A 72,089-nucleotide genomic window follows, 5' to 3' on the forward strand; every position below is an offset into this window, starting at 1 on the left:
CTTGTATCCGCGATCTTGTCCTTTCGGTCACTACCCAAAGTTCATGACCATAGGTGAGGGTAGGGGCGTAGATTGACCGGTAAATCGAGAGCTTCGCCTTTCGACTCAGCTCCCTCTTCACCACGACGGTCCAGTACATCGACCGCATTACTGCGGACGCTGCACCGATCCGTCTGTCAATCTCACGCTCCATTGTTCCCTCACTCGTGAACAAGATCCCGAGATACTTGAACTCCTCCATCTGAGGCAGGACTTCTCCACCCATCCGGAGAAGGCATGCCACCCTTTTCCGGTCAAGAACCATGGCCTCGGTCTTGGAGGTGCTGATTCTCATCCCTGCCGCGTCGCACTCGGCTGCAAACCGCCCCAGCACATGCTGAAGGTCCCGGTCTGATGAAGCCAACAGGACAACATCATCTGCAAAAAGCAGAGATGAAATCCTGAGGTTCCCAAACCGGATCCCCTCCGGCCCCTGGCTGCGCCTAGAAATCCTGTCCATAAAAATTATGAACAGGACCGGTGACAAAGGGCAGCCCTGCCGGAGTCCAACATGCACTGGGAACAAGTCTGACTTACTGCCGGCAATGCGAACCAGACTCCTGCTCCGATCATATAGACCGGACAGCCCTTAGTAGAGGGCCCCGGACTCCATACTCACTCAGCACCCCCCACAGAATGGCACGAGGGACACGGTCAAATGCCTTCTCCAGATCCACAAAGCACATGTAGACTGGTTGGGTAAATTCCCATGAACCCTCGAGCACCCTGCAGAGGGTATAGAGCTGGTCCAGTGTTCCACGACCGGGACGAAAACCGCATTGTTCCTCCTGAATCCGAGGTTCGACTATCGGCCGTAATCTCCTCTCCAGTACCCTGGCGTAGACTTTCCCCGGGAGGCTGAGAAGTGTGATCCCCCTGTAGTTGGAACACACTCTCCGGTCCCCCTTTTTAAACAGAGGGACCACCACCCCGGTTTGCCACCCCAGCGGTACTGTCCCCTTCCTCCATGCGATGTCGCAGAGGCGTGTCAACCAAGACAGCCCTACGACATCCAGAGACTTGAGGTACTCAGGGCGAATCTCATCCACCCCCGGTGCCCTGCCACCGAGGAGCTTACGAACCACCTCGGTGACCTCGGCTTGGGTGATGGATGAGCACGCCTCTGAGCCCCAACCATCTGCTTCCTCAGTGGAAGGCATGTCAGTCGGGTTAAGGAGATCCTCAAAGTATTCCTTCCACCGTCCCACCGACAATCCCCAGTCGAGGTCAACAGCTCCCCACCAGCACCATAAATGGTGCCGGCAGAGTACTGCTTCCCCCTTCTGAGGCGCCGAACGGTCCTCCAGAATTTCCTCGAGGCCGACCGAAAGTCCTCCTCCATGGCGTCCCCGAACTCCTCCCAGACCCGAGTTTTTGCCTCCAAGACTGCCCGAGCCGCGGCCCGCTTGGCCTGCCGGTACCTATCTACTGCGTCAGGAGTCCCACAGGCCAACATAGCCCGGTAGGACTCCTTCTTCAGTCTGACGGCATCCTGTACTTCCGGTGTCCACCACCGGGTTCTAGGATTGCCGCCACGACAGGCACCGGAGACCTTGCGTCCACAGCTTCGAGCCGCCGCGTTGACAATGGAGGCAGAGAACATGGTCCACTCGGACTCGATGTCCCCCGCCTCCCCCGGGATCCGAGAGAAGCTCTCCCGGAGGTGGGAGTTGAAGATGTCCCTGACAGAGGGCTCGGCCAGACGTCCCCAACAGACCCTCACAATCCGTTTGGGTCTGCCCGGTCTTTCCAACCTCTCCCTCCGCCAGCGCATCCAACTCACCACCAGGTGGTGATCAGTTGACAGCTCAGCCCCTCTCTTCACCCGAGTGTCCAAGACATGCGGCCGAAGGTCAGATGAAACGACAACAAAGTCGATCATTGACCTCCGGCCTAGGGTGTCCTGGTGCCACGTGCACTGATGGACACCCTTATGCCTGAACATGGTGTTCGTGATGGACAAACTGTGACTCGCACAGAAGTCCAACAACAAAACACCGCTCGGGTTCAGATCGGGGAGGCCGTTCCTCCCAATCACGCCTCTCCAGGTATCACTGTCATTACCCACGTGAGCGTTGAAGTCCCCCAGTAGAACAATGGAGTCCCCAGTTGGAGCACTATCAAGTACTCCTCCCAGGGACTCCAAGAAGGCCGGGTACTCCCCACTGCTGTTCGGCCCGTAGGCACAAACAACAGTGAGAGACCTATCCCCGACCCGAAGGCGCAGGGAAGCGACCCTCTCGTTCACCGGGGTGAACTCCAACACATGGCGGCTGAGCTGGGGGGCTATAACCAAGCCCACACCAGCCCGCCGCCTCTCACCCTGGGCAACTCCAGAGTAGTGGAGGGTCCAGCCCCCTTCAAGGAGCTGGGTTCCAGAGCCCAAGCTATGTGTGGAGGTGAGCCCCACTATCTCTAGCCGGTATCTCTCAACCTCACGCACAAGCTCCGGCTCCTTCCCCCCCAGCGAGGTGACATTCCATGTCCCCACTGTGAGGGTTTTGGTCCAGGGATTGGGTCGTCGAGGCACCCCGCCACGACTGCTACCCAGCCCACATTGCACCGGCCTGCCATGGTCCTTCCTGCGGGTGGTGGGCCTACAGGAAGGCGGGCCCACGTCGCCGTTTCGGGCTGAGGCTGAGCCCGGCCCGTGGGACCCGGCCACCAGGCGCTCGCCTACGAGCCCCAACCCCAGGCCTGGCTCCAGGGCGGGGCCCCGGTGACGCTGATCCGGGCGACGTTACGGTCCTTTGTTTTTTCTTCACCATGTTTGACTTGTGAACCGCTCTTAGTCTGGCCCGTCACCCAGGACCTGTTTGCCATGGGAGTCCCTACCAGGGGCGAAAGTGCCCCCGACAACATAGCTCCTAGGATCACTCGGGCACACAAACCCCTCCACCAAAAAAAAAAAAAAAAAAACATAAATAAATAAAATAAAATTAAAATTAAAAAAAACACTGTTCCCGAGGTGGTCCCGGACACACCCGTCCCTGTTCCCGAGGTGGTCCCGGACACACCCGTCCCTGTTCCCGAGGTGGTCCCGGACACACCCGTCACTGTTCCCGAGGGGGTCCCGGACACACCCGTCACTGTTCCCGAGGGGGTCCCGGACACACCCGTCCCTGTTCCAGTGGTGGTCCCGGACACACCCGTCACTGTTCCCGAGGTGGTCCCGGACACACCGTCCCTGTTCCAGTGGTGGTCCCGGACACACCCGTCCCTGTTCCAGTGGTGGTCCCGGACACACCCGTCCCTGTTCCAGTGGTGGTCCCGGACACACCGTCACTGTTCCCGAGGGAGTCCCGGACACACCCGTCCCTGTTCCAGTGGTGGTCCCGGACACACCCGTCACTGTTCCCGAGGTGGTCCCGGACACACCCGTCACTGTGCCAGTGGTGGTCCCGCACACACCGTCACTGTTCCCGAGGGAGTCCCGGACACACCCGTCCCTGTTCCAGTGGTGGTCCCGGACACACCCGTCCCTGTTCCAGTGGTGGTCCCGGACACACCCGTCCCTGTTCCCGAGGTGGTCCCGGACACACCGTCACTGTTCCAGTGGTGGTCCCGGACACACCCGTCCCTGTTCCAGAGGGGGTCCCGGACACACCCGTCACTGTTCCAGTGGTGGTCCCGGACACACCGTCACTGTTCCAGTGGGGGTCCCGGACACACCCGTCCCTGTTCCCGAGGTGGTCCCGGACACACCCGTCCCTGTTCCCGAGGTGGTCCCGGACACACCCGTCACTGTTCCAGTGGTGGTCCCGGACACACCCGTTCCTGTTCCCGAGGTGGTCCCGGACACACCCGTCCCTGTTCCCGAGGTGGTCCCGGACACACCCGTCCCTGTTCCAGTGGTGGTCCCGGACACACCCGTCACTGTTCCAGTGGTGGTCCCGGACACACCCGTCCCTGTTCCAGAGGGGGTCCCGGACACACCCGTCCCTGTTCCAGTGGTGGTCCCGGACACACCGTCACTGTTCCAGTGGTGGTCCCGGACACACCCGTCCCTGTTCCAGAGGGGGTCCCGGACACACCCGTCACTGTTCCAGTGGTGGTCCCGGACACACCCGTCCCTGTTCCAGAGGGGGTCCCGGACACACCCGTCACTGTTCCAGTGGTGGTCCCGGACACACCGTCACTGTTCCAGTGGTGGTCCCGGACACACCGTCCCTGTTCCAGTGGTGGTCCCGGACACACCGTCCCTGTTCCAGTGGTGGTCCCGGACACACCGTCACTGTTCCAGTGGTGGTCCCGGACACACCCGTCCCTGTTCCAGTGGGGGTCCCGGACACACAGTCACTGTTCCAGTGGTGGTCCTGGACACACCCGTCCCTGTTCCCGAGGTGGTCCCGGACACACCCGTCCCTGTTCCCGAGGTGGTCCCGGACACACCCGTCCCTGTTCCCGAGGTGGTCCCGGACACACCCGTCCCTGTTCCCGAGGTGGTCCCGGACACACCCGTCCCTGTTCCCGAGGTGGTCCCGGACACACCCGTCCCTGTTCCCGAGGTGGTCCCGGACACACCCGTCCCTGTTCCCGAGGTGGTCCCGGACACACCCGTCCCTGTTCCCGAGGTGGTCCCGGACACACCCGTCCCTGTTCCCGAGGTGGTCCCGGACACACCCGTCCCTGTGCCAGTGGTGGTCCCGGACACACCCGTCCCCGTTCCCGAGGTGGTCCCGGACACACCCGTCACTGTTCCAGTGGTGGTCCCGGACACACCCGTCACTGTTCCCGAGGGGGTCCCGGACACACCCGTCACTGTTCCCGAGGGGGTCCCGGACACACCCGTCCCTGTTCCAGTGGTGGTCCCGGACACACCCGTCACTGTTCCAGAGGTGGTCCCGGACACACCGTCACTGTTCCAGAGGTGGTCCCGGACACACCGTCCCTGTTCCATTGGTGGTCCCGGACACACCGTCACTGTTCCAGTGGTGGTCCCGGACACACCCGTCACTGTTCCAGTGGTGGTCCCGGACACACCCGTCACTGTTCCAGTGGTGGTCCCGGACACACCGTCACTGTTCCCGAGGGAGTCCCGGACACACCCGTCCCTGTTCCAGTGGTGGTCCCGGACACACCCGTCACTGTTCCAGTGGTGGTCCCGGACACACCCGTCCCTGTTCCCGAGGTGGTCCCGGACACACCCGTCCCTGTTCCCGAGGTGGTCCCGGACACACCCGTCACTGTTCCAGTGGTGGTCCCGGACACACCCGTTCCTGTTCCCGAGGTGGTCCCGGACACACCCGTCCCTGTTCCCGAGGTGGTCCCGGACACACCCGTCCCTGTTCCAGTGGTGGTCCCGGACACACCCGTCACTGTTCCAGTGGTGGTCCCGGACACACCCGTCCCTGTTCCAGAGGGGGTCCCGGACACACCCGTCCCTGTTCCAGTGGTGGTCCCGGACACACCGTCACTGTTCCAGTGGTGGTCCCGGACACACCCGTCCCTGTTCCAGAGGGGGTCCCGGACACACCCGTCACTGTTCCAGTGGTGGTCCCGGACACACCCGTCCCTGTTCCAGAGGGGGTCCCGGACACACCCGTCCCTGTTCCCGAGGTGGTCCCGGACACACCCGTCCCTGTTCCCGAGGTGGTCCCGGACACACCCGTCCCTGTTCCCGAGGTGGTCCCGGACACACCCGTCCCTGTTCCCGAGGTGGTCCCGGACACACCCGTCCCTGTTCCCGAGGTGGTCCCGGACACACCCGTCCCTGTTCCCGAGGTGGTCCCGGACACACCCGTCCCTGTTCCCGAGGTGGTCCCGGACACACCCGTCCCTGTTCCCGAGGTGGTCCCGGACACACCCGTCCCTGTTCCCGAGGTGGTCCCGGACACACCGTCACTGTTCCAGTGGTGGTCCCGGACACACCATGAAGTCCAGCTTTGAGATCATTTCATCAAGTTCTGATTTTGACTTGTCAATGTCATTTTGGATTTCTTTCATCCTTATTTTAATGGTCTTTTTGTCTGACCGCAGCTCATTGACACATCCATCAGTAAATTGCAGGCTAGATTTCACATCTTGAACATCTTAATTACACTATCCAGCCTCTTATTGGTCCCCTCAATACTGATCTGGACAAATGTTTTAAAGTTGTCCTGCTGCTGTTGAATCAGCTCCTTATAAAAGTCCTTCTGCTGATCTAGCATCTGTTACAGTATGCTCATCGTGATGACAGATTCATCCTCAGATGGGGACAATTTGGCGGTCTTAGGCATGATTTCTCTTACCAGGATATTGCCTGTTGTCTGCTGCTGCTGATGGTTAAAGCCCGGCTGCTGCAGGTGGAGGCCTGGTTGCTGCGGGGCCTATCCTTCAGGTTGTGCTGTGGCCCAGTCTTCTACTGGTTTGAGTTAGCAGCAAGCAGAGGTGTCAAAAGTATTCACATTCATTACTCAGGTAGAAATTTCTACTTAAGTAATGTAACAAAGTATTTGTACTTTGTTACTTGACACCTCTGGCAGCAAGGTAGCAAACTGCTACTGCAGGCTGATCTTGCTGGTGGCTGGCCTGCAGCCTATAGGCTAAAGCTGGCTCCAGTGCAGCAGAAAAAGTAGGCCGGGTAGAAGAATCTACCAAAAATCTAAAGTTGCGAACACCATCCACTGATTTTTGCTACCCGTCAGCTTTCCTTGCAATAAAAGCCAGGTAGAGCATTGAATATGAAGCGTTCAAAACTTAAGACTTCTGCTTCTTCCTATTCAGGCTAAAAGGGGTCTGCTGGAGAATCTCCCAAATAGATGTTACTGCATCTGAGAATTTAACTCTCCATATACTGTATCCACTAGTAAAAAACTTGTAAGAAAAGTCACCAGGGAGGAAGATCTATCTAGCAGAAGTTATGGCATTGGGAAATCGACCTGTCCAGGACGTACCAGCTTAACGGCAGCAGAAAACTTTTCTTATGCACTCACAAAACCTGGCAAGTTTTCCCTTCTTTTTTCTGGTTTCCACCTCGCGTTGAAGAAAATTGATGAGAGCCTGATCGAAAATGGGGTCGTCTGGTTTCATCACTGCCCGCAGGAGATTTTCCGAGGTCACAAATATCCTGAGGAGGTCTCTTATAATGGCCTCGGCGATGTCATTGATGTTTTCTTCAATAATCATGAAATCTCGGTCACCGATTTCCACCTTGGCTATCAACAAGCGTGTCAGACGTCTCCAGATGTCTCCAGTATGTTTTATATATATGCTGTTTTTCTTATTGGCATATTTCAAAACTAAACGCAAAAGTAAAGCGTTGCAGAGCTTGTAGTTCAGAGTCTGAAATCGAGACGATGAACTGTCAATCACCTCTGCTGCTTTAGCCTCCTTGTTTTTCAAAAGGATGCGCGTAAGCTCCATTGTTCTACATATCTCATCAATGTAAACATCTTCCTGTGTGGATTCTTTTTTTTTCCTTTTAAACACTCTGTCTTGCAATGTTGCAAGAGCATCTTCTGTGGTGGCCCTCATTTCCTGAAGGCAGAGCTCCTGATTATGTTCAGCTTTGCTCCTACCGGCAGAGCTCATTTTAAAGATATGACAACTGCTTTGCATTATTCTTGATAGTAAACTGTCGTGTGGGTTTTCATTCAGTCTGAATCAAATTGAGTAAAAGTTTTCTGTTTGCACTTTTATAACCTTTGGAACGTTCATGACGTCAACTCCTCTACGTGTAGCCACGCCCTCATCTACTACGTAATTTTGCGCGTGCGCACACTACCCCCGCTCACGATGGCCCACGTACGCATGCGCAAGCGCTATTTCTGATATACGATACTATTACTGTAATGAATTCTCCCCTCCAGAAAACTGAGCTGCTCGGATTTTTTACTCACAGATGCAATAATGTGAAACCAGTTTCACCATCTGGGCTCTGGTCATTCAACCGGTGTGCGTGTGTGTGTGGGAGGGGGTTGCGGTTGTTGTCTCCTGGCAACCAGAGTGTTATTTCCATAGACATATTTACGTAGACGCCCCATCGAGTGTTCTTGCCCGCTGCTGCGATACGTCAACGTCGCCGCCATATTGGATGTGGCAAGACTGCGCTGTAAACTAATACAAGTGAATTGACTTGTTTTCATAAAGCGCCTTTCTACAAAGAAATTTACGTTTTACGTCTCATTTATTCATTCACACACGCACTAATATACTTGGGAAACAGACACCAAATATAATATATTTAATTTTTTCAGATGGCAAAAATAAGGATTTTATTGATCCCACATAGGAGTAATTCATGTTATATCAGCTATAGAGAACAAGGTAGTGCCAAAAAATATATATATATCCCCCCTCACAAAAATAAGAAAAATAGAGAAACATATTTTCTCATCAACAAAACAAATTTTAATTTAACATATTTGAACCATTTTTCAGACAATAAAATAACATTTGAACCATTTTTCAGACAATAAAATAACTGAAAACAATCTTTAAAAAGGTTCAAATATGTTATTTTGTTATTTGAAAAATGTGTTTTACCTCTATAGCTGAGATGCAGAGCATTGCCATCATCAGTGATGCCAGATTTGTAAACCTCTCCTCTTTCCCTAGAAGGCCCCAGAACCTGTCAACTCTCTCTTCCTGTGGGAGATCCTTGCTTGCTATGACTTGATACTCCACCAACTCTTCCCTCAGCTTTTTTTCAAAGCATTTTCTCAAACAAAACAAATTTTAAATTTTTCAAATAACAAAACAACATATTTGAACCATTTTTCAGACAATAAAATAACATATGTTTATGTAAGATATGCTTTGCTGATGTGAAAAAATATCTTTCTCTATTTTTCTTATTTTTGTGAGGGGGGTATATATTGTTTTTCGGCACTACCTTGTTCTCTATAGCTGATATAACATGAATTACTTCTATGTGGGATCAATAAAGTTCTTATTTTTGCCATCTTGGAAAATTAAATATATTATATTTGGTGCCTAACAGTTTCCCAAGTATATTTGTGTGTGTGTGTGTGTGTGTGTGTGTGTGTGTGTGTGTGTGTGTGTGTGTGTGTGTGTGTGTGTGTGTGTGTGTGTGTGTGTGTGTGTGTGTGTGTGTGTGTGTGTGTGTGTGTGTGTGTGTGTGTGTGTGTGTGTGTGTGAATGAATGAATGAATAAATGAATAAATGAGACGTAAAACGTAGATTTCTTTGTAGAAAGGCGCTTTATGAAAATAAGTCAATTTACTTGTATTAGTTTACAGCGCAGTCTTGCCACATCCAATATGGCGGCGACGATGACGTATCGCAGCAGCGGGCAAAACCACTCGATGCGGCGTCTATCGTCTACGTAGCTAAAACTTTTGATCTCGCCGCGTGGTTCAGGTAAGCCTCGAAAGTTCCAAAACAAAGCCGCTCTGTCATGTCATGTTAATCTATGGGACAGACTGCAGCAGTGAGCTCGCTTTTGAACGGTAAATATTAAGTTGTACGTTTTTCATCTGAAGGACTTTCAACGAGGTGAAATTATCTGTTTTATTACTTCTCAGCTTTCTTTATTTTCTGACATTCCTTCTCAGACGACCGATGACATTGATGTGGGTGATGCTGCCCCAATAAACCAGCAAATTGGTGTGAATTCTGCAAGACACTTTTTAGGACATTTATGACAATATTTGGTTGCTACGAAATATACTCAATAGTTAAACATATTTTTTTAATCTAAAGGTTAACTGCAAATGCAAAGTAATACAAGATAGTACAGGTAGACCACACCCATGTTGGCTATTAAAGAGAGAATTACACATGCTGGTCACTGAAATAACTTGAAATTGACAAAGTAATAATAATAATAGTAATTTAAATTATTCTTTTGAACAATAATTCAAAATAAAATAGATTTCTGTTATTTTAGTCAGTTTTGATTTTCTTGAGTGATAATTATAGCGGTTTCCTTCTTTAAAAAGTGTCCAAGTCTGTACATTTTGATTTTTCTGTCAACAAAATCTAAAACTCTTCAAGAAACATAGTCTTGAAAAACTCTTTTTAAATTAAGTGTTTGTGTCCATGCTTCTCTGTGTTTCACTGAAACAAAGTCATATCAGTATATTTCTTGTTACAAACATACATTTTGTTGTTCACAGTCCACAAACATTGGTGCCTTATCTGTTACCCTTTTAATTAAGGTTAGTTTAGCTTTTCCGATTTTATAAATGAACTTGAACACACTGAGGTGTGACATAAGGATGAGTATCATATTGCGGGCCAATCACAGCACAGTTCAGAAAATACGGATGTTTACTGGAAATTAAATCTTTTCCTACTTTCTTTAAAAAAGCCAAACACACGTTTTCAAGTAAGTACGTTTATGTTTCATTTAGTATTTTAGTTTTAGTTAGGTGTGCACGTGATATATATAAAAACGACACTATTTTGTTGGCACACATGGGTGAAAATTGATTATTGATTTATTGATATAATTTATTTATTTATTTGATCTTTTAAAACAGCTATACTGTACGTGTAGGCCACGGCAAATTCTGAACACTAATAAAAACAATAGACAAAAATGTAACCCGAAGTTGGGACCTTGTTTAAAATGTAAATACAAACAATGCAATGATTCGCAAATCTCCTAAACCCATATTTTTTCCGAATAAAACATTAAATGTTGAAACAAGACATTTTTGCTATTTCATGGAAGATGTTATCCGAGCACGTGCTTTGAGAGCAGGGAACGCTTTGTAATGTTAAAGAAAGTGTTTTTTTAATAATATTTATTTGGAAAAAAAAAAAAAAAAGAAAAGCCGCTTGACTGATAGTCATCTGAGGTTATTTAAATTTTTTAAATTGTGCAATTTCCAGCTGAATGAGTCATCAGAAGATGAGTACACTGGTGAGTCAGGGTGTCGTTGTTTCGTGTGCAGTCTATGGATGTGGCGCTTAAACTATGACTTAATAGAACGTCTAACAGTATTTAATTCTATGATTTTATTTTTAGGGTTTTAGAAGATGTGGTTTTGGTTCATATTTCTGTTACACAATCTGTAACACATATTTCTGTAACACAATTCATTCCTTAATGCAGCTGTTTGATCTTGTAATTAAGCCAGTAGGTGGCAGAGTTGTGTAAGATGGAGCATGTATGAGGTGTAACATAAAAAGGTTCAGTGGTGGTGGTAGAAAATGTTTTAAGATGTTCTATGCTTATACTGAATTTTTATATTTTAATGTTGGGATGTTTTATAGGATGTTATAGGATGTCCAAAACCTCACTCCGTTACAACTTTGGAGTAAAATACATTTTCTACCAAAGACAATGACCATCTACTAAGAAGATAATAGGGAGATAATAATGTTTTAATGTCTCTTTTCTGTGTATCAGACACAATGGCGTCCCCCACTCCTCTCACCAAGGCCAACGCCATCTTCTCCCTGGATTTGCTCAGAAAGCTGAGTGAGGACGACAACTCTGCAAACATCTTCTTCTCTCCCTTCAGCATCTCCTCAGCCCTGGCGATGGTGATGCTGGGAGCCAGAGGAAACACTGCTGCACAGATGTCAGAGGTACAGCTTCTCTCACTTTAACTACATCTGTCTTTTTTTGTTAAACTAACATGAACATTAGTGGTAACACAGGATGTTGGACTTGGTTCAGTTTCCTGCTTTAATACATCTCATCTTACATTTTTGATCTTTCCTTGTTTTTGTTGCATAGAAAATGTTAATTAAACCAAAAAACTGCTGCTACTCAAATTACCAAAACTTTTACAAAAATCTGTCTGAGACACAGTTAAGAAACACTGAACATCAAAGCTCCATCTAGCATGGATCTGCAGAAATGCTCTGTTTGTCTGTTGGCATGTTTGATTTTGAGTAAAAAAGCAAAGTATCATCATATATGAAACAGTACTTTAAATGATTTGGGACATTTTCTTTTCATTCATGGCTCTGCACCAGGAGCTGAACGTTAGTTTTTTTTTTTTAAAGCAGCTAAAAATGGATCTCGGTCTCAAACCTCCAGAAGAAACTGTCATGATGACTGCTGTTCAGCAGCTCCTCTTATCATCACAGTGAGATGATCTGACACCAAGTCAAAGCTGTTGCTCAACATGCCACTACAAGTATCACAAGAACAATCATATAAATGCATCAAGGAACATTATTCAACTTAAACTTCTATAAGAACTTAACATTTTTTTTTTTTATTCAATTCAACAGTGGATATGAGGGTCAATGACGTAAACATATGAGACTTTATTATAATTGTGCGTAAGTACAACAACATTTATGTGCAACAATCAGCAGCTATGCAACTAAAGATAACAAGAAAAATAGATAAATATACTCTTAAGAGAAAAATAGGAATTCAAACAATGTGATAAAGTGTTGCAGGACTAAAATATAAAATAGTACAAATACAGTACGAAGGTAAGCTTATTACACAGGTGAGATGACAGTAGTAAAGTCAAGTGGGGTGTGTGATGGCGGCAGCAGCTCTTGGGAACAACCTGATTCTTGTTTTTAAGGTGAATCTCTTCCCTGATTAAAGGGGGACAAACAGTCTGAGTCCTGGATGAGTGGGATCTCTGGCGACGCTGCTGGCCTTTTTCCTCAGCCGGGTAGCATAGACAGAGTCCAGCAGGCTGGGAAGTTGTGTTAACAGGACAACACAACTAATCATGACTGCAGAGAATTGATTTCTAGCTTAACAGCGACCTCTACAACTTGCAGGTTCTCTGCTTCACTGAGGCCGACCAGTCTCAGCCTGCAGGAGGACTGCAGATGCAGATGCAGCAGAAGGCCCAGGTCAAACTGCCGCAAGAGCTGAAGACGGTGACAAATACACCTGACTGCTTTGAATTTTCCTGTAATTCAAAAGAGAAGTTGTCTCATCTGTTACTTGTTTGATCCTTTGTGTAAAAGTTGTGTATTTTTTTTCACAGAGCCAGAAAACAAGTGGCTGTCAGGACGACGTAAACGCCAACTTCGCTCAGCTGCTGAGTGAGCTCAACAAACCCGGGACTCCGTATGCCCTGAGTGTCGCCAACAGGCTGTACGGAGAGCAGTCCTACCAGTTTGTGGAGGTGTGTGAGTGTGTCTTTGTGTATGAAGTCAGGGGGGAGTGAATGAGAGAAGCACAGAGGAATCTTGAAACGCTGCAAGATGAAGAGATGGATGAAAAAATGAGTAGCAGCCCACCTCACTAGTTTAATTCTGCAAATGAAAGTAAAAGGGCTTTTTAAAAACACTTTTAGAGGGTCAGAAATTGTTATGTTGTTGATATGCTCCAGGATTTCCTTAAAAAGACCAGGAAGTACTACAAGGCAGAGCTGGAGTGTGTGGACTTCATGAAGAACGTTGAAGCAGCCAGGCTGAAAATCAACAGCTGGGTGGAGAAACAGACACACGGTATCACACACACATCTGAAAACCTGTTTTAACCTCCCATATTATGTAGTTTGGACCCCCATTAATATTGATCAAGCACAATAGTCTTTTTATTTTGATCCTGACTCATAACTTTCTGGGTCTGTTAGATAGCCAGCCTTGATATTATATTTCATGAGTGCTCCAGTGAGCACCCCCTCCCACTGATCCAATATCATTCAGCTGTTTAGGGTTTCATTCTTAACCTTTACTGGGTAAATTACCTTATATGGTAACCTACCATACATGCAACAAAAAATATCTAAAAAAATGTTGAAAGTAAAAGGATTAAATGTTCTCCGATGACACTTGGAGGGCTCTAATTAGTAAAGCCCAAGTATTGCATTCAGTCCTATCAGGTTAAACCACTAAGATACATTACTACCAATCATGTACCACAGCTTGTTGGAGAATGTTTTTTTTTTTTTTTTAAAGATTTTTTTGGCACAAGTGGGTTTTATTGCGAAAGTAGGCAGACTAGAAGCAGGTAGAGAGAAGGGGGAAGACGTGCAGTAAAGAGCCACAGGCTGGGACTTGAACCTGCACTGCCTGCATTAATGTATCTAGATGAGGCAGGGCTGACTTCGAGTGACACATAGGCTTGGTTGATCTGCTTGCAGTTAAGAGGACTAATCTGCATCTGCAAATTCTGCAAAAAAAGGAAAATATTAAGAAATAAAACAAATTGTTGAGGTTCTACTGTAGGTATGCTTGCTCTTTCAAAACGTGTGTTTACTGCTTAATACACTATGCACCTTGTAAAATGACTAACAAGGCAGCTGAAAGCTGGTTATGTCATTTTAAACTTTTGAACCTTTTTTAAAATTAGGTAACAACCTTTGGGATCCTTAACACTCCTCACCAATTCCCTAAAAGCAAAAGATTGGCTTATAATTCCTGATCCCGTGATATTAAGTCATGTAGTAAATGGTGCTTCAAATTTGTGTCGTCTTCACTCGCCAGATAAAATCAAGGACTTGCTGCCCCCGGATGCAGTGGACCCCATGACCAGGCTGGTTCTGGTCAACGCCATCTACTTCAAAGGCAACTGGAACGAGAAGTTCAAGGAGAGCAGCACACGAGATGCTCAGTTCAGACTCAGCAAGGTAACGCTGCAGCTGAATCACCATGGTTACACGCAGCCGAGTCAGCTAAGGGAGAGTGTTTCTGATTCCTTTCAAGAGATAAATATGAAAGCATCACAGAGAAACTTTTATAATTTCCATACCACTTCGATCCTTTTCAGGTTCACAGAGGTTCTGAGCCAGTCAACCTCTGTGGGGTTTGTGTTCAGCTACAACGCATAAACCACTGCACTGACAATCTCCTGGCATTACTTTCCCCAATTCAGCCGCTGGGCGACTCAGATTGACAAAATAGCCGCCAATAGTAGAACTTGCACAACTGATGGTCTTCCACTTTCCTGCTTGTGTTGACCTGCAGCAGCATTATCACTACTTTTAAATGTTCCTCACAGTTTTTCATTCACACAGCCTGCTTTTCCTAAATTAGGAAATGGACAATTTTGTGCAGAAGAAACATCATGTTCCAGTGCCACGCCTCTTTTTACACACTGTCTTGAGATATTCGGAGCGGAGTGGCCTAGTGTTTGGGGCTTCGGACTCAAGATCCGAAGGTCGTGGGTTCGAACCCTTTGTGCATCCTTGGGAAAGATGCTTTATTCTGGGCTTTCCTCACCTCACCTAGGTGTATGAATGGGTCCCTAGCTTTGCTAGGGGAAGTATCCAGCGATAGACTAGCGTCCTATCCTGGGGGTGGTTACCACCTGTTCGTTTGCACTACAGAAACCAGAGATAAACACGGGCTCTAAGGCTCGAAAAGGACATACTTGAGAGATTCAGATGATAATCACTGACGTAGTCCCAATTTTCTATGATCCCAGCTTTGGTAGCCTTGTAGTTTGTTGCATTACTGAAACAAGGTTATGGAAAAAAAGGCATATGAACAAGGTACAGTAAAAGAGCTGGAGGTGGCCCCTGAACCAAATCAATCAAGCCCTGATTAACATTGTAATACCACATGTATCAAACTGAGTTCAGGGATTTATGACATCTCTGCACCACCATCATCAAGCCTTTCCAAAAAAATGTATATACAATTAAACAAACAAAAAAACAGTAACTGAAACAAGGTGATGGCAGCATGGTGGCTGCTCACCACAGCAATAATGTATGTTGAATGAAGTGTGGTTATAAAATGCAAACAGAAGCTTGTGTGGTTGTTTTGTCTGTATTTGGACCTGTTACCTGTCCAGAGGGAGCTGTGATAGGCTCCAGCAGACTCCTGTCAATCTGAATAGCAGTAAGTGGATATAGGTGATGATGGATGGAAACAAGGTGAAGTGTAAAAAGAGATTCCAGCCAATGTTGTCATTTTTATTCCAGGTTTTTCTTTCCGTTTTGTTTTTAGAGCAACAGTAAGCCAGTGAAGATGATGAAACAGAAATCTGAGTTTCCATTCGCCAGGATCTCTGAAGCCAACTGCCAGGTAATTTACTGAAATAATTCAAAATACTACTTTATTCTCTGTTAACGAGGCATCACTGTAACATTACTTTTATAATCAACAAGTGTTAAAGAGCATATTGCAGGTTAGAATTTTTTCAAAAATTATACCTGACCTTATGTGAAAATGACTATGTGAGAAGTTAATGTAGGATTTAATATGTTTTACAAGACATAAGGGCACTTATTCAGAGGAAAAAGTGGCTGATTTTTAGCCAAGCTCCTACAAACGCTTTTTTTTTTTCGAACACCGCGTCATATGACGCAGCACCAGGGAGACGTCTCCACAGCTCTGCCCCATCTGACTGCCCAGACCCCGTACACACGTAGCCGGGTATCTGCTTAACCGAAGATATTTTCCTACGTTTGGACCTGTCATCCACATGAAAACGCAAATAAACCAATGTTTAAAAAAACTCCGGGCAAAGTGAAGATTTTTGAAAACTCTGTTTATGTAGATGCGTGTAGACAGAGACAGAGAGCAGTTCTGCGTTTTTGAACGTCACATTATGGGTCGCACGTTAGTCTGACGTCTAACGTGCGACCCAGAACTGCAGATGATCCACCATCTGTTCTCCAAGCTATTTATTAAATAAATGGTCTCTGCTCTGGACAGCCGTTTACTGTGTTACACCGACGCAGAGCCTACGCTGTAGGGTACGCGGCGACACGCAGCCCTACGCCGTACCCTACAGCGTAGGGCTGCGTCGATTTAACGCGGCAGCTCCGTGGTGGGACACGGGGGGGACTCGAGCTCGTTACCCGAGAAGGAGACGCCGCTCCCGGGGAAGCTGCGCCGCGGAGGCGGCCCGGAGGCCGGAAGACCAGATGATCTACAGGTTTGGAATGCTTATAAATGTGGTCGAAAACGCAGATCTTCGGTTATGTGTGGAAGATTTTTTTTTTTTTAACAACGATGTAATGTGGATACAAATTATTTTATAAACGAAGGGGGGGAAATATTCGGTTTTAAAAATACCCGGCTATTTCGGATGCATTTAATCAGAAAAAAGAGAAGATAATAAGCCTGTTTTCTGTTTAGAAAGTACAAACGTAGACAGATTACAAGTACTCACCCGTTTTTAAGGAGTTACTTTCGGAGTTTTTCTTTTAGGAGCGCACGGGCGGGTGCTGCAGTGAATAAAGGCGGATTCATTGTTCCGCGTAAAATCGACGGCGTAGCCTACGGTGTAGGGTACACGGCGCACGCAGCGTTCGGTGTGTCGCCGCGTACCCTATGCCGTAGGGTCTGCGTTGGTGTAACGCGGACCCATAAATCAGCCTTTTAAAAAGCGAGTTTCACCTGTCAATCAAAAGAACGTGGGGGGCCTAACGGGTTCGTAATTATAAGGCTGTGGCCTGTCATATTGGTGTGAATACACATTAACAACCTCTTCAGTGTCACAACAAACATTAAGATCCATTATTTTTCCTATTGTTGAAATTCACCGCACTCCCTGGTGCTACTTCACTTCCGGTTCAGCTTTTTCAGATGCGGAAGTAAAATACTCTCACAAAAACAACTCCAAAGGTCACTGTAGTATTTATTTATGCGTATTTCAATGAAAATTCAATTCCTACATTATTTTCCTACACATTGATTCACAGGCGTCACCAACCTGCAATATGCTCTTTAATGTAATTCAACCTGCAGGGTGGATCTTAGATCCTGATGAATCCCTATTTTTCTTCCAAAACGTGTGTACCACATTTTTAAATAGTTTTCCTGTAATGTGTGAAACCCTCCTACAGATCCTGGAGATGCCTTACCAAGGGAAGGAGCTGAGCATGCTCATCTTTTTACCCAACGATATAGAGGACGACACCACAGGTCTGGAGAAGGTAGGGCCTGCAGACATTTGCACATCAACAGCAATGAAACCAGGAAGACCCGAACAAAGTAGTGACTGATTTTTGTGTCCACCATCAGCTGGAAAAAGAGCTGACTTATGAGAACTTTGTGGAGTGGACGAATCCTGACATGATGGATGAGATTGAGGTCCAGGTTGGCCTGCCTCGGTTCAAGATGGAGGAGAAATATGACATGAAGAACGTCCTGGTCAGTATGGGCATGGTGGACGCCTTCGACATGTCAAAGAGTGACTTCTCTGGTGAGTCATGTTCCTGGATCATAGTATATCACTATCCTCTAAAGAAATAAGGAATCTGAACTCTGACCTGATGTTTGTTTGAACTCTATACTACACATTTGTCAGGTTCTGCATTATTTTACATCTTGAGTGCGTCTCCTGTGTGACAGGCATGTCTCCTGCCAACGACCTGGTGCTCTCAGAAGTCTTCCATAAAGCTTTCGTGGAGGTCAATGAGGAGGGAACGGAGGCTGCTGCCGCCACTGGTCCTGTGTTTACGGCTCTGTCTTACACACCTCCAACCTTCTTCATCGCAGACCATCCCTTCCTCTTCTTCATCCGACACAACCCCTCCAACAGCGTTCTCTTTGCTGGTCGATACTGCTGCCCTGAGTGAACGATGCTCCATTGGAAGTGTGTTTTTCAGCTGCAAGGAGCTTATTAAACAACTAAACATTTTATTTTGGTAGAAGGGTCTTAGAATAATTGCTGTACAACTCTTTATGCTTCAAAGTCTGTCCTTCAAAACAGCAGTGTTTGATTTTCTCTTGCTGCTTGTTTTTTCACCTCTCACAAAACTTTGTGTCCTTTTGAAAGTGAGGTTAGGTACTGTGGATGTGGTTTTATTCATGAGTGTAACATCAGCTTTGAAGCAGTCTAATGCTCTATGAAAGTTGATCCAGTCTAGTCTGGAGTATTTTAATCAAACACACCTTACTGGATCAACATCAGCTTGTCCTTGAACTCTAAACTACTATGTTAATGATAGATTGACTGATGCGTTTGATCAGGGAACCATTTAAAGCATAAAAGAAACTTGGCCCCGACTTGATCCAAGATCACTGTCTTATATGTTTGTCAGCTGGCAGAGCAGACGTTTACTGCGTCTTTTTGACTACAATATTCTCTGCTTTAGACAATCCCACCAATTCAATCTTTGGATGAACCAAAAAGAAGAAATCATAAAATCACACTGATAGATTGATGTGCCTTTGGTGATTGTGTGAAGTGCTCTTATATGTACTACTGTGGATGTCTGGATAGCTTATTTTTTTACCTTATTAATTGAAATGATTAAAAAACTGCCATTTGTATTTATTCCAGTGGTCTTGTAAGTGACAAAAAAGTAAAACGGTAGAATGGTGTCACACTGACTTCAAGGTTTGCACTGTTGCCTCACAGAAATAAGGTTTGTGGTTCAAATCCTGGCAGCAGTCTTTCTGGAGGAATTAGTATATTTGCTCGACTGTGATGGGTTTTCCCCGGATGCTCCAGCTTCCCCCCACAGCCCCTACAACATGCTCATATAGTGTCCTAGTCCCAGGTGCGTTCACAATGCAAGCAGCTTCCTTTCAATACATTAATTACACTAAATTATTCCTAAAGCTACTCCTATGACTGGACTACATTAAACTTAATGTGAATAAATACTAGGTGGGATTAGTTTTACCAGTTGGCCTAAATAATGTCTTTGTGGCGGGAAGAAACTGTTGATGGAGATGGGTGTCGGAAAAGATTTCCTCCTGCAGAATAAGTTAATTGACTTGATTTTTAACTGGGATATTACAAATAGTAGTAGTAGCAGCAGATGGTTTCATTTATTTAAATTAAGACGTAGGACAGACACTTTAGGTTTAGGACAACAGAGATCTGGGAGTCATCTCACAAAAACAAGGTGGTATCGACAGTCAGGTGACTGATAATGTATTTACCTGCAACTCTAATACATTCAGAGAACTGTGATGTAGGTGGTAAGAGTAAGGATTTAGCCGAGTGGTGTAAGGAGGAGGCTTGACACAAATCTTCACCTCGTGCTGGATTTTATTTCAGCCACCATTATCAAGTTGTGCAGGTGTGGATTGTGAAAGTTAGTTAACAAAACAACAACCAAACTAAATTACAAAAAGTTCAAAAACAACTGAAGGAAAGATAACAATTGCACTAGGTCCTTAGCTACGGGCTCCAGCACTGAGATCCCTCTCCAGCCCCAACTGCACCTCTGGAGAGCAAGCTCTTACTCCTTTATACTGGCATTACATGTGAACCTATAACATCCTATAAACATCCCAACATTAAAATATTAAAATTCAGTATAAGCATAGAACATCTTACAACATTTTCTACCACCACCACTGAACCTTTTTATGTTACAACTCATACATGCTACATCTTACACAACTCTGCCACCTACTGGCTTACTTACAACATCAAACAGCTGCATTGTTAATATATTTATCTCATTAATATATACATACGGTATATATACGATTACATACACATACATATATATACACATACAAACCCAGTTTTTTTTTGTTTGTTTTTTATTGGGAAGGGGGGGGTGACATCCGCTGCTAATCTAAAATGTTCAGGAATAGGAGGCAATGGCTTTTGGTCCTTCAAATCATTGAAGTTTTAAAGAAATTCAAGGATTTCCAAAACCTGAGGCCCAAATCTTGAAAGACTTCCAGCATTTTGTGACGTTACTACTTCAGCATAATTTCAGTTACAGACAACATTCAAACTTTAAACAGTTTTAAGTCACAAGACTTAAAACTTTTAACTTTTGATTCAGATTCTTAAAATCTGTTTTAGTTTTTGAAATATTAACTTTTAAAATGTATGAACAATGCAGTGTTTATATTGGATTTAAATGGCAGAGCCTTCAGACATCCTTGAGAAACTTTGCTGTCCACCACCACAAATACAACCAGAACCACCACAAATACAACCAGAACCACCCTGAATACAACCAGAACCACCCTGAATACAACCAGAACCACCCTGAATACAACCAGAACCACCACAAATACAACCAGAACCACCACAAATACAACCAGAACCACCCTGAATACAACCAGAACCACCCTGAATACAACCAGAACCACCCTGAATACAACCAGAACCACCCTGAATACAACCAGAACCACCACAAATACAACCAGAACCACCACAAATACAACCAGAACCACCCTGAATACAACCAGAACCACCCTGAATACAACCAGAACCACCACAAATACAACCAGAACCACCACAAATACAACCAGAACCACCCTGAATACAACCAGAACCACCCTGAATACAACCAGAACCACCCTGAATACAACCAGAACCACCCTGAATACAACCAGAACCACCCTGAATACAAGTGTAATACCAACAAAGTTGACGTTTACATCATCCGGACATCTACTTGTTTTCAGGCCCTGTGATAAAAAATACACATCTTTTACAGAATGGATCAAAGAAGTAACAGATGAGACAACTTCTCTTTTGAATTACAGGAAAATTCAAAGCAGTCAGGTGTATTTGTCACCGTCTTCAGCTCTTGCGGCAGTTTGACCTGGGCCTTCTGCTGCATCTGCATCTGCATCTGCAGTCCTCCTGCAGGCTGAGACTGGTCCGTCTCAGTGAAGCAGAGAACCTGCAAGTTGTAGAGGTCGCTGTTAAGCTAGAAATCAAGTCTCTGCAGTCATGATTAGTTGTGTTGTCCTGTTTACCTCATTAAACCTCATATTGACTCTTTTTATTAAATATTTCAAATGACTACAATCAAAACAATGTGATGCACTTTTAAAACAAAAAATCAACAACTCAGTGCCCTCTGATGTTGTCTCTGAACTGAGAGCATTGTTAATGAAACTATGTGCTATTTTTTATTTTTTGCTATGATGGGAAATTTAAGTTATTTTGGGTTTTGAGCCATGTGCTATTTACTTTTGCTATGATGGGAAATTGAAGTTATTTTGGGGTTTTGAGCTCTTTTCCTTTCTTTATTTTGCTATGACAGGATATTTGAGTTTACTGATCATTCATTTCAAAGTCGTGAGCTTTGCTCTTTTGTATTTGCTGTAACCAATGTAAGGTACCAGTAAAAGGGGTAGGTATATATAAGCCTTGCTTCTACCTACACCCTTTCGGTTACAAATGTACCGAAATAAATAAACATTCATTCATTCACAATACACCTGTCATACTGATGTATTGATGATGCCATTTCTCACGCAGGTGCTGTATTCCTGTTGGCTGGAGGTGGAGATTGTATCGCACCACAAGGGAGAGTGCATGTACAGTTAGTCAGTTCTCTTAAAAAAAATGCTGCTGCAAGTTCTAGCACGACCACATGCTGCTGCTCCCTTTTCTTATCAGAATGACGTCTCAGGCCTTTCCAGTGAATTTCTTTCTGGTTGTGCAGTGTTCTGCTGGGAAAACCTGCAGGCTGTCTGTTACATGAATGTTATTTTGGCACTTAGCACCCACATGGCAACACCTTTTCCATAAGGTAGTCACCTCTTCCTGCAAGTCATCAGTGCCCCTCAACAAATTTAGGAAATGTGTAAAGAACACAAATCTGAGGTGTATGACAGGGGTCTCAGGAGCTTCATCTTATGCGATGCAGCAACACTGTCGTCACTGCTGCAGCTCTGCTGCACAACAGTTTGTTCACAAATTGAGTATGTGACAATGTGTTTTCAACCATCAGAGAAGTAAAATTTTCTCTCATCAAAAGCGTCCTCCATGCCCATGCTGGTCAGGACTGTTCAGGTCATACGTCTCCTCCAGCTTGAATCGTGGCAGACTCACCCTGACCTTCGTCACAGTCAGCTCACCTGTCCACTCCATGAATTTCTCATAGGTCAGCTGTTTCTCCAGCTGAGAGGAGAAGGTATCAATGAATAAATGAATCAGTGTGCATTCATAAATTTAAATGATTGTGTTTTAGACTCCTACCTTCTCCAGACCCGTTGAATCGTCTATATCTTTGGGTAAGAAGATCAGCATGCTCCAGGATCTGTCCAGCAGTGGGAGTCAAACATTGCAGCAAAGCAAATATGAGGGATTTAATAGATTTCTCCCTTATGAAAGAAGCACCAGAACAATGGTATTTAATGTATTTTCACCCGAATGTATAAGAATATAAATCAATAACTCAAAATTCTAACCCTGAAATCTAAAATTGTCTCAATCTTCCATACCAGATTCCTATCATATTAAACATCTGATCTGAAATATCTGAAAACTGATGCAGATTTGTATTACAATTAAACAATCCAATAGAAAGCAACAATTGTACCAAACAGATCTGTCAGATCTGTAGGGTCTGTACCTAATTTTAAGATTTCTTGCTTGTGTTGTTCTCTCAGATGTAAGTTGCTTTGACTAAAAGCGTCTGCTAAATGACAGTAGTAGTAGTACTGTAGTAGTAGTAGTAATAATAGTAAAAGTAGTTGTCTTCTATTTTGATTCAGAAACAGAGTTGAAGAGATTTACTTTTTAGATGCATCATCTTCTCCAACTCAAGATGGTCTTAGACAACAGGACCTAAAATAGAGTTTTATTTTACTCAGACAACATTTCTATGTTTTATTGAACTTTATATATTTTTGGCAGTTCATCTATCTTCAGGTGAATCAGTTCTAAAGAAGCTGCAACAGTTGGGAGGGGTAACAGTACAGCATGACGGTGCCTCTACAAGATTTACTTCAGTTCACCTCCCCATGCTACGGAAACTCTTTTGCCAAAGTGTACTGTAACTGACAACTTTCCTTGATCTAAATCTGAGCTCAAACACGAGGGCGTCCAGAAGTGCTCACGGCACCAGGACACCCTGGACTGCAGTTCATTCACAGACAGATCGTCAGGTTTGCAGCTGTATATTGTTGACGTGGAAGTTGTGGCAGAAGATTGTGGAGACCTGAGAGAGGGACTTTTCTCTGAAAGCAGAACAGCTAAATCCAGCTAAAGCTGGAAAATGTTTGTTGTTTCCTCACTAATACAGATTCTGAGACAATATAGAAAGGACTGTTACTGTCTTGTCTTCAGTCCTGCCCTTTGGCCAGATCATCACCGCAAATGAGAATTTGGTTCTCAACTGGTTCAATGAAAGTTAACTAAATAAAACTAAAATAGCTTGCGTAAAGCAGAAGTTCATCATTCCTTTATTGTTGTGCTGTTAGAAATGACACACGATGATAGTCATTTTAATTAAAGATAAACTATCAATGTGAAGAAAATTAAATCAGGATTATAATGTAAATCATAGTAAAAATGTAACAATAAAATCTAATTAAAGCTGCTAGCAGCGATGAACGGGCCCTCGCACTCATGGCCACCGCCCCCCATAAGCATATCAGAAATGACACCACCCACGGCTTTCTATGTCAAACCATACAAAATTTATAACAGAAAATAGGGACAACCAATCAGAAGAAGGGGCGGGGCTAATTTTCAACAATTATGGTCAAGGACTCAATACCGAGTCCGATGACACCACCCATGACTCTTTATGTCAAACCATTCAAAAGTTATGGCAGAGAAAAGTATTCTAGGGGGCGCTGTTGAGCCGTTAGGCCACGCCCATTAATGCAAACCATGAAATATCAAATTTATCACCAGGCCTGGCTTGCATGCAAAATTTGGTGACTTTTGGGGAACTATCAAATATGGACCAATCAGATGAAGGGGGGGCACGCATTTTGGCGTCTAGCGTCTCCACGGTAACACTTTTGAAAGAGAAAAGTAATGCGTGTAGTCACAGGATGGAGACACATATTTTGATGTATAACACATCTGGTTGTACGTTACGGTTCGGGCCGTATTAACTGCCGAAGGAATGGCATAAATTGCTCCAAAATTACGCGATTAATTCAGAATGTTCCAAATGGCCGACTTCCTGTTTGGTTTCGGCCATGGCGCCAAGAGACTTCTTTAAGTTGCGACATGATACAGGTGTGTGCAGATTTTCGTTCATGTACGTCAAAGCGTATTATGGGGCTTGAGGCGCAAAGTTTTTTCTGTCTGAACCAATCATATGATGGGTGGGCACGCTCTTTGGCGTCTAGCGTAGCCACGGTAACGCATTTGAAAGAAAAGTAATGCGTGTTGTCGCAGGATGGAGACGCACATTTTGATGTATAACACACTTGGGTGCACGTTACGGTTCGGGCCGTATTAATTGCCGAAGGAATGCCATAAATTGAGCCAAAATTACACAATTAATTAAAAATAGCAGACATCCTGTTCGTTTCGGCCATGGCGCCAAGAGACTTTTCTTTAAGTTGTACCATGATACAGGTGTGTACCGATTTTTACGTCTAACCGTATTGTGGAGGTTTGAGGCACAAAGTTTTCCGGGGGGCGCTGTTGAGCCATTATGCCACACCGATTAATGCAAACCATTAAATATCAAATTTTTCGCCAGGCCTGGCTTGCATGCAAAATTTGGTGACTTTTTGGGCACGTTTAGGGGGGCAAAAAGGCCCTCCTTTCGTCAGAAGAAAGAAAAATTCCTACAGCTACAATAGGGCCTTCGCACTGTAAGTGCACATTAACTAAGAAATGAAACAATTCTCTATTGTTTTATTTTTAAATGAGAGCATTACATTAGTACATTAAGTAAGTAAAGTTTATTTATATAATGCTTTTCAGACATTTGTCACAAAGTGCTTTACAGAATAAAAAAAAAAAAAAAAAAAAAAGGTTTAGAGCAATAAAATGAATGATAGAAAAAAAAAACTTAACAATGCAGTTTACATAAAAGCCTGTTTAAAAAAAGTAGGCTTTTAGTTGGCTTTTAAAAGAACTAACAGACTCAATACATCTGAGAGGTCCAGGCACAGCATTCCAGCATTTAGCGGCCATAACCTTGAAAGCTCAGTCACCAGGGTGAGAAATGCCCAGGACTGACATAGGTAGGAGCACTGGGTGATAAAAATGAGGGGGGGGGGGGGTAAAGGAGAGAGAAAAAAACAAACATGTATTATTGTGAGTAAACTTTGTTTTTAAAGCAGAAACAGGTCTCCCGTGCTCTCGGTTTTACAGTTGAGCTTCAGTGTCTTCTGCCTCCTCTTGTAGTTTTAACACTGACTCGCTCACACCGGGCAGCAGAAGCGCCCAGCAAAGAGAACGCTCATAGTGGCGTTGTGGCGGATGAAGAACAGGAAGGGCTGGTCCGCACGGAAATTTGGCATCATTCTATAACAATTCTCTTGACAGAAGCAAGCAGTGGCAGCAGCAGCCTCCGTTCCCTCCTCGTTTACCTCCACAAAAGCCTTGTGGGTGACTTTCGACAGAACCAGTTTCTTGTTCCCGGACATACCTGTGACAGAAGAGGAGTGAAAGACATTTTTAAATGAAGTGTGTGTGTGTGTGTGTGTGTGTGTGTGTGTGTGTGTGTGTGTGTGTGTGTGTGTGGGGGGGGGGGTTAACCTGGACAGTGGGAGGAAGCCGGAGTAACCGGAGAGAACCCACGCAGGCACGGGGAGAACAGGCAAACTCCACACAGAAAGAACCCGCCGGGCCTGGGAGTCGAGCCGGGAACCTTCTTGCTGTGAGTTAACAATGCTAACCAGTAACCACCAAGCCATCGTGCTGCCCGTGACAGTGGTTGACAATCCATTTAGTTTAATCAATTCTATCACCAATATACTGGATATCAGCCTCATCAATAATCTCACCATGTGTTGTGTCACCTGCCGCCCATATTCAACATCTACAATAAATGGAAATTGATAAAAAAAATCAAATGCAACTTTGTTTGGACATTCTTATGTAACCTAGAAGTGGACGTGTATAAAACTCCAACACCTATGCTGCAGCTGAAGAAGCTAGTTTCCTTAACATGGCTATGCTCAGTATAAAGAAAAATGCCCTTCAAAACTTCTCTTCAGAAACCAATGGGTCACTGGCCTAATGCTTTGTCCATTGGGGTCATTTGTTGCAGTACCTCGACTGACCACTAGAGACCGGCTCCAGTGAGTCAATCTCCACTGACGGCCGTGTTAAAATGTCCAACTTTAGAGCAGAAATAAACATTTACAGCCTGGTTAGAAACAAAAGTGAGCTCACTGCTGTCTGTCCCATAGACTAACATGACAGCGCGGCTTTGTTTTGGAACTTTTGAGGCTACCATGAACCACGTGACCGCTCTGGCGGCGAGATCAAAAGTTGTCGCCACTCTGTTTTATCCACTGCTCTATGTCATAAAAGTGCCATGCCTGCTGGGGTTTTGAGTCATTTTTTGAGCTCCTTGTCTAAAACCATGTCCTGTTTGTCCAGGCCATCTCTCAACGTTAATACATCACTGTATTCCACACATTTTTCAAGCAGATGAATTAAAACAACATTTTGCTCACATTGCAAAGGTGCGACCGAGGAAGACTGCAGTACTGGACTGAACTGCCTGTAATCCTCCCGTCTGACAGAGAATTTGTAGATAATTTTAAAACAACTTGGTACCACGATGACGCCATACTATCAGAGCCGGATTTAGCGAGGCCCACTAAGGTGGGCAGACTGAAATATAGGGTGGGCGACGGGCGAAAACATTTGTGGGTCAAACCCCCAAAATGCATAGAAAACTTTGCTATCATATCAGTTCATCTATCTTCTCCTTCTTTGACCAACAGTATGTTAACCCAATTGCCCTTCCTGACACTTCCCTCTGCATTTACCCGGGCTTGGGACCGGCACAAATAGGACACTGGCTTGTGCCCCGTTTTTTGCATGCATATATATATATATATAAAAAAAATAAATAAAACCCCAGAGCGTAGGCTCTGCATGGATTTAAAAGGTCCCGCGGCAGGCTGGTGGCTCCAGACCCTGCACAGCACTGCACCGCCACCCGCACCGGCACTCTCTGCCCTCGCCCGGATGGAGAGAGGCGTCGGAGGCTTTTGCTTATATCCTGCATTCACACTGAAATTTTAATTTGTCTCATTCTACCTGCAAACACATCAAGGTGTTTAATAGTATGCAAGGCCGGTTTTGGGGGGGGGGGGGGGGGGGGGCAAACACAGAAAATACATTTCAGTGTTTTTTTGTCTAAAATAAAATAAAGTTTATAATCACTGTCTCGGTTCTCCCATCTGCCCACTCTGCTGGTATCAAGAAAGAGAGCGACATCGCCAATATGCATCATTTCTTTAAGCCTATAGGGAAGCTACTTCTCTCCCACATGGAGATGAGCCAATAGAGGTGTTTTAGGCATCTGGTTAGGATGTCCCCTTGAGGTCTTCCTTCGGAGGGGTTTCAGGCACATCCAATCAAGAGGACGGGAAAAGACTCAGGACATGCTGAAGAGAATATTTCTTATTCGGCTTGGGAACGCCTTGGTTATCTCCTGGAGGAGCTGGTCTGGGAGAGGGAGGTTAATGGATAGATCATGGAGAAGTTGCCCCTTCCACAGCTGTTAGCAGATACATGTCCAACTGTGTGTTTCAAGGTGTCTCACCGGAGAGGTCGCTCTTCCCCTCATTAAAAGCGTCCTCCATGCCCATGCTGGTCAGGACTCTGTTCAGGTCATACGTCTCCTCCAGCTTGAACCGTGGCAGACTCACGTCGACCTGCGTCACAGTCAGCTCACCTGTCCACTCCATGAATTTCTCATAGGTCAGCTGTTTCTCCAGCTGAGAGGAGAAGGTATCAATGAATAAATGAATCAGTGTGCATTCATGAATTTATACGCGTGTTTTAGACTCCTACCTTCTCCAGACCAGTTGTATCGTCTTCTATATCTTTGGGTAAGAAGATCAGCATGCTCAACTCCTTCCCTTTGTAAGGCATCTCCAGGATCTGTCCAGCAGTGGGCGTCAAACATTACAGCAAAGTTAATATACCAGCAAATGTACAGTACATGCTGCAGTCTTTGATTTACCTATTGATTAGTGCATCATGTGACTGATCGTGTACTTGATTACCTGGCAGTTGACTTCAGGGATGAAAGCATAGGGAACGTGAATTTCCTGCGTCATCATCTTTACTTTCTTTTTGTCATTCTGTAAAAAAGAAACACAAGCTCTTTTAAATAAGAAACTGCATTAGAAAGTGATCAGATCATCATATTACTAGTTGATAACAGCCTGGACGGCCCCTTTGATCTGTGGTGCAGAGTATGTGGTAATGTGCAACATTGATTCATCTGACCACTCCACGTGTTTCCATCCTGGAAGCCTCCAGGACCAGACACAACAAAGCCACCAGTGTAAAATCTTAACGCAAGGCTTCTTTCTTGATCAGTAAACGTTTTATAGGCTTTTTAGATGTATTTGGAGGTGACTGGAGCCGTGTGCAGTAACTCTTGACAAAAGGTTTTCTCTCCTCCATGTCTTCCTATCAGCTCCTGGTGACACATCTTGGTGAAATGTTGTCTGGACCTTTTCATTAAAATTCCTCCAGAGTCCATCTTTGTTCCTTAAAGACTGAGCCTTTATCGATACCAGCTGTGAAACATCTTGTTTGAACAAACATCACATATTTTCTTCCTACTCAAAAGTAAAACTCCATGTATATTAAACTGAATGATGTTGAACATCTTTCATATCATTTCAACTTTTTCAGTTCAGTTTCAAAATTGCACAGCCTTAAACTTAAACCTGGTTAACAGTATAAAATATTTTGCAACAAAAACAGTAAAACAAAAGTGACGTTAAACACCCCATATCACTGTTCCAGAGGCCTGCAGATTTTACTTGTCAGATCTTGGCTCATGTTCATGGTTTTACAGAAATTTAGAAACTGTGGTGACGTTAGTCAGTTTTCATTCCCTGGTTGCATATGTACTTTTACCTTGTTGAGTTTAAAGTGAGTATCATACGTTCTGATGCTCAGAAATGGTTCATTCCAGGTGCCTTTGAAGTAGATGGCGTTGACCAGCACCAGTCTGGACATCTTGTTCAACACACCTTCAGCCACCACATCCCTGATTTTCCCTGGTGATCACAACATCCACATGGAACCATTTACAAGTAACACCAAGTGCAGAAACACGTCTAACCAACAACCTGCAAACATCAGAGCCTTTTGAACAGGAACTGTGATGACATGAATTAAAATAAATGAATACGTTTAAACTAAACTAACCAATCTTATTTTTTTTTTATTAATTGTTGCAGTAGTCTTGATTTAAGTCTCTTGAAGGATCAACAGAGACTCATATTTAAAATAACTATTGTTATTTTAAATATAGCTATTATAAAGTTTTAAAAATGATAGATGCAAGGATACTTTGCACTTCATGGCGCATAAGTAACTTTATTATTGAAACGTTTAGAAATCCTGACTTCGGTGCGTGATTGTGTGTCTGTGTCGGTGAGAATGCGGTATGGAAGGGTCCTGCCATGGAGGATTTGAGCCTCCATTGGCAGGACATCAAAACTTAATAATTTATCAATATTATACAAAGATTATTATTAGTATTATTATTATGTATAGTATATCATATTATTATTAGTATAGATATCGGATAGTTGAATGGATGGGATGCCTGGGTCTGGGGCCCTCCGTTGTCGGGCCTGCACGGGTGTCGCCTTGTTGGGGGGTTCCCTCTCTCCGGGCCCGTCTCCGGTCCCCCCCGCTGCCTCTGCGGCGGGGCGCCCCTCCGGTCTTGGAGGGCCACTTTCGCGGGGGGCGGGTGCACCTGCCCGCGTCGGCGGCCGGGGCGGCTCTGTCTCTCCGGGCAGGCTGGCCCCCTGCCGGGTGGGGGTCGTTGGCCTGAAGGGTGAGGGCCTCCTGGCCGCGTGTCCGGCCCGGACCGGGTGGCCGGGGAATGCCTGGGTCGCGGTCCGCCGCCGCGGGATCCCTGGCTGCTTCTTCCCGCGCCGTGGGGGCCCCGCCCACGGGGCGGTGGGTTGCCTCCCTCCTGCTTCTCCCCTCTGTGGGGTTGCAGACACACACACACACACACACACACACACACACACACACACACACACACACACACACACACACACACACACACACACACACACACACACACACACACACACACACACACACACACACACACACACACACACACACACACACACACACACACACACACACACACACACACGGGGGGGGGGGGGTTAGGTAGCAGTAGCGGAGCTTAGACTGCGATCAGATCTCAAGATTTAGGTCGATTGCTGTTGTTTTGGTTGGCTCCGTGCCGGTTTCGTGTTTTGTTTGTGGATTTTTGTTGCAGATTTCCAGTGCATGTGTTTCCATGTGTTCCTGCTTCCTGGATTGGCAGTGGATGTCGTCACCCCCCCCCCCCCAAAAAAAAAAAAAAAAAAAACACTGGGTTTGTATGTGTATATTTATGCATGTGTACGCATATGTATATATATTAAATATAGTAAAAATGCACATGTGTATGCTTTTGGTTTCTACCGCCATGGTATCAAAAAAAAAAAAAAAAAAAAAAAAAAATCCTGACTTCTGGGGATGAAGAGCTGATCTGACGTTGAGACGCTCACCTGTGTGTGTGTGTGTGTGTGTGTGTGTGTGTGTGTGTGTGTGTGTGTGTGTGTGTGTGTGTGTGTGTGTGTGTGTGTGTGTGTGTGTGAGAGAGATCCACCTTGTGTCTGCTTCTCCACCCAGTTGTTTATTCTGATCCTGGCTTCTTGATGGCTGGTTATGAAGTCCACAGACTCCAGCTCTGCATCGTAATGTTTCCTGGTTTGTGTTAAGAACTCCTGAAATTTTTAATGACATTATCCTTCAGTACCGAGTCCATTCGTCTGTAAAACTGAACGATATTCCACACAGAAATGTTTCTTCCTGCTTAATTCACTCACACATTCAGTTTAAATGTCTCAGCTCAGGCTTCTGATTCTCAGTCTAATATGATACAAATACACACAAAAGCTCACAAAGCAGCACCTTAATACACATGCAGAAACACGCTCACCTGCAGAAACTGGAAGGACTTCTCTCCATACAGCCTGTTGGCAACACTGAGCTCAAACGAGCCCCCTGACTTGTTGAGTCCACTCAGCAGTTGGTTAAACAGAGCGTGGACATCATCCTGACATTCCCGGGTGTTCAAGCACTGTGGAGAGCAGCAACTGATTAAAACTGCCCTTTAACAGTGTAACAAGCTCTGCTCTGAGTGTGAACTGCACCTCTGACATTTGCATTGCGGTGTTTCCTCTGGCTCCCAGCATCACCATCGCCAGGGCTGAGGAGATGCTGAAGGGAGAGAAGAAGATGTTTGCAGAGTTGTCGTCCTCACTCAGCTTTCTGAGCAAATCCAGGCAGAAGATGGCGTTGGCCTTGGTGAGAGGAGTGGGGGACGCCATCGAGTCTGATACACAGAAAAGAGACATTAAAACATTATTATCTCCCTATTATCTTCTTAGTAGATGGTCATTGTCTTTGCTAGAAAATGTATTTTACCCCACGGTTGTAACGGAGTGAGGTTTTGGACCCAAATACAGCACACAGATCACAGCGGTAGCTTGTCTGCTTCACTTTCTTTTCTACAACAGAGGCGAAGAGCAGGCAGGAATGCAGGACAAGGTCCAGGCAAAAATCAGTACCGGCAACGGGAAGTCAGAACAGAGAACGCTGGAGAGTCTTGCATCTAGATGGCAAAGAGACGATCTGGCAGTGAGCGTAACAGGGTGGAGCTTTTATACTGTCCTGATTGCTGAGGATCTGCAGCTGGGAGAGCAGGTGAAGGGAGTGAGTGACGAGGTGGGCGTGGCTGCAGATGGGGTGAGCAGGAGAGAGGGGAGTGGAAACGTACTGAAGGCTGGAGGACCAACCATGACAAAGGTTTGTAATCCAGGGGTCCGTTTCACAAAGCAGGTTTAGTGAAAACTCTGAGTCTGTTAACCCTGAAATGAGGGAAACTCTGAGTTTTCTGTTTCACAAAGGGAGGTAACTCAAACCAGAGAAAGAGAGGTAACTCTAGCCCGTTTCACAAAGAGAGGTAACTTAAGCTCTCGGTCAGTTACCGTAGTAACAGACGCTCTGAACCTAACCTGGTCGGGACCAGGTTTATTTCAGCGAACCTGGAGTTTCTCTGCGTCTCCTCCCTCAGTGGCGTCAATTCAGCCAATGGGTCTTTACGCGATACGCATCCGTTTTCTGCACCACGGACAGCAAGCGGCAGAGTTAGAGAGCAGACAAGGCTTATCTGACAAACGCAACGTATTTTATTCACTATGTCAGTGCAACAATATCACAGGGACATCCCAATTTAACTTCAAACAGTTAAAGTCCAAATGCAAAAAGGAGAGGGAGAGTAAAAAAAAGTCAAATATTTCCCTTAAACAGATGTATAAGAGGATTTATATCTTACTTTGAGATGAACTTGCATAATTAATCCATCAGTGGCTAACAGCCTCGTTAATATCTTCTGGACCCATCACTTGCCTTCTTTCTTTTTTTTTATTGCGTGGTTGTCTGCTTCCTTTTCATTTTTGTAAGTTAGTAACACTGCAGAGCGCACTAAAAACGAGATTGATAGAGACCACTGTCGTCAGGGACGCTGGGACATCACATTTCAAGATATGAGGGGGGGTACAAGTGTTGGGAAAGATAATACCTACTGAAATCCATCATGTTGTTCTGATATGCATTTGTAGTTATTTTATATGTATTAAGTAATAGAATAAATCAATACAAATAGATACAGAGTAATTCCATAAATGTATTAAAAAAAAAAAACATTTACATTTTCCCCTGAAGCCGAGGTGTGGCAGCTGCCGTACCCAATTGACGACCCTGATCTAAATGACAATAAAATTTCATTTTTTTTCCCAAAATATGCTCTCATACTCGCCATACGCACGTATTAACACTTCTAACTCCAGTGGCGTGGAGTATGTGGATCTTGACATGCAAACTGATGTTTCCTCAAAGGGATTTTGTAAATTGAAATGATAAATAAAGTTTAAAATAAAAAAAATAAAAAGTATCTCGCTCTTTTGTTGTCGCCGGTTGCCATGGTGAATCCTTGTATCAGCGCTCTACTGATGATGGCTTTTGATTTCCCTCACGCACGAGTTTAACTCCAGGTGAAACTACTTAGAGTTGAGTAAATTACCTCAAATCCGCTGTTCTGGAACCGAAAACTCAGAGTTTCCGATCTCAGAGTAGATCAACTAAGAGTTCAGGTTTAGACTCAGAGTTTGTTGAACCTGCTTTGTGAAACGGACCCCTGGACATCATCCAGCATTACACTGTTGATGGAGATGGGTGTCAAAACAGATTTCCTCCGGCAGAATAAGTTAATTGACTTGATTTCTAACTGGGATATTACAAATAGTAGTAGTAGACGCAGATTGTTTCATTTATTTAAATTAAGATGTAGGACAGACACTTTAGGTTTAGGACAACAGAGATCTGGGAGTCATCTCACAAAAACAAGGTGGTATCGACAGTCAGGTGACTGATAATGTATTTACCTGCAACTCTAATACATTCAGAGAACTGTGATGTAGGTGGTAAGAGTAAGGATTTAGCCGAGTGGTGTAAGGAGGAGGCTTGACACAAATCTTCACCTCGTGCTGGATTTTATTTCAGCCACCATTATCAAGTTGTGCAGGTGTGGATTGTGAAAGTTAGTTAACAAAACAACAACCAAACTAAATTACAAAAAGTTCAAAAACAACTGAAGGAAAGATAACAATTGCACTAGGTCCTTAGCTACGGGCTCCAGCACTGAGATCCCTCTCCAGCCCCAACTGCACCTCTGGAGAGCAAGCTCTTACTCCTTTATACTGGCATTACATGTGAACCTATAACATCCTATAAACATCTCAACATTAAAATATTAAAATTCAGTATAAGCATAGAACATCTTACAACATTTTCTACCACCACCACTGAACCTTTTTATGTTACAACTCATACATGCTACATCTTACACAACTCTGCCACCTACTGGCTTACTTACAACATCAAACAGCTGCATTGTTAATATATTTATCTCATTAATATATACATACGGTATATATACGATTACATACACATACATATATATACACATACAAACCCAGTTTTTTTTTGTTTGTTTTTTATTGGGAAGGGGGGGGTGACATCCGCTGCTAATCTAAAATGTTCAGGAATAGGAGGCAATGGCTTTTGGTCCTTCAAATCATTGAAGTTTTAAAGAAATTCAAGGATTTCCAAAACCTCAGGCCCAAATCTTGAAAGACTTCCAGCATTTTGTGACGTTACTACTTCAGCATAATTTCAGTTACAGACAACATTCAAACTTTAAACAGTTTTAAGTCACAAGACTTAAAACTTTTAACTTTTGATTCAGATTCTTAAAATCTGTTTTAGTTTTTGAAATATTAACTTTTAAAATGTATGAACAATGCAGTGTTTATATTGGATTTAAATGGCAGAGCCTTCAGACATCCTTGAGAAACTTTGCTGTCCACCACCACAAATACAACCAGAACCACCACAAATACAACCAGAACCACCACAAATACAACCAGAACCACCCTGAATACAACCAGAACCACCCTGAATACGACCAGAACCACCCTGAATACAACCAGAACCACCCTGAATACAAGTAGAACCACCCTGAATACAAGTAGAACCACCCTGAATACAAGTAGAACCACCCTGAATACAAGTAGAACCACCCTGAATACAACCAGAACCACCCTGAATACAACCAGAACCACCCTGAATACAACCAGAACCACCCTGAATACAACCAGAACCACCCTGAATACAACCAGAACCACCCTGAATACAAGTGTAATACCAACAAAGTTGACGTTTACATCATCCGGACATCTACTTGTTTTCAGGCCCTGTGATAAAAAATACACATCTTTTACAGAATGGATCAAAGAAGTAACAGATGAGACAACTTCTCTTTTGAATTACAGGAAAATTCAAAGCAGTCAGGTGTATTTGTTACCGTCTTCAGCTCTTGCGGCAGTTTGACCTGGGCCTTCTGCTGCATCTGCATCTGCAGTCCTCCTGCAGGCTGAGACTGGTCCGTCTCAGTGAAGCAGAGAACCTGCAAGTTGTAGAGGTCGCTGTTAAGCTAGAAATCAATTCTCTGCAGTCATGATTAGTTGTGTTGTCCTGTTTACCTCATTAAACCTCATATTGACTCTTTTTATTAAATATTTCAAATGACTACAATCAAAACAATGTGATGCACTTTTAAAACAAAAAATCAACAACTCAGTGCCCTCTGATGTTGTCTCTGAACTGAGAGCATTGTTAATGAAACTATGTGCTATTTTTTATTTTTTGCTATGATGGGAAATTTAAGTTATTTTGGGTTTTGAGCCATCTGCTATTTATTTTTGCTATGATGGGAAATTGAAGTTATTTTGGGGTTTTGAGCTCTTTTCCTTTCTTTATTTTGCTATGATAGGATATTTGAGTTTACTGATAATTCATTTCAAAGTCGTGAGCTTTGCTCTTTTCTATTTGCTGTAACCAATGTAAGGTACCAGTAAAAGGGGTAGGTATATATAAGCCTTGCTTCTACCTACACCCTTTCGGTTACAAATGTACCGAAATAAATAAACATTCATTCATTCACAATACACCTGTCATACTGATGTATTGATGATGCCATTTCTCACGCAGGTGCTGTATTCCTGTTGGCTGGAGGGGGAGATTGTATCGCACCACAAGGGAGAGTGCATGTACAGTTAGTAAGTTCTCTTAAGAAAAATGCTGCTGCAAGTTCAAGCACGACCACATGCTGCTGCTCCCTTTTCTTATCAGAATGACGTCTCAGGCCTTTCCAGTGAATTTCTTTCTGGTTGTGCAGTGTTCTGCTGGGAAAACCTGCAGGCTGTCTGTCACATGAATGTTATTTTGGCACTAAGCACCCACATGGCAACACCTTTTCCATAAGGTAGTCACCTCTTCCTGCGGGTCATCAGTGCCCCTCAACAAATTTATAGGAAATGTGTAAAAAACACAAATCTGAGGTGTATGACAGGGGTCTCAGGAGCTTCATCTTATGCGATGCAGCAACACTGTCGTCACTGCTGCAGCTCTGCTGCACAACAGTTTGTTCGCAAATTGAGTATGTGACAATGTGTTTCCAACCATCAGAGAAGTCAAATTTTCTCTCATCAAAAGCGTCCTCCATGCCCATGCTGGTCAGGACTCTGTTCAGGTCATACGTCTCCTCCAGCTTGAATCGTGGCAGACTCACGTTGACCTTCGTCACAGTCAGCTCACCTGTCCACTCCATGAATTTCTCATAGGTCAGCTGTTTCTCCAGCTGAGAGGAGAAGGTATCAATGAATAAATGAATCAGTGTGCATTCATAAATTTAAATGATTGTGTTTTAGACTCCTACCTTCTCCAGACCCGTTGTATCGTCTATATCTTTGGGTAAGAAGATCAACATGCTCCAGGATCTGTCCAGCAGTGGGAGTCAAACATTGCAGCAAAGCAAATATGAGGGATTTAATAGATTTCTCCCTTATGAAAGAAGCACCAGAACAATGGTATTTAATGTATTTTCACCCGAATGTATAAGAATATAAATCAATAACTCAAAATTCTAACCCCGAAATCTAAAATGGTCTCAATCTTCCATACCAGATTCCTATCATATTAAACATCTGATCTGAAATATCTGAAAACTGATGCAGATTTTTATTACAATTAAACAATCCAATAGAAAGCAACAATTGTACCAAACAGATCTATCAGATCTGTAGGGTCTGTACCTAATTTTAAGATTTCTTGCTTGTGTTGTTCTCTCAGATCTAAGTTGCTTTGACTAAAAGCGTCTGCTAAATGACAGTAGTAGTAGTACTGTAGTAGTAGTAGTAATAAAAGTAAAAGTAGTTGTCTTCTATTTTGATTCAGAAACAGAGTTGAAGAGATTTACTTTTTAGATGCATCATCTTCTCCAACTCAAGATGGTCTTAGACAACAGGACCTAAAATAGAGTTTTATTTTACTCAGACAACATTTCTATGTTTTATTGAACTTTATATATTTTTGGCAGTTCATCTATCTTCAGGTGAATCAGTTCTCAAGAGGCTGCAACAGTTGGGAGGGGTAACAGTACAGCATGACGGTGCCTCTACAAGATTTACTTCAGTTCACCCCCCCATGCTACGGAAACTCAGGAGTTTTGCCAAAGTGTACTGTAACTGACAACTTTCCTTGATCTAAATCTGAGTTCAAACACGAGGGCGTTCAGAAGTGCTCACGGCACCAGGACACCCTGGACTGCAGTTAATTCACAGACAGATGGTCAGGTTTGCAGCTGTATATTGTTGACGTGGAAGTTGTGTTAGAAGATTGTGGAGACCTGGGAAAGGGACTTTTGATCTCTGATTGGGATGGCTCTGAAAGCACACCAGCTAAATCTGGAAAATGTTTGTTGTTTCCTCACTAATACAGATTCTAAGACAATATAGAAAGGACTGTTACTGTCTTGTCTTCAGTCCTGCCCTTTGGCCAGATCATCATCGCAAATGAGAATTTGGTTCTCAACTGGTTCAATGAAAGTTAACTAAATAAAACTAAAATAGCTTGCGTAAAGCAGAAGTTCATCATTCCTTTATTGTTGTGCTGTTAGAAATGACACAAGATGATAGTCATTTTAATTAAAGATAAACTATAAATGTGAAGAAAATAAAATCAGGATTATAATGTAAATCATAGTAAAAATGTAACAATAAAATCTAATTAAAGCTGCAAGCAGCGATGAACGGGCCCTCGCACTCATGGCCACCGCCCCCCATAAGCATATCAGAAATGACACCACCCACGGCTTTCTATGTCAAACCATTCAAAATTTATATCAGAAAATAGGGACAACCAATCAGAAGAAGGGGCGGGGCTAATTTTCAACAATTATGGTCAAGGACTCAATACCGAGTCCGATGACACCACCCATGACTCTTTATGTCAAACCATTCAAAAGTTATGGCAGAGAAAAGTTTTCTAGGGGGCGCTGTTGAGCCGTTAGGCCACGCCCATTAATGCAAACCATGAAATATCACATTTATCGCCAGGCCTGGCTTGCATGCAAAATTTGGTGACTTTTGGGGAACTATCAAATATGGACCAATCAGATGAAGGGGGGGCACGCATTTTGGCGTCTAGCGTCTCCACGGTAACACTTTTGAAAGAGAAAAGTAATGCGTGTAGTCACAGGATGGAGACACATATTTTGATGTATAACACATCTGGTTGTACGTTACGGTTCGGGCCGTATTAACTGCCGAAGGAATGGCATAAATTGCTCCAAAATTACGCGATTAATTCAGAATGTTCCAAATGGCCGACTTCCTGTTTGGTTTCGGCCATGGCGCCAAGAGACTTCTTTAAGTTGCGACATGATACAGGTGTGTGCAGATTTTCGTTCATGTACGTCAAAGCGTATTATGGGGCTTGAGGCGCAAAGTTTTTTCTGTCTGAACCAATCATATGATGGGTGGGCACGCTCTTTGGCGTCTAGCGTAGCCACGGTAACGCATTTGAAAGAGAAAAGTAATGCGTGTTGTCGCAGGATGGAGACGCACATTTTGATGTATAACACACTTGGGTGCACGTTACGGTTCGGGCCGTATTAATTGCCGAAGGAATGCCATAAATTGAGCCAAAATTACACAATTAATTAAAAATAGCAGACATCCTGTTCGTTTCGGCCATGGTGCCAAGAGACTTTTCTTTAAGTTGTACCATGATACAGGTGTGTACCGATTTTTACGTCTAACCGTATTGTGGAGGTTTGAGGCACAAAGTTTTCCGGGGGGCGCTGTTGAGCCATTATGCCACACCGATTAATGCAAACCATTAAATATCAAATTTTTCGCCAGGCCTGGCTTGCATGCAAAATTTGGTGACTTTTTGGGCACGTTTAGGGGGGCAAAAAGGCCCTCCTTTCGTCAGAAGAAAGAAAAATTCCTACAGCTACAATAGGGCCTTCGCACTGTAAGTGCACATTAACTAAGAAATGAAACAATTCTCTATTGTTTTATTTTTAAATGAGAGCATTACATTAGTACATTAAGTAAGTAAAGTTTATTTATATAATGCTTTTCAGACATTTGTCACAAAGTGCTTTACAGAATAAATAAAAAAAAAAAAAAAAAAAAGGTTTAGAGCAATAAAATGAATGATAGAAAAAAAAAAACTTAACAATGCAGTTTACATAAAAGCCTGTTTAAAAAAAGTAGGTTTTTAGTTGGCTTTTAAAAGAGCTAACAGACTCAATACATCTAAGAGGTCCAGGCACAGCATTCCAAAGTTTAGCGGCCATAACCTTGAAAGCTCAGTCACCAGGGTGAGAAATGCCCAGGACTGACATAGGTAGGAGCACTGGGTGATAAAAATGGGGGGGGGGGGGGGGGGTAAAGGAGAGAAAAAAAAACAAACATGTATTATTGTGAGTAAACTTTGTTTTTAAAGCAGAAACAGGTCTCCCGTGCTCTCGGTTTTACAGTTGAGCTTCAGTGTCTTCTGCCTCCTCTTGTAGTTTTAACACTGACTCGCTCACACCGGGCAGCAGAAGCGCCCAGCAAAGAGAACGCTCATGGTGGCGTTGTGGCGGATGAAGAACAGGAAGGGCTGGTCCGCACGGAAATTTGGCATCATTCTATAACAATTCTCTTGACAGTAGCAAGCAGTGGCAGCAGCAGCCTCCGTTCCCTCCTCGTTTACCTCCACAAAAGCCTTGTGGGTGACTTTCGACAGAACCAGTTTCTTGTTCCCGGACATACCTGTGACAGAAGAGGAGTGAAAGACATTTTTAAATGAAGTGTGTGTGTGTGTGTGTGTGGGGGGGGGGTTAACCTGGACAGTGGGAGGAAGCCGGAGTAACCGGAGAGAACCCACGCAAGCACGGGGAGAACATGCAAACTCCACACAGAAAGACCCCGCCGGGCCTGGGAGTCGAGCCGGGAACCTTCTTGCTGTGAGTTAACAATGCTAACCAGTAACCACCAAGCCATCGTGCTGCCCGTGACAGTGGTTGACAATCCATTTAGTTTAATCAATTCTATCACCAATATACTGGATATCAGCCTCATCAATAATCTCACCATGTGTTGTGTCACCTGCCGCCCATATTCAACATCTGCAATAAATGGAAATTGAGGCTTTGTTTTGGAACTTTTGAGGCTACCATGAACCACGTGACCGCTCTGGCGGCGAGATCAAAAGTTGTCGCAACTCTGTTTTATCCACTGCTCTATGTCATAAAAGTGCCATGCCTGCTGGGGTTTTGAGTCATTTTTTGAGCTCCTTGTCTAAAACCATGTCCTGTTTATCCAGGCCATCTCTCAACATTAATACATCACTGTATTCCACACATTTTTCAAGCAGATGAATTAAAACAACATTTTGCTCACATTGCAAAGGTGCGACCGAGGGAGACTGCAGTACTGGACTGAACTGCCTGTAATCCTCCCGTCTGACAGAGAATTTGTAGATAATTTTAAAACAACTTGGTACCACGATGACGCCATACTATCAGAGCCGGATTTAGCGAGGCCCACTAAGGTGGGCAGACTGAAATATAGGGTGGGCGACGGGCGAAAACATTTGTGGGTCAAACCCCCAAAATGCATAGAAAACTTTGCTATCATATCAGTTCATCTATCTTCTCCTTCTTTGACCAACAGTATGTTAACCCAATTGCCCTTCCTGACACTTCCCTCTGCATTTACCCGGGCTTGGGACCGGCACAAATAGGACACTGGCTTGTGCCCTGTTTTTTGCATGCATATATATATATATATATATATATATATATATATATATATATATATATATATATATAAAAAAAAATAAAACCCCAGAGCGTAGGCTCTGCATGGATTTAAAAGGTCCCGCGGCAGGCTGGTGGCTCCAGAGCCTGCACAGCATTGCACCGCCACCCGCACCGGCACTCTCTGCCCTCGCCCGGATGGAGAGAGGCGTCGGAGGCTTTTGCTTATATCCTGCATTCACACTGAAATTTTAATTTGTCTCATTCTACCTGCAAACACATCAAGGTGTTTAATAGTATGCAAGGCCGGTTTTAGGGGGGGGGGGGGGGGCAAACACAGAAAATACATTTCAGTGTTTTTTTGTCTAAAATAAAATAAAGTTTATAATCACTGTCTCGGTTCTCCCATCTGCCCACTCTGCTGGTATCAAGAAAGAGAGCGACATCGCCAATATGCATCATTTCTTTAAGCCTATAGGGAAGCTGCTTCTCTCCCACATGGAGATGAGCCAATAGAGGTGTTTTAGGCATCTGGTTAGGATGTCCCCTTGAGATCTTCCTTCGGAGGGGTTTCAGGCACATCCAATCAAGAGGACGGGAAAAGACTCAGGACATGCTGAAGAGAATATTTCTTATTCGGCTTGGGAACGCCTTGGTTATCTCCTGGAGGAGCTGGTCTGGGAGAGGGAGGTTAATGGATAGATCATGGAGAAGTTGCCCCTTCCACAGCTGTTAGCAGATACATGTCCAACTGTGTGTTTCAAGGTGTCTCACCGGAGAGGTCGCTCTTCCCCTTATCAAAAGCGTCCTCCATGCCCATGCTGGTCAGGACTCTGTTCAGGTCATACGTCTCCTCCAGCTTGAACCGTGGCAGACTCACGTCGACCTGCGTCACAGTCAGCTCACCTGTCCACTCCATGAATTTCTCATAGGTCAGCTGTTTCTCCAGCTGAGAGGAGAAGGTATCAATGAATAAATGAATCAGTGTGCATTCATGAATTTATACACGTGTTTTAGACTCCTACCTTCTCCAGACCAGTTGTATCGTCTTCTATATCTTTGGGTAAGAAGATCAGCATGCTCAACTCCTTCCCTTTGTAAGGCATCTCCAGGATCTGTCCAGCAGTGGGTGTCAAACATTACAGCAAAGTAAATATACCAGCAAATGTACAGTACATGCTGCAGTCTTTGATTTACCTATTGATTAGTGCATCATGTGACTGATCGTGTACTTGATTACCTGGCAGTTGACTTCAGGGATGAAAGCATAGGGAACGTGAATTTCCTGCGTCATCATCTTTACTTTCTTTTTGTCATTCTGTAAAAAAGAAACACAAGCTCTTTTAAATAAGAAACTGCATTAGAAAGTGATCAGATCATCATATTACTAGTTGATAACAGCCTGGACGGCCCCTTTGATCTGTGGTGCAGAGTATGTGGTAATGTGCAACATTGATTCATCTGACCACTCCACGTGTTTCCATCCTGGAAGCCTCCAGGACCAGAGACAACAAAGCCACCAGTGTAAAATCTTAACGCAAGGCTTCTTTCTTGATCAGTAAACGTTTTATAGGCTTTTTAGATGTATTTGGAGGTGACTGGAGCCGTGTGCAGTAACTCTTGACAAAAGGTTTTCTCTCCTCCATGTCTTCCTATCAGCTCCTGGTGACACATCTTGGTGAAATGTTGTCTGGACCTTTTCATTAAAATTCCTCCAGAGTCCATCTTTGTTCCTTAAAGACTGAGCCTTTATCGATACCAGCTGTGAAACATCTTGTTTGAACCAACATCACATATTTTCTTCCTACTCAAAAGTAAAACTCCATGTATATTAAACTGAATGATGTTTAACATCTTTCATATCATTTCAACTTTTTCAGTTCAGTTTCAAAATTGCACAGCCTTAAACTTAAACCTGGTTAACAGTATAAAATATTTTGCAACAAAAACAGTAAAACGGGCTTCCGGTTGGTGAGCAGATGGAGTAGACATGTTTCGTGAGTGCTCCCGTGAATGCCAAACTTTTTAAACCACCAAGCCCTCAAACTTTCAAACTTTTTCCTTTAAAAAGGATTCCCTGTTGCTGTTTTTCTTTTTTTTTGTCTCGAACGAGCCCACTTACCTCCGAGATGGCTTCAAAGAGCGGCAAGTCGGGCAAGAAGGACGATGCTGGCGCTGTCTTAACCCTGGCGGCCATTACCACGTTGCTGGAGGAACACCGTGCTGCCCTGGCCGCAGAGTTCAAAAATACTTTCAGTCAGCTCGACTCCAAACTCGACCAAACGCGGCTCGCGGTCGAGGACCATGGCCAACGTGTTTCGTCCCTTGAACTCGCCACAGAAGACCTCAGCCAGCGAGTTACGGATCTTGAAGGCATCTGCTCGACTTTACGGGATGATAATGCTCGGCTGAAGGCTAAGGTGGTGGATTTGGAAAGCCGGAGCCGAAGGCAGAACATCCGTATCCTGGGCTTACCGGAGTCGACCGAGAGCGGGTCTCCAGCGGCTTTCTTCTCCAAGCTGCTGTGTGAGTTGTTCGGGAATGATACGCTGCCGTCACCGCCGGAGATAGACAGAGCGCACCGCTCCCTCGCCGCCAAGCCGGCCCCGGGACAGAGACCGCGCCCGGTCATCCTCCGCCTGCACCGGTACCAGACGAAGGATATCCTCATCAGGGAGGCGCGCCGGAGGGGAAAGTTGGAATATCGCGGCCACACCGTCCGGGTCCTGGAGGATTACAGCCCCGAAGTTGCCAGCCAACGAGCGGAATACAGCGGAGTCATGTCGGAGCTGTACCAGCTGGGTCTGAGGCCGGCTCTGCTCTTCCCCGCCCGGCTCCGGCTCACGCTGTCCGGGGGGGCCAGGAAGTGGATCGGCTCCGTGGATGAGGCGCGCAAATTCATCACGAGTCGCAGCAAAACTTCAAACCCACCGTAACGGGACTGTTGGAGGCTGTCACGGCTCCGCCTGCAGCCCGGTGCGGCTCACTGACGCTCACGGACTGACTTTTTTTTTTTTCTCTCTCTTTTTTTTTACGTGAGTCACATTATTCCTGAGGGGAGGGTGAGCTCGCATTATTCCTGAGGGGAGGGTGAGCTCGCATTATTCCTGAGGGGAGGGTGAGCTCGCATTATTCCTGAGGGGAGGGTGAGTACCCCGCGACAACCAGTATTTTCTCTGTTAGTTTGACTGCCCCTTTGCAAATATTATTAATTTGCAGTTCTTTTTGGTTATTTGAGGGAAGGGGAAAACTAGGTGGTGAAGAGGGAGAGAAAGAGAAAAAAACAAAAAAAACAAAAAAAACAAAAAAGCTTTTCCGATTTACCTATAAGTTTTGTAATAATTGTAAGCTGTTAACCTTACTTTTACGCTGCTTAAGTCGGACGTTTTATATTTTAGTACAAATATTTCTGGGCTCATATCGGGACTTCCAGGTCAAGATTTGAGAGGGTATTCCTTTTTTTTATTTACATCTACACGTTTTAAGGTGCTAATATGTATACACCCATGATACGGGAGCAAAAGCTATTAGTGTGTAGGATAGGAAGATGTGTTATTGCACTATGTTTGTTTTGAAGAGCTTGCTGCTTTTTCTTCCTTTTTTTTTTTTATTTTTCTATAGCAGCTGTCTTAGTTGGGGAGGGTGGGTCGGGGGGATATGTCACTGCCAGAAACTTTGCATTAACTCTTTTCAACTCATTACTTAATGTGGGTCACATTCAACCTCCTTTCCGTTCTCTTTTTTTTTGCCTAGGTCATTGTGCACACCTAATTTTTCTTCTTAGATATTATGAGTAGATACTTGAAGTTGGTGAGCTGGAATGTTAAGGGTCTGAATCACCCTGTTAAGAGGAAGAGGATCTTCTCACATCTAAAACACCTTAAAACAGAAATAGCCTTTCTACAAGAAACTCATATTCGCAGTTCTGATAATAGCCGCCTGTTCCCGAGGTGGTCAGGGCAGAGATTTCACTCCTCCTTTCAAGCTAAGGCCCGAGGAGTTTCAGTGTTGATCAGTCAGGATGTTTCATTTGAGCAGCACAATGTGATTTCTGACAAGTTTGGTCGCTACGTGATCGTTTCTGGGAAATTATTCAATACATTGGTCGTACTTGTGAACGTTTATGCCCCTAATTCAGATGATGCAGTCTTTTTTGAACGACTGTTTTCACTGCTCCCTGACCTTAATACATATTCTCTCATACTGGGTGGTGATTTTAATTGCTGGCTCGACCCAGTCCTAGACCGATCCTCTACCAACCCCGGCACAGCAAGTAAGTCAGCCCGTCTTATTCAGGCGTTCCTTTCTGACTACGGTGTTTGTGATGTGTGGCGTTCTTTACATCCATGTGACAGAGAATACTCCTTTTTCTCACAAGTGCACCACACATACTCGAGGATTGATTATTTTTTTATTGATAATCAACTGATTCCCCTGGTTCATTCCTGTGCTTATCAGAGCATTGTCATTTCCGACCACGCTCCTGTGGTTCTAACCATGTCCCTTCCTGACCTACTTCAGAGAGACAGACAATGGCGATTCAATTCAACTCTGCTGTCGGACACAAATTTTGTTAAATCAATGGAAACGGAAATAGCCTTTTTCCTATCCACGAATATGACTCCAGGAATGTCTAGTCTAACTGTCTGGGATTCCCTCAAGGCTTATCTCCGGGGACAGATTATATCCTACACTGCTAAGGTGAGGCAAAAATCTTATAGGGAGCGATCAGACCTTGCCCGCCAAATTAAAGAGGTCGATGAAGAATATTCTCGGACTAAATCCCCAGATCTTTACAAAAAGCGGCTAGAACTTAAAACTAAATTTGACCTGCTTACCACTCACCCAATTGAACAGTCACTTCTGAAAAGTAAAACCAGGTTTTATGTTTATGGAGACAAATCTGACAAATTATTAGCCAACCAACTTAAAGGCTCTAAGGCTAAACAAAATATTTCTAAGATTCGATTACCAAATGGCCATGTAACTACAGACCACTTACTCATAAATGAAGCATTCAGGGACTTTTATACCCAGCTATACACCTCGGAATCTCAGACTGATCGAGATGAGATTGCGGACTTTTTAAATAGTCTTAGTATTCCCAGTCTTTCACCAGATCTAAGGAAGACATTAGAAGAACCGATATCCCTGATGGAAATTACTCGAGCCATTTCTTCACTGCAGTCGGGTAAATGTCCTGGCCCTGATGGCTTCCCGGCGGAATTTCTAAAGAAATTTTCTACTTTGCTTTCCCCATTGCTATCTTCAGTTCTTTCAGAATCCTTCAGCCACGGTTCCCTCCCTCCTTCTTTTTCGGAGGCCTGCATCACCCTCATAGCTAAAAAAGGGAAGGATCCTACTGAATGCGCCTCCTACAGGCCCATCTCCCTCTTAAACACAGATGCTAAAATCCTAGCTAAAGTCCTAGCCCATAGGCTGGAGAATGCCCTCCCCACAATTATATCTGAAGACCAAACTGGCTTCATTAAAGGTAGGCAGTCTTACTTCAACACAAGGCGACTGTTCAATATTATCTACTCTGCCTCTGAGGCTATCCCTGAATGCGTTGTCTCTCTGGATGCGGAGAAAGCATTTGATCGCGTCCAATGGGATTATCTCTTTGCTGTGCTGGACAGGTTTGGTTTTGGTCCGAACTTTGCTCTGTGGATTAAACTTCTCTATTTACACCCAACAGCCTCAATTCGTACTAACTCTCAACGGTCAAAACCATTTAATCTGCATCGTGGAACCCGTCAGGGGTGCCCCCTTAGTCCCATGCTTTTTGACATGGCTATCGAACCGCTTGCCACAGCGCTCCGATCTTGTGACGATGTGTCCGGTATCTGGAGAGGTGGCAGGGAACATAAGGTCTCGCTTTATGCCGATGACCTCTTGCTTTTCATCTCTCACCCTCTGGCCTCATTACCCCCTGCGCTGTCACTTCTCAGTCAGTTTGGGAAACTCTCAGGCTATAAACTGAATCTCAGCAAAAGTGAGCTTTTCCCTACCAATCTCGAATCGCATGCTTTAGACCTTTCCAATTTTCCCTTTAAAATCGCAAATGACAAATTCTCCTATTTAGGCATATCTGTGACAAGGAAACACAAAGACCTGCTCCAAGAGAATCTTATCTCATTGTTAAATGAGACCAAACAAACCCTTACACAATGGTCACCCCTGTCAATGTCTCTTGTGGGTCGCATCAATTCAGTCAAAATGACCATTTTACCTAAATTTTTGTACCTTTTCCAGACCTTACCACTCTTTATTCCTGGTTCTTTTTTTCAGTCCCTTGACTCAGTTATATCTTCATACCTATGGCGAGGTAAACGGTCACGTTTGAACAAAACTCACCTTCAAAAAATTAAGTCTGCAGGTGGTCTGGCCCTCCCAAACTTTCGTTATTATTATTGGGCTGCTAACCTGCGCTGCCTTGCATTCTGGTCCTTCTACTGCGACGGCGCTGACCGCCCTGACTGGGTTACATCCAACTGATGACCTGTCAATTCCTGCCCTACTCGGCTCCTCACTTCCACTTCCCTCACTTAAATCAATCAAAAACCCAGTGGTTAAACATTCTCTTAGAATTTGGGCCCAATTTAGGAAGTTTTTTGGTTTTCACAGCTTCTCTCTTCTTAGCCCCATTGCATCAAATCACTCTTTCAAACCATCCCTTGAGGACCCCACCTTCCAGGAATGGCACAGGAGGGGTATGATTCGTTTTAGAGATATGTTCATAGACGGCACCGTGGCATCTTTTGAGCAGTTAAGTAGTAAATTCAGCCTTCCAAAATCACATTTCTTTAGGTATCTTCAGGCTAGACATTTTGTTCTTTCCCAGACACCCAGCCCTGGTGCATCGATAGGCTTGACCACAGTTGACAAAGTTCTTGCCACAGACCCATTCAAAAAGGGGCTCATTTCGTCTTTCTATGGCATGTTGCTGGATCTTAAGAGTGCCCCTACAGATAAACTCAAAGCAGCATGGGAGCAGGACTTAGGGCTTCCCTTATCAGAGGATACCTGGGAGTCTATACTCAAACTGGTTAATACAACCTCCCTGTGCGCACGTCACTGCTTAATTCAGTTTAAAGTGGTACACAGGGCTCATATTTCCAAAGCAAAGTTATCCTCCATGTACCCAGATATTAGTCCATACTGTGTAAGATGTAAAGTAGCAGAAGCCTCTCTCATCCACATGTACTGGTCCTGCCCATGTCTAAATAAGTACTGGATGGAAGTATTTCATACTCTCTCTCTGGTGCTTAAAATCAGATTAGAACCAAACCCACTGACTGCCCTGTTTGGGGTCATGGAGGGAGGAAGGAAGTTAACCACTGCACAGGGGCACACTTTATCTTTTGCCTCCCTTTTGGCTCGTCGGGCAATTCTGTTCAGGTGGAAGGATCCCTTCCCTCCTACTCGTGCACAATGGCTGGAAGACATCATGTCCTGCTTAAAACTGGAGAAAATTAGATACTCGCTTCAGAAATCAAATAAGTTCCAGAAAGTGTGGGGACCTTTTCTAGAAGCATTCCAGACCCTGTGAACTATACTTCATATTTCTTTTGTATTCCTAGTGCAGGCTTTTGATGATAGAGTGACCTCATATTGTGATTAGTAATCTGGCAGTGACAGGGGAGGGATTAGTTTGGTCTGTAGTTTGTTTTTGTTACTATTTTATATTTTTTCATACTGTTTAATTGTTTTTTATATTTTGTACACTGGTGTATGCTATTATTAACATGCCCATGCCTACTCAAAATATTTGTAATCGACATGCAGCATTTCACCTTTTTTTTACTTTGTGAAAATTCCAATAAAAAGATCTTGAATTAAAAAAAAAAACAGTAAAACAAAAGTGACGTTAAACACCCCATATCACTGTTCCAGAGGCCTGCAGATTTTACTTGTCAGATCTTGGCTCATGTTCATGGTTTTACAGAAATTTAGAAACTGTGGTGACGTTAGTCAGTTTTCATTCCCTGGTTGCATATGTACTTTTACCTTGTTGAGTTTAAAGTGAGTATCATACGTTCTGATGCTCAGAAATGGTTCATTCCAGGTGCCTTTGAAGTAGATGGCGTTGACCAGCACCAGTCTGGACATCTTGTTCAACACACCTTCAGCCACCACATCCCTGATTTTCCCTGGTGATCACAACATCCACATGGAGCCATTTACAAGTAACACCAAGTGCAGAAACACGTCTAACCAACAACCTGCAAACATCAGAGCCTTTTGAACAGGAACTGTGATGACATGAATTAAAATAAATGAATACGTTTAAACTAAACTAACCAATCTTATTTTTTTTTTTATTAATTGTTGCAGTAGTCTTGATTTAAGTCTCTTCAAGGATCAACAGAGACTCATATTTAAAATAACTATTGTTATTTTAAATATAGCTATTATAAAGTTTTAAAAATGATAGATGCAAGGATACTTTGCACTTCATGGCGCATAAGTAACTTTATTATTGAAACGTTTAGAAATCCTGACTTCGGTGCGTGATTGTGTGTCTGTGTCGGTGAGAATGCGGTATGGAAGGGTCCTGCCATGGAGGATTTGAGCCTCCATTGGCAGGACATCAAAACTTAATAATTTATCAATATTATACAAAGATTATTATTATTATGTATAGTATATCATATTATTATTAGTATAGATATCGGATAGTTGAATGGATGAATGAATGGGATGCCTGGGTCTGGGGCCCTCCGTTGTCGGGCCTGCACGGGTGTCGCCTTGTTGGGGGGTTCCCTCTCTCCGGGCCCGTCTCCGGTCCCCCCCGCTGCCTCTGCGGCGGGGCGCCCCTCCGGTCTTGGAGGGCCACTTTCGTGGGGGGCGGGTGCACCTGCCCGCGTCGGCGGCCGGGGCGGCACCGTCTCTCCGGGCAGGCTGGCCCCCTGCCGGGTGGGGGTCGTTGGCCTGAAGGGTGAGGGCCTCCTGGCCGCGTGTCCGGCCCGGACCGGGTGGCCGGGGAATGCCTGGGTCGCGGTCCGCGGGATCCCTGGCTGCTTCTTCCCGCGCCGTGGGGGCCCCGCCCACGGGGCGGTGGGTTGCCTCCCTCCTGCTTCTCCCCTCTGTGGGGTTGCCGGTGGCCCGGACTCTTCCGTGTCGGCCTCTGGTCTCGCGGGTGCTCCCCCCCTCCCCCACTATAGATACACTTCAGGTAGAGCTTTGTTTGGTTTATCACACACACCAGTGGTGGAGGGAGTTGGACGATCAAAGAGTGGTTGTCACGCGAGCGAGCCGTCTGTCAATCTCCCCCCCTTTCCTCCTGACAGGCAGCTGGCAGACAGCCAAGCCCTTGCGTGCAAGCCGGCAAGCCACATTAATTAAAGAATTTCATAATAGCAACAGCTGTTAAATATTGATGACTGCTGGCAGGCGCTCAAAAGGAAGGACACGGACACGGACACGGACACACACACACACACACACACACACACACACACACACACACACACACACACACACACACACACACACACACACACACACACACACACACACACACACACACACACACACACACACACACACACACACACACACACACACACACACACACACACACACACACACACACACACACACACACACACACACACACACACACACACACACACACACACACACACACACACACACACACACACACACAACCACACACGGGGGGGGTTAGGTAGCAGTAGCGGAGCTTAGACTGCGATCAGATCTCAAGATTTAGGTCGATTGCTGTTGTTTTGGTTGGCTCCGTGCCGGTTTCGTGTTTTGTTTGTGGTTTTTTGTTGCAGATTTCCAGTGCATGCGTTTCCATGTGTTCCTGCTTCCTGGATTGGCAGTGGATGTCGTCACCGCCCCCCCCCCCCCCCCCAAAAAAAAAACAAAAAAAAAAACACTGGGTTTGTATGTGTATATTTATGCATGTGTACGCATATGTATATATATTAAATATAGTAAAAATGCACATGTGTATGCTTTTGGTTTCTACCGCCATGGTATCAAAAAAAAACCTGTGTGTGTGTGTGTGTGTGTGTGTGTGTGAGAGAGAGATCCACCTTGTGTCTGCTTCTCCACCCAGTTGTTTATTCTGATCCTGGCTTCTTGATGGCTGGTTATGAAGTCCACAGACTCCAGCTCTGCATCGTAATTTTTCCTGGTTTGTGTTAAGAACTCCTGAAATTTTTAATGACATTATCCTTCAGTACCGAGTCCATTCGTCTGTAAAACTGAACGATATTCCACACAGAAATGTTTCTTCCTGCTTAATTCACTCACACATTCAGTTTAAATGTCTCAGCTCAGGCTTCTGATTCTCAGTCTAATATGATACAAATACACAAAAGCTCACAAAGTCGCACCTTAATACACATGCAGAAACACGCTCACCTGCAGAAACTGGAAGGACTTCTCTCCATACAGCCTGTTGGCAACACTGAGCTCAAACGAGCCCCCTGACTTGTTGAGTCCACTCAGCAGTTGGTTAAACAGAGCGTGGACATCATCCTGACATTCCCGGGTGTTCAAGCACTGTGGAGAGCAGCAACTGATTAAAACTGCCCTTTAACAGTGTAACAAGCTCTGCTCTGAGTGTGAACTGCACCTCTGACATTTGCATTGCGGTGTTTCCTCTGGCTCCCAGCATCACCATCGCCAGGGCTGAGGAGATGCTGAAGGGAGAGAAGAAGATGTTTGCAGAGTTGTCGTCCTCACTCAGCTTTCTGAGCAAATCCAGGCAGAAGATGGCGTTGGCCTTGGTGAGAGGAGTGGGGGACGCCATCGAGTCTGATACACAGAAAAGAGACATTAAAACATTATTATCTCCCTATTATCTTCTTAGTAGATGGTCATTGTCTTTGCTAGAAAATGTATTTTACCCCACGGTTGTAACGGAGTGAGGTTTTGGACCCAAATACAGCACACAGATCACAGCGGTAGCTTGTCTGCTTCACTTTCTTTTCCACAACAGAGGCGAAGAGCAGGCAGGAATGCAGGACAAGGTCCAGGCAAAAATCAGTACCGGCAACGGGAAGTCGGAACAGAGAACGCTGGAGAGTCTTGCATCTAGATGGCAAAGAGACGATCTGGCAGTGAGAGTAACAGGGGGGAGCTTTTATACTGTCCTGATTGCTGAGGATCTGCAGCTGGGAGAGCAGGTGAAGGGAGTGAGTGACGAGGTGGGTGTGGCTGCAGATGGGGTGAGCAGGAGAGAGGGGAGTGGAAACGTACTGAAGGCTGGAGGACCAACCATGACAAAGGTTTGTAATCCTGGACATCATCCAGCATTACACTGTTGATGGAGATGGGTGTCAAAACAGATTTCCTCCTGCAGAATAAGTTAATTGACTTGATTTCTAACTGGGATATTACAAATAGTAGTAGTAGACGCAGATTGTTTCATTTATTTAAATTAAGACGTAGGACAGACACTTTAGGTTTAGGACAACAGAGATCTGGGAGTCATCTCACAAAAACAAGGTGGTATCGACGGTCAGGTGACTGATAATGTATTTACCTGCAACTCTAATACCATTCAGAGAACTGTGATGTAGGTGGTAAGAATAAGGATTTAGCCGAGTGGTGTAAGGAGGAGGCTTGACGCAAATCTTCACCTCGTGCTGGATTTTATTTCAGCCACCATTATCAAGTTGTGCAGGTGTGGATTGTGAAAGTTAGTTAACAAAACAACAACCAAACTAAATTACAAAAAGTTCAAAAACAACTGAAGGAAAGATCTCAAACAATTGCACTAGGTCCTTAGCTACGGGCTCCAGCACTGAGATCCCTCTCCAGCCCCAACTGCACCTCTGGAGAGCAAGCTCTTACTCCTTTATACTGGCATTACATGTGAACCTATAACATCCTATAAACATCCCAACATTAAAATATTAAAATTCAGTATAAGCATAGAACATCTTACAACATTTTCTACCACCAGCACTGAACCTTTTTATGTTACAACTCATACATGCTACATCTTACACAACTCTGCCATCTACTGGCTTACTTACAACATCAAACAGCTGCATTGTTAATATATTTATCTCATTAATATATACATACGGTATATACGATTACACATACATATATATACACATACAAACCCAGTTTTTTTTTGTTTGTTTTTTATTGGGAAGGGGGGGGTGACATCCGCTGCTAATCTAAAATGTTCAGGAATAGGAGGCAATGGCTTTTGGTCCTTCAAATCATTGAAGTTTTAAAGAAATTCAAGGATTTCCAAAACCTGAGGCCCAAATCTTGAAAGACTTCCAGCATTTTGTGACGTTACTACTTCAGCATAATTTCAGTTACAGACAACATTCAAACTTTAAACAGTCTTAAAACTTTTAACTTTTGATTCAGATTCTTAAAATCTGTTTTAGTTTTTGAAATATTAACTTTTAAAATGTATGAATGCAGTGTTTATATTGGATTTAAATGGCAGAGCCTTCAGACATCCTTGAGAAACCTTGCTGTCCACCACCACAAATACAACCAGAACCACCACAAATACAACCAGAACCACCCTGAATACAACCAGAACCACCCTGAATACAACCAGAACCACCCTGAATACAACCAGAACCACCCTGAATACAACCAGAACCACCCTGAATACAACCAGAACCACCACAAATACAACCAGAACCACCCTGAATACAACCAGAACCACCACAAATACAACCAGAACCACCCTGAATACAACCAGAACCACCACAAATACAACCAGAACCACCCTGAATACAACCAGAACCACCACAAATACAACCAGAACCACCCTGAATACAAGTAGAACCACCCTGAATGCAACCAGAACCACCCTGAATACAACCAGAACCACCACAAATACGACCAGAACCACCACAAATACAACCAGAACCACCCTGAATACAACCAGAACCACCCTGAATACAAGTAGAACCACCCTGAATACAACCAGAACCACCCTGAATACAACCAGAACCACCCTGAATACAACCAGAACCACCCTGAATACAAGTAGAACCACCTTGAATACAACCAGAACCACCCTGAATACAACCAGAACCACCCTGAATACAAGTAGAACCACCCTGAATACAACCAGAACCACCCTGAATACAACCAGAACCACCCTGAATACAACCAGAACCACCCTGAATACAAGTAGAACCACCCTGAATACAACCAGAACCACCCTGAATACAACCAGAACCACCACAAATACAACCAGAACCACCCTGAATACAACCAGAACCACCCTGAATACAACCAGAACCACCCTGAATACAAGTGTAATACCAACAAAGTTGACGTTTACATCGTCCGGACATCTACTTGTTTTCAGGCCGTGTGATAAAAAATACACATCTTTTACAGAATGGATCAAAGAAGTAACAGATGAGACAACTTCTCTTTTGAATTACAGGAAAATTCAAAGCAGTCAGGTGTATTTGTCACCGTCTTCAGCTCTTGCGGCAGTTTGACCTGGGCCTTCTGCTGCATCTGCATCTGCAGTCCTCCTGCAGGCTGAGACTGGTCCGTCTCAGTGAAGCAGAGAACCTGCAAGTTGTAGAGGTCGCTGTTAAGCTAGAAATCATTTCTCTGCAGTCATGATTAGTTTTGTTGTCTTGTTTACCTCATTAAACCTCATATTGACTCTTTTTATTAAATATTTCAAATGACTACAATCAAAACAATGTGATGCACTTTTAAAACAAAAAATCAACAACTCAGTGCACTCTGATGTTGTCTCTGAACTGAGAGCATTGTTAATGAAACTATGTGCTATTTTTTGCTATGATGGGAAATTGAAGTTATTTTGGGGTTTTGAGCTCTTTTCCTTTCTTTATTTTGCTATGATAGGATATTTGAGTTTACTGATAATTCATTTCAAAGTCGTGAGCTTTGCTCTTTTGTATTTGCTGTAACCAATGTAAGGTACCAGTAAAAGGGGTAGGTATATATAAGCCTTGCTTCTACCTACACCCTTTCGGTTACAAATGTACCGAAATAAATAAACATTCATTCATTCACAATACACCTGTCATACTGATGTATTGATGATGCCATTTCTCACGCAGGTGCTGTATTCCTGTTGGCTGGAGGTGGAGATTGTATCGCACCACAAGGGAGAGTGCATGTACAGTTAGTCAGTTCTCTTAAGAAAAATGCTGCTGCAAGTTCAAGCACGACCACATGCTGCTGCTCCCTTTTCTTATCAGAATGACGTCTCAGGCCTTTCCAGTGAATTTCTTTCTGGTTGTGCAGTGTTCTGCTGGGAAAACCTGCAGGCTGTCTGTCACATGAATGTTATTTTGGCACTAAGCACCCACATGGCAACACCTTTTCCATAAGGTAGTCACCTCTTCCTGTGGGTCATCAGTGCCCCTCAACAAATTTATAGGAAATGTGTAAAAAACACAAATCTGAGGTGTATGACAGGGGTCTCAGGAGCTTCATCTTATGCGATGCAGCAACACTGTCGTCACTGCTGCAGCTCTGCTGCACAACAGTTTGTTCACAAATTGAGTATGTGACAATGTGTTTTCAACCATCAGAGAAGTAAAATTTTGTCTCATCAAAAGCGTCCTCCATGCCCATGCTGGTCAGGACTGTTCAGGTCATACGTCTCCTCCAGCTTGAATCGTGGCAGACTCACCCTGACCTGCGTCACAGTCAGCTCACCTGTCCACTCCATGAATTTCTCATAGGTCAGCTGTTTCTCCAGCTGAGAGGAGAAGGTGTCAATGAATAAATGAATCAGTGTGCATTCATGAATTTAAATTATTGTGTTTTAGACTCCTACCTTCTCCAGACCCGTTGTATTGTCTATATCTTTGGGTAAGAAGATCAGCATGCTCCAGGATCTGTCCAGCAGTGGGAGTCAAACATTGCAGCAAAGCAAATATGAGGGATTTAATAGATTTCTCCCTTATGAAAGAAGCACCAGAACAATGGTATTTAATGTATTTTCACCCGAATGCATAAGAATATAAATCAATAACTCAAAATTCTAACCCTGAAATCTAAAATGGTCTCAATCTTCCATACCAGATTCCTATCATGTTAAACATCTGATCTGAAATATCTGAAAACTGATGCAGATTTGTATTACAATTAAACAATCCAATAGAAAGCAACAATTGTACCAAACAGATCTGTCAGATCTGCAGGGTCTGTACCTAATTTTAAGATCTCTTGCTTGTGTTGTTCTCTCAGATGTAAGTTGCTTTGACTAAAAGCGTCTGCTAAATGACAGTAGTAGTAGTACTGTAGTAGTAGTAGTAATAATAGTAAAAGTAGTTGTCTTCTATTTTGATTCAGAAACAGAGTTGAAGAGATTTACTTTTTAGATGCATCATCTTCTCCAACTCAAGATGGTCTTAGACAACAGGACCTAAAATAGAGTTTTATTTTACTCAGACAACATTTCTATGTTTTATTGAACTTTATATATTTTTGGCAGTTCATCTATCTTCAGGTGAATCAGTTCTCAAGAGGCTGCAACAGTTGGGAGGGGTAACAGTACAGCATGACGGTGCCTCTACAAGATTTACTTCAGTTCACCCCCCCATGCTACGGAAACTCAGGAGTTTTGCCAAAGTGTACTGTAACTGACAACTTTCCTTGATCTAAATCTGAGTTCAAACACGAGGGCGTTCAGAAGTGCTCACGGCACCAGGACACCCTGGACTGCAGTTAATTCACAGACAGATGGTCAGGTTTGCAGCTGTATATTGTTGACGTGGAAGTTGTGTTAGAAGATTGTGGAGACCTGGGAAAGGGACTTTTGATCTCTGATTGGGATGGCTCTGAAAGCACACCAGCTAAATCTGGAAAATGTTTGTTGTTTCCTCACTAATACAGATTCTAAGACAATATAGAAAGGACTGTTACTGTCTTGTCTTCAGTCCTGCCCTTTGGCCAGATCATCATCGCAAATGAGAATTTGGTTCTCAACTGGTTCAATGAAAGTTAACTAAATAAAACTAAAATAGCTTGCGTAAAGCAGAAGTTCATCATTCCTTTATTGTTGTGCTGTTAGAAATGACACACGATGATAGTCATTTTAATTAAAGATAAATGATGAAGATAAAAATAAATATCAATGTGAAGAAAATAAAATCAGGATTATAATGTAAATCATATTAAAAATGTAACAATAAAATCTAATTAACCAAATAAAGAAAAACACATTAACTAAGAAATGAAACAATTGTTTTATTTTTAAATGAGAGCATTACATTAGTACATTAAGGGCCAAATCCACAAAAGGATTGCGTGGCTTTTGCGGCCGCTAAACCGGTGCTAATGAACCGCGGTGAAGTTAGTTTTACGTTGGATATTCGTTGGATATTCGACAGACATTCGCTCTGGGTAAACCTCCAGGGCGGCTCTGCGCTCTGGCGGCGCTGCGCTCTGGGTAAACCTGTCATGGGTCCAGGGCGGCTCTGCGCGGCTCTGAGCGAACATTTCCAATGCGCACGTATTACAGACTTTACAGTAAACACAGGCACGCAGAAAAGGGCTGAAGCAAAATGTAGGTGAGATATAAGCATAGATACTGTGTTTAGAGTTGATTAGGACGTAACAAGCTATATTTATTAAATATCATAATGTACAAAAATTATGAATATATTTGAAATAAAAATAAAGAGGCGTATCTTATGCAGCCATGCAGAGTAGTACTATAATCCAACACTGATTTTGAGTCAATAAACCAAATTACCTGGAAGCTATTGAGCTAAAAGGCTAATATTGTATATGAAATACTCCTCTATACATATAAATATTAATAAAAGTTATGAACAGATTTGAAATATGAAACCAGGGGGCGTATCTCATGCAACCCGAGTAGTACTATGATCCAACACTGATTTTAAGTCAATAAACCAAATTACCTGGAAGCTATTGAGCTAAAATGCTAATATTGTACATGAAATCCCCCTCTATACATATAAATATTAATAAAAATTATGAACAGATTTGAAATTAAAAATCAAGAGGCGTATCTCATGCAACCCGAGTAGTACTATGATCCAACACTGATTTTGAGTCAATTGACCAAATTACCTGGAAGCTATTGAGCTAAAATGCTAATATTGTACATGAAATCCCCCTCTATACATATAAATATTAATAAAAATTATGAACAGATTTGAAATATGAAACCAGGGGGCGTATCTCATGCAACCCGAGTAGTACTATGATCCAACACTGATTTTGAGCCAATTAACCAAATTACCTGGAAGCTATTGAGCTAAAATGCTAATATTGTATATGAAATACCCCTCTATACATATAAATATTAATAAAAATTATGAACAGATTTGAAATATGAAACCAGGGGGCGTATCTCATGCAACCAGAGTAGTACTATGATCCAACACTGATTTTGAGTCAATAAACCAAATGACCTGGAAGCTATTGAGCTAAAATGCTAATATTGTATATGAAATACCCCTCTATACATATGAATATTAATAAAAATTATGAACAGAATTTAAATATGAAACCAGGGGGCGTATCTCATGCAACCAGAGTAGTACTATGATCCAACACTGATTTTGAGTCAATAAACCAAATGACCTGGAAGCTATTGAGCTAAAATGCTAATATTGTACATGAAATCCCCCTCTATAGATATAAATATTAATAAAAATTATGAACAGATTTGAAATATGAAACCAGGGGGCGTATCTCATGCAACCCGAGTAGTACTATGATCCAACACTGATTTTGAGCCAATTAACCAAATTACCTGGAAGATATTGAGCTAAAATGCTAATATTGTACATGAAATCCCCCTCTATACATATAAATATTAATAAAAATTATGAACAGATTTGAAATATGAAACCAGGGGGCGTATCTCATGCAACCCGAGTAGTACTATGATCCAACACTGATTTTGAGCCAATTAACCAAATTACCTGGAAGCTATTGAGCTAAAATGCTAATATTGTATATGAAATACCCCTCTATACATATAAATATTAATAAAAATTATGAACAGATTTGAAATATGAAACCAGGGGGCGTATCTCATGCAACCCGAGTAGTACTATGATCCAACACTGATTTTAAGTCAATAAACCAAATTACCTGGAAGCTATTGAGCTAAAATGCTAATATTGTACATGAAATCCCCCTCTATACATATAAATATTAATAAAAATTATGAACAGATTTGAAATATGAAACCAGGGGCGTATCGCATGCAACCCGAGTAGTACTATGATCCAACACTGATTTTGAGCCAATTAACCAAATTACCTGGAAGCTATTGAGCTAAAATGCTAATATTGTATATGAAATACCCCTCTATACATATAAATATTAATAAAAATTATGAACAGATTTGAAATATGAAACCAGGGGGCGTATCTCATGCAACCCGAGTAGTACTATGATCCAACACTGATTTTGAGCCAATTAACCAAATTACCTGGAAGATATTGAGCTAAAATGCTAATATTGTACATGAAATCCCCCTCTATACATATAAATATTAATACAAATTATGAACAGATTTGAAATATGAAACCAGGGGGCGTATCTCATGCAACCAGAGTAGTACTATGATCCAACACTGATTTTGAGTCAATAAACCAAATGACCTGGAAGCTATTGAGCTAAAATGCTAATATTGTATATGAAATACCCCTCTATACATATAAATATTAATAAAAATTATGAACAGAATTTAAATATGAAACCAGGGGGCGTATCTCATGCAACCAGAGTAGTACTATGATCCAACACTGATTTTGAGTCAATAAACCAAATGACCTGGAAGCTATTGAGCTAAAATGCTAATATTGTACATGAAATCCCCCTCTATAGATATAAATATTAATAAAAATTATGAACAGATTTGAAATATGAAACCAGGGGGCGTATCTCATGCAACCCGAGTAGTACTATGATCCAACACTGATTTTGAGCCAATTAACCAAATTACCTGGAAGATATTGAGCTAAAATGCTAATATTGTACATGAAATCCCCCTCTATACATATAAATATTAATAAAAATTATGAACAGATTTGAAATATGAAACCAGGGGGCGTATCTCATGCAACCCGAGTAGTACTATGATCCAACACTGATTTTGAGCCAATTAACCAAATTACCTGGAAGCTATTGAGCTAAAATGCTAATATTGTATATGAAATACCCCTCTATACATATAAATATTAATAAAAATTATGAACAGATTTGAAATATGAAACCAGGGGGCGTATCTCATGCAACCCGAGTAGTACTATGATCCAACACTGATTTTAAGTCAATAAACCAAATTACCTGGAAGCTATTGAGCTAAAATGCTAATATTGTACATGAAATCCCCCTCTATACATATAAATATTAATAAAAATTATGAACAGATTTGAAATATGAAACCAGGGGCGTATCGCATGCAACCCGAGTAGTACTATGATCCAACACTGATTTTGAGCCAATTAACCAAATTACCTGGAAGCTATTGAGCTAAAATGCTAATATTGTATATGAAATACCCCTCTATACATATAAATATTAATAAAAATTATGAACAGATTTGAAATATGAAACCAGGGGGCGTATCTCATGCAACCCGAGTAGTACTATGATCCAACACTGATTTTGAGCCAATTAACCAAATTACCTGGAAGATATTGAGCTAAAATGCTAATATTGTACATGAAATCCCCCTCTATACATATAAATATTAATAAAAATTATGAACAGATTTGAAATATGAAACCAGCATCAACTCTTGTTTTAGCGACTTGTTAGCAGATTCAATTTTATCTGCGGAGACATGCATCGTGGTATCATCCGCGTAGATCACCATATTCGCATTTTTAAGTACATATGGCATGTTGTTAACAAAGATGGAATAGAGTAGAGGTCCGAGGCAACTCCCTTGTGGAATACCACTTTCCAGTGTTACAGTGTTTGAAAGAGAACCATTAAACATTACGCATTGTTTTCTGTTTGACAAGTAACTTCTCATAAAATCAATTCAATTCAATTTTATTTATATAGCGTCTAATACAACAGATGTTATCTCTAGACGCTCTCCAGAGATCCAGAACATGAACATAAACATAAACATAAACATAAACCCCCGAGCAATTATTACATAAACAATGGCAGGTAAAAACTCCCATAGTGGGAGGAAAGCCTTAAGCCAAACAGTGGCAAGGAACTTGAGCAGGACCAGGCTCATAAGGGGGGACCCTCCTGCCGAAGGCCAGACTGGGGGAGTCAGGGAAGTCAGCAGCACACAGCAGTCATGTGGAAGCAGCAACGGGATGACCAGAGGGGGGGGACGTCACCAGCACACAGCAGACATCCACATAGGCAGGTGAAAGCAGCAATGGGATGACTGGGGATGGGGGGGGGGAGAGAAGAGAAGAGAGAAGAGAGGAAGGGAAAAGGAGAGGAGAAGAAGGGTGAGAGGCACCGCCCAGTGGATCATGTCGGTCCCCCCTGCAGCATAGGCCTATAGCAGCATATCTACCACCAAGCTATATTTGAGACTAACTATTATAGTCTTGTTCTATAGCTGCAACTATGACTACTGACTCTAACACACTAGAGTTTACACTACCTGGAGATTTACCAACACCAGCTAGAGGTTTACTAAACACTAACTATAGGCTTTACTAAACAGAAAGGTTTTAAGTTTAGTTTTAAAGGTGGAGGTGGTGTCAGCCTCCTTAACCCAGATTGGAAGTTGGTTCCATAGTAATGCCCCTGATAGCTTTATCAAGTTTTTAAAGGTGCCATTTTAGTCCTCAGTGCTTAGAATTTCAGAAAAGTAAATGTTCCGGAGAGGAAATAATAGGGTTAAAAAAGTAGTATAGTACCACTCTGGGTACATGAGATAAGCCTCCTGGTTTCATAATTCAAATCTTTTCACAATTTTTATTAATTTTTATATGTAAATATTAGGCTTTTAGCTCAATAGCTTCCAGGTAATTTGGTCAATTGGCTCAAAATCGGTGTTGGATCATAGTACTACTCGGGTTGCATGGGATACGCCCCCTGGTTTCATATTTCAAATCTGTTCATATTTTTTATTAATATTCATATGTATTGAGGGGTATTTCATGTACAATATTAGCATTTTAGCTCAATAGCTTCCAGGTAATTTGGTCAATTGACTCAAAATCAGTGTTGGATCATAGTACCACTCTGGCTGCATGAGATACGCCTCTTGATTTTTAATTTCAAATCTTTTCATAATTTTAATTCATTTTTATATGGAAATAATATCGTTTTAGATCAATAGCTTCCAGGTAATTTGTTCAATTGGCTCAAAATCAGTGTTGGATCATAGTACTACTCGGGTTGTATGAGATACGCCCCCTGGTTTCATATTTCAAATCTGTTCATAATTTGTATTAATATTTATATGTATTGAGGGGGATTTCATATACAATATTATCATTTTAGCTCAATAGCTTCCAGGTAATTTGGTTTATTGACTTAAAATCAGTGTTGGATCATAGTACTACTCGGGTTGCATGAGATACGCCCCCTGGTTTCATATTTCAAATCTGTTCATAATTTGTATTAATATTTATATGTATTGAGGGGTATTTCATATACAATATTATCATTTTAGCTCAATAGCTTCCAGGTAATTTGGTTTATTGACTTAAAATCAGTGTTGGATCCTAGTACTACTCGGGTTGCATGAGATACGCCCCCTGGTTTCATATTTCAAATCTGTTCATAATTTGTATTAATATTTATATGTATAGAGGGGTATTTCATATACAATATTAGCATTTTAGCTCAATAGCTTCCAGGTAATTTGGTTAATTGGCTCAAAATCAGTGTTGGATCATAGTACTACTCGGGTTGTATGAGATACGCCCCCTGGTTTCATATTTCAAATCTGTTCATAATTTGTATTAATATTTATATGTATTGAGGGGTATTTCATATACAATATTATCATTTTAGCTCAATAGCTTCCAGGTAATTTGGTTTATTGACTTAAAATCAGTGTTGGATCATAGTACTACTCGGGTTGCATGAGATACGCCCCCTGGTTTCATATTTCAAATCTGTTCATAATTTGTATTAATATTTATATGTATAGAGGGGGATTTCATGTACAATATTAGCATTTTAGCTCAATAGCTTCCAGGTAATTTGGTTTATTGACTTAAAATCAGTGTTGGATCATAGTACTACTCGGGTCGCATGAGATACGCCCCCTGGTTTCATATTTCAAATCTGTTCATAATTTTTATTAATATTTATATGTATAGAGGGGGATTTCATGTACAATATTAGCATTTTATCTCAATAGCTTCCAGGTAATTTGGTTTATTGACTTAAAATCAGTGTTGGATCATAGTACTACTCGGGTTGCATGAAATACGCCCCCTGGTTTCATATTTCAAATCTGTTCATAATTTGTATTAATATTTATATGTATTGAGGGGTATTTCATATACAATATTAGCATTTTAGCTCAATAGCGTCCAGGTAATTTGGTTAATTGGCTCAAAATCAGTGTTGGATCATAGTACTACTCGGGTTGCATGAGATACGCCCCCTGGTTTCATATTTCAAATCTGTTCATAATTTGTATTAATATTTATATGTATTGAGGGGTATTTCATATACAATATTAGCATTTTAGCTCAATAGCTTCCAGGTAATTTGGTTTATTGACTCAAAATCAGTGTTGGATCATAGTACTACTCTGGTTGCATGAGATACGCCCCCTGGTTTCATATTTCAAATCTGTTCATAATTTGTATTAATATTTATATGTATTGAGGGGTATTTCATATACAATATTATCATTTTAGCTCAATAGCTTCCAGGTAATTTGGTTTATTGACTTAAAATCAGTGTTGGATCATAGTACTACTCGGGTCGCATGAGATACGCCCCCTGGTTTCATATTTCAAATCTGTTCATAATTTTTATTAATATTTATATGTATAGAGGGGTATTTCATATACAATATTAGCATTTTAGCTCAATATCTTCCAGGTAATATGGTTAATTGGCTCAAAATCAGTGTTGGATCATAGTACTACTCGGGTTGTATGAGATACGCCCCCTGGTTTCATATTTCAAATCTGTTCATAATTTGTATTAATATTCATATGTATTGAGGGGTATTTCATATACAATATTATCATTTTAGCTCAATAGCTTCCAGGTAATTTGGTTTATTGACTTAAAATCAGTGTTGGATCATAGTACTACTCGGGTTGCATGAGATACGCCCCCTGGTTTCATATTTCAGATCTGTTCATAATTTTAATTAATATTTATATGTATAGAGGGGTATTTCATATACAATATTAGCATTTTAGCTCAATAGCTTCCAGGTAATTTGGTTAATTGGCTCAAAATCAGTGTTGGATCATAGTACTACTCGGGTTGTATGAGATACGCCCCCTGGTTTCATATTTCAAATCTGTTCATAATTTGTATTAATATTTATATGTATTGAGGGGTATTTCATATACAATATTATCATTTTAGCTCAATAGCTTCCAGGTAATTTGGTTTATTGACTTAAAATCAGTGTTGGATCATAGTACTACTCGGGTTGCATGAGATACGCCCCCTGGTTTCATATTTCAAATCTGTTCATAATTTGTATTAATATTTATATGTATAGAGGGGGATTTCATGTACAATATTAGCATTTTAGCTCAATAGCTTCCAGGTAATTTGGTTTATTGACTTAAAATCAGTGTTGGATCATAGTACTACTCGGGTCGCATGAGATACGCCCCCTGGTTTCATATTTCAAATCTGTTCATAATTTTTATTAATATTTATATGTATAGAGGGGGATTTCATGTACAATATTAGCATTTTATCTCAATAGCTTCCAGGTAATTTGGTTTATTGACTTAAAATCAGTGTTGGATCATAGTACTACTCGGGTTGCATGAGATACGCCCCCTGGTTTCATATTTCAAATCTGTTCATAATTTGTATTAATATTTATATGTATTGAGGGGTATTTCATATACAATATTAGCATTTTAGCTCAATAGCTTCCAGGTAATTTAGTCAATTGACTCAAAATCAGTGTTGGATCATAGTACTACTCGGGTTGCATGAGATACGCCTCTTGACTTTTAATTTCAAATCTGTTCATAATTTTTATTAATATTTATATGTATAGAGGGGTATTTCATATACAATATTAGCATTTTAGCTCAATAGCGTCCAGGTAATTTGGTTAATTGGCTCAAAATCAGTGTTGGATCATAGTACTACTCGGGTTGCATGAGATACGCCCCCTGGTTTCATATTTCAAATCTGTTCATAATTTGTATTAATATTTATATGTATTGAGGGGTATTTCATATACAATATTAGCATTTTAGCTCATTATCTTCCAGGTAATATGGTTAATTGGCTCAAAATCAGTGTTGGATCATAGTACTACTCGGGTTGTATGAGATACGCCCCCTGGTTTCATATTTCAAATCTGTTCATAATTTGTATTAATATTTATATGTATTGAGGGGTATTTCATATACAATATTATCATTTTAGCTCAATAGCTTCCAGGTAATTTGGTTTATTGACTTAAAATCAGTGTTGGATCATAGTACTACTCGGGTTGCATGAGATACGCCCCCTGGTTTCATATTTCAGATCTGTTCATAATTTTAATTAATATTTATATGTATAGAGGGGTATTTCATATACAATATTAGCATTTTAGCTCAATAGCTTCCAGGTAATTTGGTTAATTGGCTCAAAATCAGTGTTGGATCATAGTACTACTCGGGTTGTATGAGATACGCCCCCTGGTTTCATATTTCAAATCTGTTCATAATTTGTATTAATATTTATATGTATTGAGGGGTATTTCATATACAATATTATCATTTTAGCTCAATAGCTTCCAGGTAATTTGGTTTATTGACTTAAAATCAGTGTTGGATCATAGTACTACTCGGGTTGCATGAGATACGCCCCCTGGTTTCATATTTCAAATCTGTTCATAATTTGTATTAATATTTATATGTATAGAGGGGGATTTCATGTACAATATTAGCATTTTAGCTCAATAGCTTCCAGGTAATTTGGTTTATTGACTTAAAATCAGTGTTGGATCATAGTACTACTCGGGTCGCATGAGATACGCCCCCTGGTTTCATATTTCAAATCTGTTCATAATTTTTATTAATATTTATATGTATAGAGGGGGATTTCATGTACAATATTAGCATTTTATCTCAATAGCTTCCAGGTAATTTGGTTTATTGACTTAAAATCAGTGTTGGATCATAGTACTACTCGGGTTGCATGAGATACGCCCCCTGGTTTCATATTTCAAATCTGTTCATAATTTGTATTAATATTTATATGTATTGAGGGGTATTTCATATACAATATTATCATTTTAGCTCAATAGCTTCCAGGTAATTTGGTTTATTGACTTAAAATCAGTGTTGGATCATAGTACTACTCGGGTTGCATGAGATACGCCCCCTGGTTTCATATTTCAAATCTGTTCATAATTTGTATTAATATTTATATGTATAGAGGGGGATTTCATGTACAATATTAGCATTTTAGCTCAATAGCTTCCAGGTAATTTGGTTTATTGACTTAAAATCAGTGTTGGATCATAGTACTACTCGGGTCGCATGAGATACGCCCCCTGGTTTCATATTTCAAATCTGTTCATAATTTTTATTAATATTTATATGTATAGAGGGGGATTTCATGTACAATATTAGCATTTTATCTCAATAGCTTCCAGGTAATTTGGTTTATTGACTTAAAATCAGTGTTGGATCATAGTACTACTCGGGTTGCATGAGATACGCCCCCTGGTTTCATATTTCAAATCTGTTCATAATTTGTATTAATATTTATATGTATTGAGGGGTATTTCATATACAATATTAGCATTTTAGCTCAATAGCTTCCAGGTAATTTAGTCAATTGACTCAAAATCAGTGTTGGATCATAGTACTACTCGGGTTGCATGAGATACGCCTCTTGACTTTTAATTTCAAATCTGTTCATAATTTTTATTAATATTTATATGTATAGAGGGGTATTTCATATACAATATTAGCATTTTAGCTCAATAGCTTCCAGGTAATTTGGTTTATTGACTTAAAATCAGTGTTGGATCATAGTACTACTCGGGTTACATGAGATACGCCCCCTGGTTTCATATTTCAAATCTGTTCATAATTTGTATTAATATTTATATGTATAGAGGGGGATTTCATGTACAATATTAGCATTTTAGCTCAATAGCTTCCAGGTAATTTGGTTTATTGACTTAAAATCAGTGATGGATCATAGTACTACTCGGGTCGCATGAGATACACCCCCTGGTTTCATATTTCAAATCTGTTCATAATTTTTATTAATATTTATATGTATTGAGGGGTATTTCATATACAATATTAGCATTTTAGCTCAATAGCTTCCAGGTAATTTGGTTTATTGACTTAAAATCAGTGTTGGATCATAGTACTACTCGGGTCGCATGAGATACGCCCCCTGGTTTCATATTTCAAATCTGTTCATAATTTTTATTAATATTTATATGTATTGAGGGGTATTTCATATACAATATTAGCATTTTAGCTCAATAGCTTCCAGGTAATTTGGTTTATTGACTTAAAATCAGTGTTGGATCATAGTACTACTCGGGTTACATGAGATACGCCCCCTGGTTTCATATTTCAAATCTGTTCATAATTTGTACTAATATTTATATGTATAGAGGGGGATTTCATGTACAATATTAGCATTTTAGCTCAATAGCTTCCAGGTAATTTGGTTTATTGACTTAAAATCAGTGTTGGATCATAGTACTACTCGGGTCGCATGAGATACACCCCCTGGTTTCATATTTCAAATCTGTTCATAATTGTTATTAATATTTATATGTATTGAGGGGTATTTCATATACAATATTAGCATTTTAGCTCAATAGCTTCCAGGTAATTTGGTCAATTGACTCAAAATCAGTGTTGGATCATAGTACCACTCTGGCTGCATGAGATACGCCTCTTGATTTTTAATTTCAAATCTTTTCATAATTTTAATTAATTTTTATATGGAAATAATATCATTTTAGCTCAATAGCTTCCAGGTAATTTGGTCAATTGGCTCAAAATCAGTGTTGGATCATAGTACTACTCGGGTTGCATGAGATACGCCCCCTGGATTCATATTTCAAATCTGTTGATAATTTTTATTAATATCTATATGTAGGCTATAGAGGGGGATTTCATTTACAATATTAGCATTTTAGCTCAATAGCTTCCAGGTAATTTGGTCAATTGGCTCAAAATCAGTGTTGGATCATGGTACTACTCTGGCTGCATGAGATACGCCCCTTGGTTTCATATTTCAAATCTGTTCATAACTTGTATTAATATTTATATGTATAGAGGAGTATTTCATATACAATATTAGCCTTTTAGTTCAATAGCTTCCAGGTAATTTGGTTTATTGACTCAAAATCAGTGTTGCATTATAGTACTACTCTGGCTGCATAAGATACGCCTCTTTATTTTTATTTCAAATATATTCATAATTTTTGTACATTATGATATTTAATAAATATAGCTTGTTACGTCCTAATCAACTCTAAACACAGTATCTATGCTTATATCTCACCTACATTTTGAAAACATGAAGTCAGGACAGCTTCAGCCCTTTTCTGCGTGCCTGTGTTTACTGTAAAGTCTGTAATACGTGCGCATTGGAAATGTTCGCTCAGAGCCGCGCAGAGCCGCCCTGGACCCATAACAGGTTTACCCAGAGCGCAGCGCCGCCAGAGCGCAGAGCCGCCCTGGAGGTTTACCCAGAGCGAATGTCTGTCGAATATCCAACGAATATCCAACGTAAAACTAACTTCACCGCGGTTGCAAACGAGACAAAAAGAGAGCGTCTAATTCACAAAGCACCCGCAAAGGGCGAATTGCTCCACAAACTGCGCTGCCAAGCAAATAGTGGCAGTCTGCGCCGGTGCCATTTGCATGCATGCAAATTAGGTAATATTCATACATTCGGCGCAAAATTGCCCCCTTTCTATGCAAATAAGCCTCATTGCAAAAAGCGCCTAATTCACAAAGGCCAGCGGTATTTGCCACACGCAAAAATAGTGGAGCAAATACCGTGTTTCAGATATGGAGCTAGAACAGTCTCATAATTCACAAATGCACAGGACAAGTTTTACAAATGCACGGACCGATTTGCAAATACACACACCGTTTCACACGTGCACAGGACAAGTTTTACAAATGCACAGAACGATTTGCAAATACACACACCGTTTCACAATGCACAGAACAATTCACACGTGCGTAGGACAAGATACACAAATGTATTTTTGATGCACACACAAATATAACCTGATTTACAAAGGTTTTTTTGTCTGTGAGCTGCGCTGGATTTGTGTGTGAGTTTTGAGACTCCCCTGACGTGACTCGATGCACAAATAGGTTTTTTTTAACACGGAAGGATCTGCAACCAATCAGATTAAAGGGGCGGATACACCTGCTGTTTGAACTGCGTTAGCGCTGTTCACATAGAAAAGTGATTAATATTTCAAGTTGGTGCAGTAAAGATAAAAAAACAGTTACAGGAGATAAAAAATAAATAAACAGGATGGAGAGGAGATCACTGCTGCTTTTCTTGTGATCCCGGTAAATAAAACAGCGCGATCAGAGATGGTTTGTGGGGCTGTTCAACCAGAGCCGTCAGGAGACTGGAGAGCTCTTAGTCCTGCCGGTGCAGCAACTGATGATGAGAAACAGTGGAGATTTTTATATATTTGCTCTGTTTGGTTTCACGACGTATTACTGTCCCGCTGATTCAGCTCAGAACCAGACAGACCGCAGCAGAGGCTGCGCTGCCTGACGGGGACGAGCTGCAGCGCCAGGTGGAGCAGCAGCGCATGTCAGGAGATTAATTTACTGAAATATCTGGAGTAAAGTCGGTATCAGTCGACTGATAACCGAAGAACCTCTGTATCCAGCTCAGATGTTTGATGATCGGTGGACTAAACCCCGACAGCATCATCACCGCTGCATCTTCCCATGCACGACTCTATCTGCACCGGGACTGTGTTGATCTGCCACCGCTGTTTTGACACGTTTGTCTCTGTGTGGTGGCAACGTCACATCATAAATGTGAGGATAACAGCTGCTTGTTTCTGACCTCCACGTCTGGTCACTTGTGGTCAGCTGGTGTCTGACCGGGACCAGCGCCACTCGCGGCCAGAGCCAGAACGAGACTGCAGCAATATTCACCCCCGTCAACAGGCTCGTTCTCCTGAAAGACACCTGTAGTTCAAATACAGAAAAATCTCTGCTGTTTCTCATCATCAGTTGCTGCATCGGCAGGACTAAGAGTCTCCAGTCTCCCGACGGCTCTGGTTGAAGGGCCCGACAAACCATCTCCGATTGCGCTGTTTTCTTTAGATCACAACAAAAAATCAGAACAGTGATCTCCTCTTCATCCTTTATTTATCTTTTATCTCCTGTTGCTGTCTTTACTCCACCAACTCCAAATATTAATCACTTTTCTATGTGAACAGCGCTAACGCAGTTCAAACAGCAGGTGTATCCGCCCCTTTAATCTGATTGGTTTAGAGTAAATCGTCCCCCACGTGGGGTGCGCTCGATTGGCTGGAACAAATGAAGACATCTGATTGGTTGCAGATCCTTCCGTGTTAAAAAAAACCTATTTGTGCATCGAGTCACGTCAGGGGAGTCTCAAAACTCACACACAAATCCAGCGCAGCTCACAGACAAAAAAACATTTGTAAATCAGGTTATATTTGTGTGTGCATCAAAAATACATTTGTGAATCTTGTCCTGTGCACGTGTGAATTGTTCTGTGCACGTGTGAAACGGTGTGTGTATTTGCAAATCGGTCCGTGCATTTGTAAAACTTGTCCTGTGCATTTGTGAATTATGAGACTGTTCTAGCTCCATATTCAGAAGCGTATATTAAACTGCGTGCAAACTCCTCACTCCCCGTCTGTCTCTGTTTCTCTCTCTCTCTTCAATATCATTCAAGCCTGTGTGATACTGAATGATATTAAGGGTGAAATCTACAGTCAGACATGACTGTACACAGTCAGATCAAGTGGGGTTGTGGACTTATCTCGGATTTAAAATTAAAAATATCATCCATACAGTAGGGGCTGCTTTATTACAAACAATTCCACCATATAAACATAATCTAGAATGTGTGTGTTTAACAGCTGATCTGTAGGTGTGTGTAGCAAAACACAGAACATGAATTACCATCAGATCCTGATCTGGGACCTCTCTATAAAGCTTGCTTGCGCACAAAAATGGGCCTGAAAGATGCGGCGACGCGCACTGTACGGTGTGCGTCGCCGCGTAACCTACGCCGTATGCTCTGCGTCGATTTAAAGCGGAACCATAAATCAGCCTTGAACAGCACTGAGGGAGGAGGGAGGAGGGGGAACGGGGCTCCCGTCCCCTCTTCGCACAGTGTCTTGAGGATTTACAGGCTGATCCTACCGTTAGTTCTTAAACTGTAAAAAAAAAAAAAAACCGGGGGAGAGAGACAAAAGCATGAGTTTGAAAAGTGGGGGGGCATGTCCCCCCTGTTCCCAGTAGAAATTGC

The 72,089-nt window shown here is 42.6% G+C and overlaps 3 protein-coding genes across 3 annotated transcripts; 1 reads left to right on the plus strand and 2 right to left on the minus strand.

Moving 5' to 3' along the window:
- Positions 1-9,335: 9,335 nt before the first annotated feature.
- LOC133422975 (leukocyte elastase inhibitor-like) lies at positions 9,336-18,472 on the plus strand. The gene is made up of 10 exons (XM_061713047.1): positions 9,336-9,434; positions 11,345-11,526; positions 12,694-12,795; positions 12,906-13,046; positions 13,254-13,371; positions 14,353-14,495; positions 15,820-15,897; positions 17,667-17,756; positions 17,845-18,025; positions 18,175-18,472. Exons 1-10 carry the CDS (start codon positions 9,398-9,400, stop codon positions 18,399-18,401), a joined length of 1,299 nt encoding a protein of 432 aa, XP_061569031.1. The 5' UTR covers positions 9,336-9,397; the 3' UTR covers positions 18,402-18,472.
- A 7,280-nt stretch (positions 18,473-25,752) lies between these two features.
- LOC133423021 (leukocyte elastase inhibitor-like) lies at positions 25,753-32,073 on the minus strand. The gene is made up of 8 exons (XM_061713107.1): positions 31,894-32,073; positions 31,680-31,820; positions 31,347-31,464; positions 29,576-29,718; positions 28,708-28,785; positions 28,493-28,582; positions 28,242-28,416; positions 25,753-26,105 (listed from the first exon to the last, which is right to left on the minus strand). The coding sequence occupies exons 1-8, from the start codon at positions 32,068-32,070 to the stop codon at positions 25,879-25,881; spliced, it is 1,149 nt and encodes a 382-aa protein (XP_061569091.1). The 5' UTR covers positions 32,071-32,073; the 3' UTR covers positions 25,753-25,878.
- An 8,024-nt stretch (positions 32,074-40,097) lies between these two features.
- Positions 40,098-52,251, minus strand: LOC133423470 (leukocyte elastase inhibitor-like). The gene is made up of 8 exons (XM_061713647.1): positions 52,072-52,251; positions 51,858-51,998; positions 51,527-51,644; positions 49,467-49,609; positions 42,697-42,774; positions 42,482-42,571; positions 42,231-42,405; positions 40,098-40,467 (listed from the first exon to the last, which is right to left on the minus strand). Exons 1-8 carry the CDS (start codon positions 52,246-52,248, stop codon positions 40,241-40,243), a joined length of 1,149 nt encoding a protein of 382 aa, XP_061569631.1. The 5' UTR covers positions 52,249-52,251; the 3' UTR covers positions 40,098-40,240.
- Positions 52,252-72,089: the final 19,838 nt, after the last annotated feature.

This window comes from Cololabis saira, chromosome 22 (assembly GCF_033807715.1).
Source record: "Cololabis saira isolate AMF1-May2022 chromosome 22, fColSai1.1, whole genome shotgun sequence".
NCBI lineage: Eukaryota > Metazoa > Chordata > Actinopteri > Beloniformes > Belonidae > Cololabis > Cololabis saira.

What these genes read in the sequence shown, in the direction of transcription:
- LOC133423021 (XM_061713107.1), bottom strand. Translation starts at nt 32,070, where the DNA reads ATGGCGTCCCCCACTCCTCTCACCAAGGCCAACGCCATCTTCTGCCTG. An exon ending in TCCCTGAAGTCAACTGCCAG is followed by an intron (nt 28,583 to 28,707) that starts GTAATCAAGTAC and finishes ACTGCTGGACAG; the next exon opens with ATCCTGGAGATGCCTTACAA. An exon ending in GGGGAAGAGCGACCTCTCCG is followed by an intron (nt 26,106 to 28,241) that starts GTGAGACACCTT and finishes CTTCTGTCACAG; the next exon opens with GTATGTCCGGGAACAAGAAA.
- LOC133422975 (XM_061713047.1), top strand. Translation starts at nt 9,398, where the DNA reads ATGGGACAGACTGCAGCAGTGAGCTCGCTTTTGAACG. An exon ending in AGTGAGCTCGCTTTTGAACG is followed by an intron (nt 9,435 to 11,344) that starts GTAAATATTAAG and finishes TCTGTGTATCAG; the next exon opens with ACACAATGGCGTCCCCCACT. An exon ending in TCTCTGAAGCCAACTGCCAG is followed by an intron (nt 15,898 to 17,666) that starts GTAATTTACTGA and finishes ACCCTCCTACAG; the next exon opens with ATCCTGGAGATGCCTTACCA.
- LOC133423470 (XM_061713647.1), bottom strand. Translation starts at nt 52,248, where the DNA reads ATGGCGTCCCCCACTCCTCTCACCAAGGCCAACGCCATCTTCTGCCTG. An exon ending in AGTCCTTCCAGTTTCTGCAG is followed by an intron (nt 51,645 to 51,857) that starts GTGAGCGTGTTT and finishes TAAAAATTTCAG; the next exon opens with GAGTTCTTAACACAAACCAG. An exon ending in GGTGGAGAAGCAGACACAAG is followed by an intron (nt 49,610 to 51,526) that starts GTGGATCTCTCT and finishes TGTGATCACCAG; the next exon opens with GGAAAATCAGGGATGTGGTG.